Source organism: Telmatherina bonti, assembly GCF_933228915.1.
Source record: "Telmatherina bonti genome assembly, chromosome: 19".
Classification (NCBI taxonomy): Eukaryota; Metazoa; Chordata; class Actinopteri; order Atheriniformes; family Telmatherinidae; genus Telmatherina; species Telmatherina bonti.
In genome coordinates this window covers 16,427,838-16,497,721 of record NC_136617.1, presented here as the reverse complement: position 1 = coordinate 16,497,721, position 69,884 = coordinate 16,427,838, and the positions used below count along the sequence as shown (strand labels likewise).

The 69,884-nt window shown below is 39.6% G+C and overlaps 3 protein-coding genes across 3 annotated transcripts; 1 reads left to right on the top strand and 2 right to left on the bottom strand.

Moving 5' to 3' along the window:
• The first annotated feature begins 9,603 nt into the window (after positions 1-9,603).
• Positions 9,604-22,148, top strand: efna1a (ephrin-A1a). Its single transcript, XM_079258278.1, has 5 exons — positions 9,604-9,865; positions 19,510-19,805; positions 20,944-21,009; positions 21,680-21,775; positions 21,891-22,148. Exons 1-5 carry the CDS (start codon positions 9,747-9,749, stop codon positions 22,016-22,018), a joined length of 705 nt encoding a protein of 234 aa, XP_079114404.1. The 5' UTR covers positions 9,604-9,746; the 3' UTR covers positions 22,019-22,148.
• Positions 22,149-35,535: 13,387 nt separating this feature from the next.
• dpm3 (dolichyl-phosphate mannosyltransferase subunit 3, regulatory) lies at positions 35,536-36,898 on the bottom strand. Its single transcript, XM_079258882.1, has 2 exons — positions 36,750-36,898; positions 35,536-36,662 (listed from the first exon to the last, which is right to left on the bottom strand). The coding sequence occupies exon 2, from the start codon at positions 36,634-36,636 to the stop codon at positions 36,358-36,360; it is 279 nt and encodes a 92-aa protein (XP_079115008.1). The 5' UTR covers positions 36,637-36,662; positions 36,750-36,898; the 3' UTR covers positions 35,536-36,357.
• Positions 36,899-53,470: 16,572 nt separating this feature from the next.
• trim46b (tripartite motif containing 46b) lies at positions 53,471-66,835 on the bottom strand (the record flags this gene model as incomplete). Its single annotated transcript, XM_079258430.1, has 12 exons — positions 53,471-53,921; positions 54,338-54,405; positions 55,630-55,859; positions 58,494-58,832; positions 58,999-59,120; positions 60,037-60,290; positions 61,957-62,052; positions 62,386-62,532; positions 63,813-64,011; positions 64,514-64,703; positions 64,812-65,073; positions 66,812-66,835. 12 exons carry the CDS (start codon positions 66,833-66,835, stop codon positions 53,471-53,473), a joined length of 2,382 nt encoding a protein of 793 aa, XP_079114556.1.
• Between the last annotated feature and the right edge of the window lie 3,049 nt (positions 66,836-69,884).

The window sequence follows — 69,884 nt, the reverse complement described above, 5'->3', positions numbered from 1 at the left end:
TGACCTTTTAATACCCTCAGCCCTTTCACAATACCTCACTGGTGGGCGTTCAAAGTGGACACATGGGCAATATACCGAGCAGAAGTGTGCCTCAGAAGGAGACAAAAGACGCCACCTGTATGCTAATGTATTGCGGCACTTTCAGAGCAGGCAGTTGTGCAGAAGCAGAAGGATCAAGTGTGTCGCTGCTTTAGAAAGAGCCTGAGGTTGTAAAACAGAAGCAGAAGCCAAAATTGATTTTTTTGGACACTCTCTCCTGTTTTTTGTTTTTTTTTTTAACAAGTAAAAGTCAAGAAAACCAGAAAAATCTGAAGAGTGCCACTTTATAGGGGTAAAGGGTGCTGTAAAATTGATTTTCTATGTCTTTAAGGCTGAAAACGAGTTAGACAATGAGAGCAGTGTGGTAAAGAAACTGCAGGACAGAGCTGAGAGGATAAGAAAGAGGAAAGGCAGTAAAATTCATTTCTAATCTGTGTTTTAAGTAATGAGAAAGAGGAAGAAGGATGGAGTTTGCCACTTCGGGTGGGGAGGGCGAGGGCATCTGAGGGGAAGTACAAGACCAAAAACTTGAAAATTCATCGAATCTTTTGCTTTGGAAGTAGGGAGTAAGGCAAAGTTGCTGGGGGTCAGTGTGGCGTCTTGGTCAATGAGCAGAAGAAAGGAAAATGAGGCAATAAAAATGATTTCTTCAGTCTTTATATTTTCTTTGGAGAGATGGAGGTTTGACTTGTGGAGTGTGCCGTGGCAGAGGGACGGCTTTTCATATGGAAAAAAGGAAGCGAGGTCAAAGGCCATAAAAATTTTTCTTATTGCTTCAAGTAATAAACCAGAGTGGTAGCATGTGCCTGTTGAATGGTGGGTGGGGTAATTGCTATTAATCTGATTTCAGTGTGGCATACTTGCACAAAGGCACAGAGTTTCTCCTTTTCCAGCCTCAGACCACCCATGCAAACTCCTTTTTCATTCATAAACACACTTAGATAAACACATCTTCAGCATGCACACAGGGACACCATTCATGTCTGCTAAACTTACCACTATCAGACTAGCTTGTTTACAAAGCCCAGAGCCATCTATTTGCTACACCGGCTCACACTTTGAGTACATGCAGCCTTTTTCTGCTGATTTTTTTTTTTTTTTTTTTTTTTTTTTTTAGATCATCTAATACCTCGTTTCAGCAATAAAATCCTGGGCCAAATTACATAATGCTCAGTGGTTGCATGTGTTTTCCTCTATTCACATTATTAGCAAAACAAAGCATGACAGTAAACTCAGAGTTGGACAGTTGCATCCATTCCACTTTCCATCTGCCAGCTGGAGTCAGCAGCAATGCCAGGAGAGCTGCTGAGCCTGCATGCATGTTAAGTATCACCTCTTGTTAGCAGTGACTTCTCTTGTTGTTGCTATCAGCGTGACAGACAGGATGGCACTATTCTTGACATGCCAACTGCCCGTGTCTCCTCTCTCTGCTCTCTCCATGCTTCCCTGGGCATATCAGTGATGGGAAATATTCGGACACTTTGGATCTGCTTTTTAGTGTGATGAAGAGCTTAACTTCTACGTGAGCTTACTTCAGAAGGTAATCAGCCAATAAAGAGGGATTTTGGCACCTTAGTACTGACACTATATGATTTTCTAGCTCAAAATTGGTTACGCTAACTGTTCTCTGGGATCAGGTGTATCTTGCCTGCAGCTTCCTTCATTAAAAAACATGGCTCTGCAAGCCTTGTTGTTACAACTCAGCTTCCCTTCCACCTATTTCTTTGGGTGTAAGGTGCACAGCTGGCCTTGTGAAACTGTTAGAACTCTGTTAAAAAAAAAAATCCCATTGTGTGAACGTAATGTGCCGCTGGGCTGTTTACTGAGCGATATGATTTCAGCTTGCCTTTCCCTCCAGTCTTGTATGGGTTGTAATGACGTAATTGCACTTTGGTGTTTTGTTATGTACTGGGCAGCCTATTCCCACTGAAGCCTCCATGCGCTCTCAGGCTGTTGTGTTGTTGTGTCACAGAGAAGCACGAGATGGTAAACAGTCTTTTTGGGTGGTCTCCTTTTCAGGACTCAGACTCCATGGACACACTGTAACGTCTCCTGACAGGAGAGGAGCTCTTTCCTTTCAACACAACCTGTGTTGCTGCTTTCTGTTCTGGTCTGTTCTGTCGCTTGTTTGAGGCAGCCAGAGTCTATGGAGCTGCCCTCATGCATATTGAAGGGGGCTTTTGAGGAATCCACCAGTGTGTGCCTTTTTCATCCTCCTCTCCAATTTACATTTGAGTGTCAGTTTCCCCCTTTCTCTCCCTGCATCTGCCCGAATCTCTCTAAGTAGTGCTTTGGCATTCCACTCTTCACTTTCGTTTTTTTTCTCTTTCTCTTCCACCTGCCCACTTCGATGAAGGCTGCCTTCCTTTCTCACCCCACTTAGCTCCTAATTTTTTCGGCCTAAATATTTTTGTCATTTTTGTGTCCAGGTTAATGCTCTTGTCGGCATTTCTCACGCTCCTCTCGTTCTTTTTCTACCTCAATCTTTCCTCCCAACTGCAGAAATCTCTTTCAGTATAGAAAGATGTGCCTGGGCTATTTCTGCTCTGATTTCTCAGCTATTTTTAACCCTGTCATCATTCAGATTCATGTTTCCTCCAATAAATACAACATTAATCTTCAGCTTTTCAAAAATCACACTTCTTGTTGCTTCATATTTTGTTCCATCACTCCGACTTCACTGCCTCCCTGCATTGCACATCATCTGAACATCTTATTACATATCATGTCACTCCTCTCTCCTTCTTATTTGCCAATTTCTATTTCCTTCACTCTCCTGCTAGCAACCCCCCACCCTCACCCCCTCCCACACACACACACACCCTTCTTATTCATTTGTTCATTGTCCCTTCCATTTCTCCTTTCGCCTCAGATTTATTTGTGTACACATGAAGCGCCTTTTTTTTTTTTTACCTTGTTTCTAAGCTTTCCTCCTTCATATCTGGTCCTTGTTATTAAACTTCCTGTTTGATACCTAAATTGAAAGGGAAGTAAAGGTGGGCTCCATCCATCCAGGCTGTTATCCAACCGTTCCAAAATTATATTTGAACTTTTTTTTTTTGTCTGAGTCATTTAATATTTCCAAATCATTTTTCTAGATTGTGAAAGTCTTGAGGAAATGCTATATCACACATTGAAGCTGTAATGATGCGTCAGTAAAAGTTACATTTTGGATAATTACTGGTCCAAAGGTCTCCCTGTATTATTTATTGGTAAAAGAAAAAAAATAAATAAAATAATATATATATATATATATATATATATATATATATATATATATATATATATATATATATATATATATATATATATATATATATATATATATATATATATATATATATATACATATATATATATATATATATATATATATATATATATATATATATATATATATATATGTATGTATGTATGTATGTATGTATGTTTATTTTTGTCCTCAGTTAAAGCCCTTTTTTTATTTCCTTTCCATCATTTTACTTTGCATATTGTTCCTCATGAGCACATTTTTAAAAGATTTTCATTCTCTTCTCTCACTCCTCCTCACTTTTGATTTCATTCTTGGTCTAGTTATCTAACAATGTGTTAGCATTTCCTCCTCAATTCTCCTCCTCCACATCCGCCTTCTTCTAAGCTGCTCTTTGTCTCCTAGTTTTGCTCATACGATGGATATGCAGGCATAGATTTTTGCAACGCTGTGTGCATGGGTCTGGTCATGTGTGTGTGTGCTTTTCAAAGTGTTTAAGTACAGTGGTAGCCCACCTGAAACCAAGTTCACTCTGTGACACCTCGTTGCTCACCATCTATGAACTTGTTTCCTTTACCATTGTCAAAAGAGCTGCCTTAGAGCCACATCATTGTATTACTGAATACGTCCCACTCACACAGTGTTTCTCATGTTAATCCTGGGAAAGCCTTGCTTTTCATATTTCAGATGTTTACCTCCTCCAACACACCTGATTCATTGGACAGATCACAATCAACCCACTCTGATCTTCTTTCAAGGATTCCTCTGCAGATCATGTTATTCATCTACTGCTTTCAGGTTTTTATTTTGTCAGTCAATAGTAATAAATACAACTGTAACCTTCTTGTGTTAATCTTATTGCAGAGATGTCACACTCTACTATATGGAAAAAAAAAGAAATTAGCCAGCTCAGTGAGATGAAATATTGACAAATCTCTCTCAGAAAACAAAAGACTAACAGGGTTGTCAGCTGAAAACATAATCTTTCATTAAAAAACCTGAAGTTACTTTCATCTCATCAAGTACTACTTTAAGGAGTGCAAAGTTGTGAAAAGGAGAATTTTACACCAAACTATGACAAGGAATTACTGTTCCAAGGCAAAACACAGGAATCAAACTGGAGTCACCCAGATCAAAGTCTCCTGACTTACAGCAACAACAGCTGCTAAGTCTGAGGCTCATAAAAGGCACATTGAAGCCTCAAACACAGTAAAGAATAAGGTGTTCATATTGCTGAGTTTTGATAAGAAACATTACTGGTTTTAGAAAACAAACATTGAGAAGAACTTGGTCCATCCATGATTTTAAGAATCATGAAATGGCAGAATTTCATTCTCATTGGTCCACAGCATGTTTGAGCTCCGCAAGAAGAATTAAAACTTGTCCAATAAATGTATTTAACTTACTCTATTTGCTTTATACATCCAGCTTCAAGTTTCAGTTTAATATAAGCACATTGATGTTCTGCATCTTTGTACAGTTTTCTGCTTTATGACGTTTATTTTCCAGATATCAGTCCACCTTATAAAGAGTAAAGAGGAAATAGTGAAAGGCAGTGTTTGCTCATACTACACCATATTCCGAGAGCCATTTCACTTTTATACATATCACTTCATTTGGACTTATTTTCTACTAAGCTCCTATTGTAAATTGGTTGAGTTTGATTTGATAAACACATTGGGTATCACATTTTGCAAAACATAAAATGTTACAAAAAATGGATACGATCAAAATAATTGCACATTTTAATTTTTATGGGACTCCTTTCACATGAACATTCCCCAACAGAAACAACAGCCTGGAGATGTGCTACCATAGTTTACAACTTACAACCATGGATCGTGATATTACTACTTTCTAAATATTGGAACAAACATACTGATCGCAGTTTTCTGAGGAAATAATGCTATAGTAGAAGGATGTCCAGCTCCAGTCCTTGGTGGCCACAATCCTGCAGTTTTTTCCATGTTTTTCTATTCTAACACACTCGAATGAATCAGTCACTGTGCAAAAGTCCATTGGCTGTTGGATCCGATTAGCATGAACATGAGCATGAGTGTGTCAGAAAAGAGATACATAAAAAACCTGCAGGATTGTGACGCTGGAGGACCGACTTTGGACACCCCTGCTGTGGTCATTTGTGCCTGGCATATATGCACTGAAGTCACTGGTTAGTTATAAACCTGTTAAGGGTTTAATCCACTCATGAACCAGTTCCTCAGACTGTTGTTTGGGAGTCAAAATTTGAAAAACCATGGATTCTTAATGATCCACCCATCCTCAAAACACCTAGGTGCTATTAATGGATGATTGCCCACTTTAGCCATTTTAAGGCATGAGCTGTATAACCAGACCTGGTCATAGTTCACAGACAACAGGATATTGGTTTTGATGTGTTCTCAGAACTGGGACTACTGTGAAATGGCACCTAGTTGAAGCACACTGGAGGCAGAACGCAGGGCGGAAATCACAGCACTTTTGGTTATAAAATAATATTAATGCAACATGCATTTGGAAACATCAACAAACAAGTGGAAAAGATTACACAATCGAAAATGATGCAAATATGAAACATGCACAGTCATGCTCAATGAAATCAATATACACTAACCAGCTCCATCATACGTGGACTCATGCAGAAATCATCTGAACATTTTCCAGGAACACATTTTTATTCTGGTCTCATTCTGAAAAATAACTTGAAAATCCCAAGGTTGTTGTATGTGTGCGTGTGTGTAAAAAACAGCTCTTAATGGTCTTACCTCAGATAACCTTCCTCTTTTTTTCCTGACACATACAGTGGATGTGGCGATGCATAAACAGCCACCTTTGTTTACTTCTGATGATTAACCACAGCTAATTAAGAAGTGGCACTTACCACTTCATCCTTTTGCTGTAGCATTACTGTTGCTTACTGATTACCTTGGCTCTGCTGTGAAATCATTTCACCTCACCATTAGCTGTGCTTTCTCTCTCGCCTGCCTCAGGAAACTTTAGGGAAAATAGCTGTGCCAAAGCAAGCAATTACAAGTCCAGGTACAAACTTCTTCATAGGCAAATTACCCAGGGAATGATTATCATGCCATCGCTACTGAGGCTATTTTTTTTTTTGAGAGGGTAGACCTGAGCATTGCTAATTACAGGAAACACTTCTCTCCCATTGTTTGTAAAGAAAGAACCCATAGGTTCAGGAACAAGTCCTGCAGTGGAGCTGCATTGACTAACAATGGAGCACACAAACCACAGAGGCCAATGCAGTGAGATAGACTGGACTAAGGACCACTCGTCTGCTCCACAGTTCACACCAACAGAGTCCATTTACGTAAACAGATAGTGGGGCGTCGTTTGAGGAGCGAAACATGATGACAGTCAGTTATTAATCCCCACATTTGTATTAACAGCAAAGATGCCAAACACTTCTCCTTTAATGGTATGCTGTAGGGAAAAAAAGTGGCAACTGGGTGCATTTGAAAGTGCTCGTATTACATCAGACATAATTTTACAGTAAGCAAAGTTGAAGTGATATGTCAGAGAGATATATCACCATATGATCTGCAGTAGTCATTTCACTTTTCATCAGATTCTCAGGGGAAAAAGATCTTCATGGTTTTGTTTTATGTTTTCTGGATCATGGAAAGGGCATATCTATGACATCATCTAATTGCTTTTGGTTGAAACGGTTGAAAAAGAGCAAATTATGGACAGTCAGGTTCTCATGCCTACATTAAAGACAGATCCCTATCATTTTCCTATATCTCATTTTCATGCCACAGAGCAGACTTGGTGCAAATTCCGTCAGGAATTGAGGTGAAAAGGGGTGTGTTTATGTGTGTTTGTGCATTTTTTTTTATTTGTTTGTGTCTGCTTGGAGATGCAGGCTTGTGAAGATCCATGGATATGAGTGTGTGGCAATCTGACTGACATCGAAAAATGTTCTGTTTTGGTTTTGCTCATTCACAAGGACAGGATTTTATGAAATTACCAGACCTTTCCTTTGAGTCTTGAAAGGGTTTTGCCATTGATGCCGATGTACTGACAGCTTTTCAATACAAATTCTGATTGCAATGCAAACAACAATTATGCCAGCAGTACTTCTCACCTTCCCACTGAATCAGACAAAAAACAATTGGATTCTAAAATATTGATCCAGCAAGTTGAGCATTTTTCATGAATATAAAACACATTCTTTTGGATGACCTGCTTGGCGCACAATGCCACACAATTACAAAGCCTATATGCCTTTCTGTATTTGCACTGTTAGATCTGAATGGCTTGTCAGCTTGAAAAGCATTTTAACATGCAGATTGTCTGCAAGGTGAATACTTGCAACTACTGAGGATAAAATGTATTATCTGTAGTGTTTCCCTTCAGTCTGGGACTTTTGCTGCAGAAAGCAAATATTAAAAAGAGTTTATGTAAGCAGACATTTTATGGAGAAGAGGATTCAAAGATCAGAACAACAGAGCACAGAATCAGACCTCAGTTTAACATGCAAATAAAAAGATATTTTACATGTTAATCACTTCATTCTGCTTGAAGCATCCGTTGAGAGGTATATAACTGTGTCAAAATAGTTTTTCTATCAGAAAAGCTATTTAAATCATTATTATATCATTTATTTTACAAAGGTAAAACCAAAGTGAGTGAAATCTATTCAATAACAACCAGAAAATGTGTTGAGGTTTGCTTTAAAGCTGCATTGTATCGAACATTTTGTAAAAATAAATTATTTAATCGCCCTTCTCTGCTTTTCTTATGAAAGCCATACAGATTAACTGTTACATCCTAGTTACATCAGGAGTGCACCCACTGGTATCCTAAATATGGACTAACCCCAGCAGAGTTCATCTGATCACATCCCTGAGTCTTATGCCTGAAAGGAGTTAAATCACTAAACCTGAAGCTAAATAGAAGCCTGTTTAATTTATTAGAAGTAGCTTTTCTCTTCCAGGACATGGTTTGGCTTTTTGTTGTTTCCTTTAATGACCATCAAAGTTATAAAGCTAAACTGGTTCTAAATAAAGTACAATAGCAAGCAGTAATGGGCTTGAAACCCCCCTTCTGGCAGCACGCTGAAGCAGCTCCAAATCCAGATAGGAACAGAAAAGAAAGATGAGGACTTTCAATCAATCCAACAGAAAAGACAGCTTTGTATTTAACTGCCTACATTGCTTAAGCTTCACTAAATCATTTCAAAAGCATAAAAACACATGATTTAAAACTGGACTTTCTAGACATGTACATAACAAATTTCTCCAGATGGCAGAATAAGTGTAAGGACAACATAGTGACAGGCGACACTAATGTCTGTCATTAAACAGAAGAGTCATAGAAAACCTGTAGGACAAAAATATACCTGAAGTTTAAGAAATCACTGTGCAAACACACCAGATGTTGCCCAACCAGTATTCAAGCAGGGTGGTGCGCTTTAGTGACTGATAAAAGCTTGGCAGAAAAGGCTTGCAATTAGAACACATTCACAGGTTGACTAAATAACTGGAAAAGCTCTATATAATGCAAGGTAAAGTGTTGTTTTGGCACCTGTAATACATAGGCTTAGTTTACAATATGTTATGAAGGCAGTAATTTTGCTCCATGCTAATATTTCAAGCTGTGTTTGGGGTTGTTGTTTTCAAGCCTTTGTGTTATCCATTATATACCTATTCCACTGTCGAAATCCACTTCAGACATGCCAACAACAGAATTTGTAAGTCCAGCTAATATTTGTTAGAAATATCACCGTTATGTTTTTTGGATCTGTGATGGACTGGCGAGCTGTCCAGAGTGTGCCCTGCCTTTCGCCCAAAAACTGCTGGGATAGGCTCCAGCTTTTCCCTGACCCTTCTTTGGACTCAGTGTTTGGAATAATGAATAAATTAATGAATTATTGGTGTTTTTTTGGGTTCTTTTTGGATGTGTTGAATGACCTAAATGTATTTGACTGTCAAGTTTTTAAAGGAATAATTGAAGTATCACCATATCAAGTGGGCTTGCAAAATTTGGTATTTATCTGATATATTCTAATTAAACATTTATCCTCAATAAACACAGATTCACTGTTTCATGGACGATGCTATTATACAGTAAAATCTAAAGAGGTTTTACAGTGAATGTTTTGTCCTCCTGTAGTGTGAACTGGGAAGCTCGCTTCTCTCGGACAGCGCTCTGATTGGTCTGTAGCTCATGTTAGGGGCGTGGCTAAAGACTGAATGCGTTTCACAAAACCAGCCTCCACGCAAATCCAACTCTCATTCACTACGGATTTGACGAGTTCCCTTCCCTCGCGCAGATTCTTTATTCAGTTTTCTACAAACCAAATCGTTTTTTTTACCGCAACTTTACACTTCCGCGTGCTGTCTCCAGGTGCGCAGAAAAGCTCATTTCGGGAAACTTTTTCTTTTTTTAAGTTTTCGTATTGCACAACCTGCTTGAGTTGTGTTTTCTTGCTTCTCTCTGCATGCCTGCACCCATCTCCACCATGGATATGCTTTGGATAGTTGGCTTCGTTGTGAACGTCTGCGCCTGGTTTGCTTCAGCGGAGCGGCACAGTGTCTACTGGAACAGCACCAACCCAAAGTAAATATCTGCTTTGTTTTCCCTTGCTCACTACATACTTCATGTAATATTACTCTTTCATTTATCAAGTACAACAAGAACCTGATTGCCATTGTTATTTTCCAACTAATGAAATGGACTTTTTAATTCAATACTCCGCGCAAATAATCCCGATTTATGAATCAGAAGCGCGTGTATTCTTGCAGCGCATGCACATCCAGCCAGGCTGTTGGGATGAATTTACGATAGAAGCAACTGGCTGCCGTTGACATGATAATGCAAAACACTTGGGAGTCATTCTCCCTCCCCCTTGCTGGCTTTCTGAGCCTGTTATTATAGTGCTGTTTTGCTGTAATTCATTGCCTAACCTGTTCAGATTTAATCCGTTTTTCAGTCTGTTTGTACCTGCATTACAGGGTTAGTTTTTGTCAGGTTATATATCATGTGTTTTTTTTGGGGTTTTTTTTTTTTTTTTTTTGTTTATCTTTGTAAATTGGTAGCTGGGCATTTAAACAGTTTATGTTTTGAATGGAAGAAAGCTGCTTTAAAAGGAAATAAAGGGGTTTCAGGGACAGAAAGAAGGCTCCACTTGGGATTTAGTTTCAGGAAAGTTGTTTCTTTCCATGTGTTGACAACCCACCTATTGGGAATGAAGGGTCAAACATTTTCCTTGGCAAAGGTTATATTTTCCTTGTTGATTTTACAGACTTGACTCACAACAGAATGTGTTGAAATATCTGTTGCAATATCCTCCCCATCTGACAGAGAACCCTAACCTCTGGGTGGAGTGGGAGGTTGCTGTATCCTCTAAATCAAGAGATATCACATGGGTTTGGGCTGTCAGGGAGACAAGAAGGTGTTCATATTTCAGGTGGTAAGACAAGTAATAATGGTGTACGACAGAGACAGAGGAGGTAAGTTGAAGCCTGCCCAGTAGGTCACACCATGTGGGAGAGAGATGGATTGCTCGGGGAGGAGAAATTGGAGCTCAAATCGTGGGGGTTAGGGGCCATTCGGAATAAGTGGGGGGTCAATTAAGACTATGGTTGATGATGGCTGGGGTGAAATGGGTCTGGGTTTGAAGAGAGTCAGGTTTTCACTCCACAAACAAACTTCGACATGCACCCACACACATAAACACACCCACTGACACACATGGAAGGGCAAAGGCAAACAGACTCCTGGCAGACTATCACTCAATCACACCAAGAGACGCCATCTAAATCAATCAGTGCGGGGCTCACACTCAAACACCAAATGTTCTCCCACAAGCTTACACCCAACCCCCCCCCCCCCCCCCCCCCCCCCCCCCCCCCTCCACCTTATCTCCCCATGTGGCTCCAACTGTGGCTTTTAATGTTCTCAAAGTCCATAATTACAGTGACAAAGCTTTTCTCTGAAAATCGGAGTAGTCAAAGTCACAGATGGAGAGGCGTTTTGTTGTTCTGCTGTGCAATGCTTGTGCAGAGGTTGGGCTTGTGTATATCCTGGTAATCCCCCTTTCTTTGCACTTGCTATTTTTTTCCCGAAGACTCCGCTAAATCTCTCCCTTCAGCGAGTCTTAATCCTGGACTCACAGGGAAAAAAAAACTGCAGACTTTCCGAAACGTTTTCATTCAGTACGTTTCATTATTCCCAGCAATCTCCTGTCCCCGTTGACCCGTCACATGATACAGTGTGTTGATGTCCGTCATTTCCCTCGTGGTGGGCACTTTTTCCTCCTTCTGGTCCAGGTTCATTGCACTTCCCATTACTCAGAAAGCTGCCATCAATCAAATTGATCTCAGATTGATCACTTTGATCCTTGTGGCTGAGGCTCATTTCCTTTTTCTCAGCTTGTTTGTTGAAGGATTTTGCATCTCACACACTCATGCATATGCAGTTTCTCTGCACACCTGGGGGCTTGCTGTCTTTCAAGGGTGAGTCTGCTTGAACTTTGTTTCAACATGAAGAAAATCTGTTCCAAACAGTTCCATCGTTGCGTTTCAGCGCTTTCGAGCATTTTACCAGCCAGTATATTCCCAACCTTTGTGTCTGATTCACAACAATCTAATCACCTGCAAGCTTCGGTTCCCAGAAGGCTGCGCACCAGTGTTCCCAATCAGCCCTAGTTTGGCATGCCAGTATGTGTGAGCAAGGTTTTTCATAAAGGGAGTGTCTCTGAGTATGGGCTTACTCACTGTGACTCAAACACACTCTCTCACACATTAACCCAGTCGTACACACATACATGTGCCACGTGGTTATGGTTATTAACATCATCCTAGGAGACCTCTGTGCTCAACAACTGCAGTGTGAGGCAATAATCTGCTCTTTCACTGCTTCTCTCTTCCTTTTCCCTTTTCCCTGCTGACAGAGCATAAGTAGACATCCACCTTCGCTCTTCCCCCCTCCTCTTCTTGTGCTCTGTACCTGTCTCCCCCTCTCTCCACCACCTCCCTCTCCCTCATTTTGGCCAGCTTCCCTTTTCAGCTTGGTTCTGGGAATCTTTTAACTCTTTCGTGCCTTACTTGTACACAGATTAACTTTTCCTTCCCCCCCCACCACCAACTCCTTCATTTCCTTTTAGTGAATTTTTTAAACATCTGAACTTGCAGTGTGCTTTTTATTGGATCATTTCTGATACTAATTTAACCAAGAATATGATTTTTTTGTGTGTGTGTGTTTTCTCTCAACTCAAAAGGGAGTTATTTCTGGTATGTTTCACCCTCATGACGGATTTTCTTGGTATTTATCCAGTCAATGTGGCTGTTTTGTGATGCATCCCATACAAATTGGAGAAATGGTCTTCACAGTGGGCCAGAAAAAAAGAATAGTAACTGGTGTGACTGATCAAGGGTCAGAGTTCACTATGTGATGAAGTGGCACAGCCTCTATCAATCTGTCAGTCATTCTGTCACGGCGGTGGTCCCTGAATACGCGCTGCCACTCAGGCTAGCCTCTCTTCACACAGCCGCGGTTCTGCCTCTGGGAAACTCTTATTCACTCCCCCTCCTGTCTTTTCGGTCCCCTTCGCTCCTTCTCCGGCTTTTATCTCAACTTTACAAGCTGTCCCTTTTCAGTCTATTATTTCCCCACCTCAAACTCTGGTTCTCAGAGAAGTGAGGGAGAGGGGAAGCATGCTAAGAGGTGTGGAATTTTTTTCATCGTTATTGGCACCCATGGCGATCCGTCACAAGGCACTTTGCCCTTTCCTTCATGCTTTTTTCCCCTTCAGCTCTTTCCTTTTAAAACTTCCTTCTTTTACCTTCTTATGAAAAGCCACTTGAGTCTTCTGAGCAAACGTGGTGTATTTACTTGAACACTTCCCCGTCTTTCTATGTTTCTGTGTGTGTGTGTGTGTGTGTGTGTGTCCCCTATGGCGTGTCTTGTTAGAGCGGTGGAGCCAGTCTGAGAACTCAAGTCAGCAAAAGAGGGAAATTAAATTTAAGAGAAAACAAATGGAGTGAAGGTAGAAGCGTCTGTTTGCCTTCTGTGCGTGTGCTCGCATGAATGTTTGAGAGATAAAAGATAAAATGGTGTTGGCACCTTGACGGGTGTGATTACATAGGTGTAATACAAAATAGATTTCTGTGATTATCAAGTAATCTAAAAGAAAAAGTTACTTTCCAAGAAAAAAAACAAAGCATCCACATCTCTCAGTTCACTTCCTAATCCAGCCGCATCCCCCCTCCCCCTATTTTGGTCTGTGTTCTCTTCAGAAAATTCCTAAGCCTATCCATCTTTGTCTGGAATTGTCTGCCCCTGACTCCCCTCCCAGCACTCTTAATCTGGTTTTGTAATCTGTCTGGTAAATTCAATCTGTGCAAAGAGATTTTCTAACGGATGGCAATCGCCTCTTACACGCTCAATGACCAGAGTAAGGTGTTTACCTTTTCTATCTTTACAGATTTAACCATGTTGACAAGATTTTTTTTTTCCTTTTACTTTTCTTCCTATTCAATATTCTCAGTCGATCTTGCTGCACCAGAGGTAGTAGGGCATGTTTTATTGACTGCACCAGATAGTGAATCAGGCCAAAGGTTTTAACTTCCCGCAGGCGTGCTGTCGGCATTGCCAGAGTCTGCACACTGTCTGCTGTGTGTCTCCTGCAAAGTGCTGCACTTCCTGTAAACGTATTTTCCCGGGAAAACTGCGTATCCTGTCTGCACAATAAACAATACATTTCTCACACAACAACACACGCAAGACCATAAAAGTCTGAATGCAGGAGTTGATACAACTTCCCAGGCTCATATGGGAAATGTTTCAACTGTGAGAATACTTACATTAGCTGTAATTGTTTAATGATTAATGTGTGCGATGGTGGTAACTTGCACAGTGTTTAAGGATCCATTTTCCATGCCTGCCCAGTAAACAAATCTTCCAAATGTGTGTTTGGATTCACCTCTGATCAGTGTTCCCCCAATGAACCCCGCTGGTGTTTCCCTGAACTCTCCTGTCCTGCTACCTCTTCCTTATCTTCGCACCAGACTTCCCGTGCTCCTTCCCGCTGTGCTCCTCTACTCTGGAGTAATTTACAAGAAATCACAGAGAAGGAAAAGCTCCATAAGGGTGCAGATTTACGATCACGGTACAGCTGCTTTCTCATGATTTGTGAACCCAACAGTGTATATTTGTGACAACCCCAGACTTGTTTGTCTACTCAATGAACTAACAGTGTTTATGGGTCTGAATGAGGAAGAATCAGCCAGTAAAAGTCAGATATTATCTGAAAAGAGCCATTGTGTTTGTTTTGTTGTGCAAATATATGCTATTGTGTAACTTTAGCATTTGCTTTTTTTTTTTAATTTAATTTTTTTGTCCTATTTGTTGAAAGTGTACATGCAGTCTATAAACATGTTCTCCAATAAAACTCTTAGCCCTAGAGGTGAGCTGTATTATTACCATTTCTACAACCAGAACTACAAGCACTGTGCTAAAGTGAACATCTTAGTTTGTAGAAATGAATCCAGCAATTTTATTGGACAGATGTTTGCTTGGTGAGAAATTTGATGCACGCTGTGAACTTTTTGCTTTGGCCATTAATGATACAAATGATTCAGACAAGAACATAAGGCAGCTGGAAAGAGCATATGTATTTATCTAAGTCACCTTTAGTCCAGAGGAATTAGCCAGTTGCTTTTTCAGGACTTTTGCCCGGCGTTTTTTACTTAACTGGATGGAAACAGGAACTTTGCTAGAACAGCCAGGGATGCTGGCAGAATGGCCAATGATGCCGACAGACTAAAGTTGAATGGCAGACTGGAGAAAGCTGATTGAGATGGATGACTGAAAGTCACACGGAGCAAAGAATGAAGACTAGAATTATTATGTTGAAAGGGAAGAGCCAAAGGAATTGGACCACATCTGTTTCTATGACAACCCCAGCATATCCACATCACATTGTGCTTGGCTCTGCAAACAGTGGGTCAAAAAGTTGCATATTTGGAATACCATCAGGACAGGTTGTGATTGGTTCAGCAAGTCTCTGGATGGGGGAGGGATGGAGTTGACATGGGGATCTGGTTTGCTTATTGAGTGATGAAAGATGGACAGAGAGTGGGAGGGAATGACCGACAGTGATTAATGAAGGGGTAAACGAATAAAACAGGACTTTAATGGATGTCATTGAACAGTCTAACTTAAGCCCTCATCCTTCTCTGAAGTCCCACAAGGTTTTCACAAATTTATCTTGAAGTAAACTGCTTCCTTGTGTCTTGGATCTGTCATTATTCTCTTAACACCTTTCATTTTACGATGGATACACTTAAATGGACTTATACGTTGCAATTTACATTTATTTCCTTTCAACTCCAAATCTCCCAACCTAAAGAGGTAATATACCTCATCTGTTTGAGAGCAAGAGCAAAAACTGGCCCCATTCTGCTTGTGTCATCTCTTAACTTCCCCCAACCATCAGCCCCCACTCTGGGCCTTGCTGTCCACACTAAGCCCCTGTATTAAGTAGGGTCTGGTGCTGATGAATGGACCACAGCGCTGCCTTTGCTCCACCCAACAATCCAGGCTTGGACGAGCCGATTAGACGCTTTCCCCACATTCCGGTTCACTCATCCATGAGGTCGACCAGTCAACTTTTGGGTCATGTTTGTGGCATGTGTACAACCCAGGTGGAAAATAATGTTATGCTGCCAGAGTGTCCCTATAGAGATGAGAGATAACTATCTAGATAGATCAGTCAGGTCTATAAGGTTAATGGCAATCATTTAAAATAAAATTTCTTGTAACAGCATGCATGTATGAAATTTAAAATCTATAAAACTCCTTCTTGCTGACTGTCCATGTATAAAACTCCAGTGCTGACTTTTGTAATTGTCCGACCTTTGCTCCACATTGTGGCCTCTTCGCCTCAGAGGTCTAACATTCCACAGGGTGATAGAGCACAGAGATGAGAGGGTGATGGATGGATGAAAGGAGGGGATAGAGGTTGAGAAGAAAATAAAAAGGCAGACCACAGAGATTAAAGAAGAGAGATTAGACTCCTGCTCCTGAAGAGCCTCCAATAAATCAGGAACTCCCTCTTAGGAGAGGAGGAAGAGTAGCCGGATACAGTCTGTACCGTACTTTCACCAGACTGTGAGCTTACATATCTGACTGCTTGACATTCCCTCTCTGCTATCATTGCTGTTTGTTATTGGCATTCATTATCCACCTTATCGTGACTGGAACACACTCCCAAGATTCTTCAGCGCTCAAGATAGGCTACACACACACACACACACACACACACTCAGACATAAACAATCACACACTAAAATGTATCAGGGTGAGACAGACACCCATGCAAACAATGCTTGCTGCATGCCGCAGTTCCACAAATCATCCTTTAATAGAGGATACCACCAATCTTCACGCTTCAAGTTCCGCCATGATTAATCGAAAATGATCCTGGTTTGAACATTACAATAAATCATTACGGCCCATTTACATAGAGAGGGGAACAGTCTGGAAGAGGAACAAACAAGACGCACAAAGGAGATGGTGATGAAAGTGTTCGAAAGGTTCAAGGTGCAACTCTGCTTAATGTTTTAACACAGAAGCCAGCGCTCGCGTTGAAGGGAGTTACTCCGGTCCAGTTAATTAAGCTGGTGATGTGGAACGTTTCAGCGCCGAGGCGTTAGAGGGGAACAAAAGGCAGCAGGATAATTAAAACTATTTTACCATTAATAAAAGGCAGTAGCCAGCCTCCCTCTGGTGCGCATTCAGTCACTGCTCCCTCTGCTAAGTGAGCCACTCCACCAGTGTGAATAGAGACACTGTATGAAACGGTGGCATTGATAAAGCAACTGTAGTCCTCAAACAGAAACACTTAATGGGAGAAACTTTAAAAGCCAGTTCCAGCCCAGGCCCTTTGACCCCCCTCGCCCACTCCTATTCATGTCTCACCCTAAAAAGGGCTGGGAAGTGGGGAGCTGGAGGGTATAATTACCCCCCTCCAGGGCAACTTTAATACCCTTTTTTGTGTTTTAATTGCACCCCCCTCCGATCCTCTTTTGATGAACACATCAGGACCGTACCGCAACCAGTTTGTAATCAGGGCAACAGTTTCTGTTTTCAGTGTTTGCAAAGGGATGATAACTGGGAGGCACAAGCAGACCACTCTTGTTCAATGGTGTTATCGATTTAACTAGAATTGAAAGTCGTGTGGGGGGGGGCGACTTAAGCACCAATCTGGTAAGCAGACTGTGGCAGGCAACCTGAAGATAAGCACCAACCTTGTGAAGTATGGCTAAATTATTGTTCTCTCCCTTTTTCCAGAAGTTGCCCTGCGCACACATCATTATCAGCACAGTTAAATGAAAGTTTCATCAATAAACCAAAAAGATCCCTGTTTTTTCAGATGGGCTGCTGCTGTAATGGCGTTAGTGGCTCATCTGGTCATTGGCGGTGAGAAAATGCAGCCAGGCAGTGATGAGTAAACTGATGGGGGGGGATGGGGGCCAAAAGGGGAGCAGGAGTCAGCGCCCAGAGTTTGGAGCCACAGCGTCTATCCTGTTACTGGAGGGGGGGGGGCCCATGGCAACAAACAACATCAGTAACTAATGAGCGACTGGTGCTTGTGCCCTTTGATCATTAGCCACACGTATGGAACCTGTCACACAAACACAACCTCCCCCCACAAATGCTACTAGTTCCATTTAAGGGTTTATATGAGAAATGCCACAATTCACCGAGAAAAAACCTACTTCACTTGTAAAGGTGTCAGCTTAACAAACTGCAGGCTTCTCAACTAATAACTCACAAGATCTACAAGTCAGATAGTCGGCTGTCTCCTCTTTTGGCTGTTGAAAGCCTGACTAACCTATACATTGCAAAGGCAACAAAACCCTATATTATACACACATTCCGCCTGTGTACTATGAAGATATTTAAGTCTGTCATCTTATTCTCAGGGATTGCACCGACAATCCGGAACAGTAGGAGATTGGTAATCAGATAAGCATTACTTGGGAGCTATGCCCCAGGGGAGGAGATGTGTGTCTTTGTGGGTTCAGTGGGTGTAAATAGTAGGTAGCTACAGCCTTAGGTTGCTGATAGATGGGAATTACTGTGAAGTGTGTGCAGGTTTGTGTGTGTTACCGGTGGTCAGCTACTGCTTCAGGCTGCTGATAGATGGCTTTGGTGGAGGAGGGAGCATTAGCTGCGAGCTGCCCCAGGAGCACTCAGTCAGGGGGAAGGAGACAAAGCTGAAATACCTTTAGTGAAAATTCCCTGGAGATAAACTCCTAATGTCTCTGAAAGCAAACCCAAGTGGGAAAATGGGAGTGGGAGTCTTGGATTGTTTAGATAAGGCAAACTTGCATCAGAGAGTGCATTAAATTGTTATTTAACTATTCAGAGCCTTTAGTATAAGATGAGATTGTTTATGTGCAGTGATGCGGAACACAATAAATGCTACTTTGGTAAAAGAGAAGAGGAGGAAGTTAAAGACTATTGTAAAGAGGGTGGAGGAATGAGGGAAGGGATGTGGGGAGGAATGGAGGGGAGACAGCCTGACTGTCTGTATTTGTAATGAGAGAGAATGTGATGGAAGACTACTACAGACTATCACCACACTCATGTTGCATCTGCTCGTTTTTTTCTAATGAATGGATCACAACATGTGACTTCCTTGTTTCTGTGTCTTATAAAGTCAGGTCTACCTTTTGCTCTTTGGGTGCATTTGTCATTATGCATTCTGCTGCACTATTTGTGGGAGTGTTTGTGTAGTCGTGCAGATGTCAATACTCATCTCCTGTCTTGACTGGCTAACAGACTGCTAATGTTTCTTTGTAAACATCATTCAACTCTGAGGGGACATGAGATCAATGTGCACTCGCTGCTAACTTGCAACAAAACAGCAAGCACGAGCTGCTCCGGTCTCACATTCATCCATATTTATGTGCATGTCCTCTGCAGGTCTCTTTTTTTTCCCCCCTATTGTTCTCCCCTCCTAATTCCACTTCAGCACACACATGTTCCCATGCAAACATTCTCTCATTATCCTGTTCTATTCCACACGCTCCAGCCTTTCCTCTGATTTCCCTGTTGTACACCAGCATGCAGCCGATCAATATATAATCACAGGTTTTGAGGCTTATATTTATTATTGCTCCAGTGCTATAACCATGGTTATCAGTCTCCTGCCACTCGTGTAACCTTCCTCCGTTGCTTCTTCCCCACAGGTTTCAATGGGACAACTATGCCGTGGAGGTGAAGCTCAATGACTACCTGGACATCGTGTGCCCTCATTACCCTCAGGGTGAGGTGCCACTGCTAGATGCCGAGCGCTACGTGCTCTACATGGTGGAGCGTGAAGACTACGAGTCCTGCAAGCCCCAGTCTTATGATCAAATGCGCTGGGAGTGTGGTCATCCCTTCGCACCTCACGCAGCCGAGAAGTTCTCAGAAAAGTTCCAGCGTTTTACTCCATTTACACTGGGAAAAGAGTTTCGTCAAGGAGAAAGCTACTATTATATCTGTAAGTCTGACTGTTGAGTTCAGATTTGTTAATGTTTCCAAAATAGTTAAGTGTTCTAATACAGTAGTGTTTTGCATCTGCCGCCAGGGTTACTGCCCTTTGAGCTAAAAGTTAGCATATCAGAATGGTTGTGTCAATATGTTAATGCTACCTGATATCCAGTAATTTATTTCAACATATCTAAACTAAGAGAGAGATGTAATAAGTATACAACTGATTCCATGACTTGGGGAAAAAAGATTACAAAGCGACATGCATGTAAGGTTGCAGCTGGAGACTTTTTGAGTTGGAAATGAACCATCAGTTATTTCTGACCTTTCAACTTTCCAGTTAAAATTAAATGCACTGATATCTATGAGTATTTGCGCAGTTCTCTCATAGAGACTGCTTTGCAACAACTCATGTAAAGAACTGATTTTTCATCCATTTTAACCAGCTGACCAATCAGAGCTGGTCCTACTCAGGAATGCTAAGAAGGATTAGCTTCCTGAGATAGGAGCTACAATGGATATGCTATAATGGATATACTTTTTATGCAAACTTATTGTAGTACACCAATATATAGTACATTATAAACCTGTAAATGAGTATAACACAGGCTCTTTAAATTTATGTCAGAATGATGACAAAATATGAAGATTCCCCCAAAGGGGACATTATGAAATTTCATTGCAAGAAATCTCACTAAGAAATATGAATTTTAAATCTAGAAGAAGAAAGTTTAATGACAGTCACGGGGCTAAGATGTCTTGTATTTAAAAAGCAGTGTTACTATGGAAGTCTCTTTGCACTATCTGGGAAATTCTGGCGCACAACGGCCAGCTCTTTGAGGCAGATCATGCACAGGGGTCAGGGTGTCGGCTCAGTTTAAACAATGTTTGTCCCGTTAGAATGTGCACGAGGCTCAAACAGTTTTGTCACCCTGACCATGGTTGTAATTAGATAAACGGCAGGACAAGACACACTTTGCCTGGTCACAGATGGCCTCCTAAGGCTTTGTCCTTGAGTCTTTCTGTTGCCAAGAATTAGAGCGAGTGTGTGTTTGTAGGCGCGCATGCATGAAGGTGGATTAAGGGGGTGGATAAGTGCATTAGTCTGGATGTTAATGCCCGTGTTGTTGTTTCCCTCTTCTCTGCAGCTAAACCATTGCACCACCACGGTCAAGAGTGTCTCAGGCTCAGGGTTGATGTCATCGCAGCTGATGGTGAGATAAATACCCCCATAAAGGCCCATTTATGCTCAACATAGAAAATAAATACGGGAAGAAACTAAAGTGTCCATCCACCTGAGCACTTTAGCTGTCTCCTGTGTCATTTATGCACATAAGTTGGTTTTTTGGGACCTTGCAAGCCCGTTGCTTGAAGCAGAAAACAGCAATACCACTGGAAACCTGGGAGTCAGTGTTAAGCAAAGTAGCTGACACATAACTAGCATAAACAAACCATAAAAGAAGAGGAACAGGTGGAAACAGAGGAATAAAAAAAAAAAAAGAAAACGGTGAGGGCATAAATGGCACAGATTTGAAAGTTGCTATATGGCGGAAACTTTAGAAGAAAGGTTGAGCGAGTGTATCTGGTGTGTTGGGAAGTTGCAAACAACTTTACAGTGGTGTATTACTGCCAACAAGCAGTGTCTGAAACTGGCATCAAAATGCAGAAGGGAGTTCTGAACGCAGCACTGCTTACTAGTTGAGAAGTTGACGACAACGTAAAGATTCATGGAAGTGTAAGGGTAGCGGCTTGTGTCGACGGCTGAAACAGACATACCTATTTACTTATAAAGGACCTTTAGATTCAAAGGAAATGACATTGTTACCGTTGATGATTGTGTGAAGACCCAGCAAAGTATCTTATGTGCTTCTTATTTTCTTCCAGGCTCTCAAGAGGCTAGAGTAGCAAAGGGAGGCACAGGTGGGGCTGTAGTTGGAGCAGGGGGTGGTGCTCATAACCCATCCAACAGACTGCCTGCAGGTAAGTTGATCAACCCTTTGTCCTTTCTAATTATCTCTGACTTTAAGACAATAAAGAAGCATTTGGGATTACATTGGGGTCTAAACTAATGTCTTCTGTGTCTCCCGTCTTCAAGCAGATGACCCAGTGGTAATCCTACCGGATGTCCAAAAGAGCAAACGGACAAACTCTGCAGTGACAGCCACATCGCTTTCAGTCCTCTCGTTGCTAGTCCCGTTTTCATTACTGCTTTTGTTGCTCTGAAAGTGCAAGAAAGGGGTCTCTCTGTTCAGAGACTGCTTAGGGTTTTTTTCAGGGACTACAATGAAGACAGTCTGTGGGGTTGTAAACCACTGACTTAAAAAAAGAAAAAGAAAAAAAAAAAAAAAACATACCCAGTGCTGGCCACAGGGATAGACTTACAAAAGCTTGTAAAGTACCAATGGACTCACTTCTGCAGCAACATGAATAACTTTGAAAATACAAGACAAAGCTCAGGTGTTTTGTCTTATTTTTCTGAAGGTTACAGTATGTTTTTCCCCTTTAAGACAAAGCTCTTTTTGAGTTGTTTTTTTTTTTTTTTTTGAGGACACATCCCTTCATGGAGGAGAGGTAGAACAATCAAGAGCACACTACTACTCACCCAAAGTCTAATTCATATTTTAGATGGACTGAATCAGCATGTAAAAGCAAAGTCATCTCAAACCTTTTAGCCAAAGATCAGCCCTCTCTCCATCTTGTACACCATTCCACCCTTGAGTATCGTGTACTTCTTGTTGTGTTGTTATTATATTATTGAGTGGTGTTGATGTCTCAAGTGATTACTTTATCTAAATGTAGCATTCACAGACACAGGAGCTGTTCTCATGACTACCATTTCTCTGCAGACCACGTGCTTATACACTGTAGCACTGATGCTGCACAGTACAGACAACACACACCCCACAACAGCGCCACATACAGACAAACATGACGTGAAACCACATTACATTATGTTACGTGTACATTCTGTGAAAATAATTTATGGCATTTGCAGCTGAGAGGTTTTACTGTACATACGTTGTGCTCACGAAATGAAATGTTTACTGATGGCAAAGAGGAGGGGTTTTTATTCCTCCTCTCACCCGGTGGACGAGTATTTGTGTGAAAGTATATATTTGTGTGTGTTGACTGAGAATCAGAGAATGTGCCTGAGCTGTCAAAACTATGAGTGAAAGTGTGCTGAAGAAAAAATGTTTGGGGTTTTTTTTGGCAATTTTCTGCCAGAAGCAAACACTGAGATGTTGTGTTTATCGCCGAAAGGCTGGACTTCTCTATAATGGTTCTTGTCCCTGTATTGGTTAAAATTTTTTGACATAAAGAGCTGATATGAAATCTTCAGCACAGGATTCAACCCTGTTTCTCATGATGTTGGAAAACAAGGATATACTTCTAAAAACTTCTAAAACAGTTAGGTAGTTGGTTTCTTTTTAGATTTTTTAAAAAAAAAATATATATATATATATCCTTCCTGATTTCCACCAAAAAAGATACAGCATCAAATTGAGTTGCCAAGCACATCTTCAGCTGACTGGCTGGCTAGAACGACAAAGCACAACAGTGTATGACTAAAATTGAAGTCAGTCTTCTTTTTACCAGAATATTTGTTGCCTGATTTTGTACATGTGTAAGTAAGAGAAGTGTATAATATGTGCATATGTATATATGAATATATATAGATTATATAAAAGACCAGTTTGATAAATATGATAAATGTGAAACTTTTTCATGTGAAATAAAAAAAAAAAAAAGATATTTTTTGAAAACCAGAACTGCTTTTGTTTGTGGTTATTTGTTGCCATGGCAGTGTAGCCATGGAGATGGAGGTACATTGGTTGGTCTTTGAGTCTAAATGAGATGCTGCAACGACTGTACAATAACGTGAGTAATAAAGAAAAAGTATGGCTATTAAGAAAGTTATCTAATTTTAGGTGGTCTTCATACATTCCCTCCATTCCCATACGGTTTAAAATTAAATCCATTTAAAAGTACTGGATGCATTACACTTAACTTTTGGGATACTTCCAATTGGAAAAGCTCACATTATTCTTTTTACTTTCCATCTGATGCCATCCTTAAGACAAAAAGTTTATTTAAGACCCAAATAGAGAATATATTTAATCAATTTTTAATTATTACATGAAAGATTACCATCATTTCTTTCTACCTCTGCATTCTTCAATAACATAATACTAAAATGTTTTACCTTTTATTTAACCAGCAAGTCCCATGGAAAATTAGAAATGTCTTTTACAAAGAAAACCAGGTCAAGGTCTACTTTGTAAAATATATTTCTTTTACATATTTTTCTGCATGCAACACAAATATGATGCTCAAATGAACATTAAAAACAGAAGACAGCATTGATGCAGCATTCTCTCAAGAGAAGCCATGCCATTCCTCCATCACTGCATTATTTATGATGCTCTTAAAATATTTCATGGATATGAGCGTTTATAGTTTAACATTTTTTTTCTTGGAGATGAGTCCAGGACCAGGCCCAGGGATTTTTATTCAGAGGATAACTGCAAGAGCTGACAGAACAGTGTGGAAGTTTTGTTGGAGTTTAACCTGCAGAGCTTTTGATGAAAATACACCAGTCTACATGTCTAGGAATAGTCAGAGATATCCAGCCACCTAAATCAGTTAAAATACAGAGATGAGGGATTTTGCATTAAAATTAAACACAGAGAAACATGATTCACTGAGTTAAAGCTTGTTAAAGTGGTGGAAGTATTATACAGTTTTACTATAATAAATCACAAAAGGCAGCTTTCAGAAGTTTTTTTTTTTAAATACTAAATGAAAGATTTTCATCAACACACAGCAGTTTTTCTGCTATTTGGAAATGAGGTGATGTCTTTTCTTCTAAGGCTGCAGCGAATAGCTCGTCTTTTTGCAGAACAATGGGCCTATATGAGTGAAGGATTCAGCAAAGACTGGTGGAATAGATGAAAAATAGAGACACAACTCCAGGGCAGGCTTATATTTCTCTCATGGAGGTTACCTTATGTTTGTAATTTAATATTTTTTACAACCACAGAAAATCATTTGGACCAAGAATATACATAGGTACATTCACTCTATTGATTAAAAAAGACTTTCCCATTCAATTAAATCAAACCGGTCTGGCCCAGAGGCTCTTTTATTCTGGGTTATTATTGTAGGAATTTATTTAACAAGCAACCATGTGAACAGAACTATTGCAGCCCTGAAAGCAAGATTAAGCAACTCCTCTTGATTTCATAGAATTCTTTTTTTTTTTTTTTAACATATGTCTCTTGTTACTGGATCATATTTTAGCTTTTCTTCATTCTTTCTACATATGTGGGGAAAATATGATGGACTGCAAACATGTCACAGTCTTTAATAGTTAAACACTCCAGGAAAAGTATTGCTTCACACCTGTGCACACAAAATAGGTGGGGCTTTATATCATGATTATTGTTGTAAGATTATGCTTGACTAATGACCAAATGAGCTTTAGTGTTCGTATGATTTATAAATCATGGTGTGGAGCTGGAACAATGTGTTATGTCCTCCAAAGCGCCTGCATCTGCGATGGAGGATAGACAGAAGCATTTTACAAATATTGTGGCTTTACTATTTATCTCTGCTCAGCTCTGTGCCGAAGTACAGCTTCAAAGAGCCGATAATACCTCAGTAAACTCTTAGTGGAATATTGGAAAACAGTAAAAAAAAAAAAGAAAAATTCAGAGAAAAACTATAGAGACACTTAGTTCTCTGTGGTTGTACTCGTCTCCCAGTGGAAGCTGAGCGTTCGACCTTTTCTGATAACTTCCCAGGAGTGTGAGGAGCAAGTGGATTACCACGCTTCTATTGCATCTTTACAACTGGGGCAAACAGGATCCCTGCACCATGTAGAGCACGAATTTATCAGCATCCAGCCACAGCACTTCGCACTCGGTTAGACGCTTTATGGGTAATGTGGTAAATATTCATGACGAAGAAGCAACATTCAGATTCCCCAGCTTCACCCTGGAAGAAAAATCACTTTTCCCTCAGTATCTGGCTGATTTTTGTGTTTCAAAACCTTTCAGGAAACCGAACCCATTTTTCCTTCTGATTAGACCGGAAAGATATCCCAACAGCCACTATCACAGATAATGGCTCTAACAAACTAATGTGACGGGGGGGCAAATAGAATCAAGGCAAGGGAGGCTTCATAGAGGAAGATGAGAGAAAAGAAAAAACATGAAGGTTATGTTTATTGTTACGATTAGCTTTTCCTTTTAGCCAGAAGATTAATTTCAGACGCAATTTTTTTAACTATCTTTACTTCATTGTAAGTTTCAATACTTGAAACCAACACACACACATACACACACACACACACACACACACCTCCATTTTCTTGAGGCATGATACTTTGCTTGTCTCCAGGCAATATGACAAGCTATTGTTCTCTTCTCTCCTTCTCCTGCCTCTCCCTTCCCAGGGGAGCTTTACAGCCGTGACAGTAAAAACAGCTGTAGCACCAAAAACTGGTGCCACAGCTTCACAACTCCCCAATGTTTTCAAAGAGATGCCCATAAATTAAGGCTGTTGGACAGGCCCCTTAACCGCCTGACCCCTGAAGGAGGCTGTACTGAGTAGTGGCTCGTCAAGAGGGAACAATTCTTTTTATTTACGTACTCGTCCGGCATACCAGCTTGAGTAAATGTGGACAGCAAGTGTGAAACCTTTAGCGCTGTAGTAAATGTTATAGGCTGTCAGGAGATAAACATGGAACGTAAACATGGAGAACAGACGCACGGATGCAGCTTTTGCAGGCTTGGACGTAGAGAAACCACATCATTTTAAAGGGAAATCACAGAGAAGAGAAAGGCCAGACAGGTCCAGATATATTTACATACTGTCACAATATTTCTTCTTGTCGCTTACCAAAACATATTCAATTAAATAACGAATATGCACTAATATGTCGTCTCTTTGAATTTACATCTAAACCAAATGAAAGATTTACAGCTCTGTAACTTATGCAACTATCTTCTCTGGGGGGTTTGAATTGAGATTAGGTTAAAGTCATTGCTGAGTATTCCACTGTCTTTCTTTTCCTTCAAAAACAAACTTGTTTCCCTATATGTTGCAGTTATACATCTCTACTGTTAGTAGCGGCTCTGAGATGGACTTGTGACTTATCCAGGATGTAGTCTACCTCTCACCTAGTAGCTGCCGGAGTACACTGCAACCTGCAACCATGGATGGATGGACAAATGGATGGATCTGAATCTGAAAGGATAGTATATTATTGAATAAATCCAGCTGCTTCTGTTTAGGGCTGTGTACCACTGTTTTAATGAGCATCATCACCTCACCTGGTTGGAACCTGAGCTGGGGCCTTTTTGTGTGAAGTTTGCATGTTGTCACTCTGCCTGCATGGGTTTTCTACCGGTAGACCATCTTCCTCCCACAGCCCCAAAGCATGCTTCTTATGCAAGGTTAATCAGGGTTTCTAAATTCTTAAGTAGTGAGTGTGAGCAACTGTTTGCCTCTGTCTTGACTCTGTGATAGACTGGATCCGTGCATGTGTACCACCCTGCCTACCTCCTGGCAGCAATACGACAGGCTCACCTCTCTCTTTCCATGCAATCCTGACATGGATGAATGGATGTGTCTGCCTTGTGTCACATTATCAATAAACAGTGACCTTGTGTCACTGTAACAGCTACTAAAACTGCACCACCTAAACATTTTTTACAGATAATATACAATTTGAATTAAATCTGGTTTCAAGTATGTTTATTTTGTGTTTTTCCACCATTTTAATAAAGGTTTATCTGCTGACTAAACAACATCGTTCCAGAACTGTTTTTGTTTTGTTTTTTTTTGGTCGTTGTCAAGCCTGGCCTGTCTATCCATGAAGCTTTACGCAAGGCTTGCACCTTGTGGTATACTGTGTGTATTTTCTCATGAAGTCTTTTCTTCATGTTGGACTAAGATAATGATATCCTGGAGACATGTTCACTTGGCTGGATGATGTGAAGGTGCTTTTCTTTACATTGGAAATATGCCTACAATCATCCACAACTGCTCTCTGCTGTGGACGTTCAGGAGAATTTTATGTTCCAAAAATCACCAGTTTTCCATTGTTCATGAAAACCAAACTGCTGATTTGGACAGTCTTAATGTTCCTGCTATCTCTTGAGTATTTCTATTTTAAGGTTATAGCTGGAAAGTTTTTTTTTTTTTTTTTTGTTCTTTGGAGGATTCACTCAGAACTTTTGATAAAGCACATTAAACACCAGTCCTTATTCACACACTAGAATATGTTTCTACTCATAAGACCATTACGAGCAGTTATTTATCTGTGCAACAATGCAATCTGTGTCAGTGTGGGGGGACAAAGAGGTCAATGATGACACGGTTCCTATTCTGCAAATTGATCCAATGTTGCCTGACAACAGAGGTCACACGATGAGTACATTGAGAGTAAATAAAAATTACACCAGTGTTTTTCAAGGTTTTTTTGAGCCAAGGCGTACTTTTTTTCACTGAAAAATCACAAGGCACACCACAAACCAAAATGTTTGTATATTATTTTTTAAAAATCCTTATTATTAATATAAAGTCAATCTGGTCAAAGCCTCTTAAAATAAAAATCAGTACGCCATCATCAATGGAGTACAGACACCTTAATTCAAGATGGAATTTTATTATCTTTCACTGGAGCCTGTTTGGACGAACACAGAGCTGCTTTTTAGACCAATTAGGTGAAACTGGGTAATTTCTCAGGGCACACCTGATAATCTCTCGCGGCACACAAGTGTGCCTCGGCACTGGTTGAAAAACACTGAACTACACAACACTTTATGTGGAATTTCTGCAAAACAAAAAAAAAAAAAGGACTGGGGTGTATCGAGCCACAGAAAAGACTTGGCATGCGCAACAAGTACAGAATTTTACATTTTTATTTAACCATCCATTCATACATTTTTTTGCCGCTGATCTGGGGTTGGGTCACAGGAATAGCAACCAAACTAGGGATCCCAAGGCGTTCCCAGGCCAGCCGAGGGATATAATCCCTCCAGCCTGTCCTGGGTCTTCCCTGAGTCTTCTTCCGTCAGGGACGTGCCTGGAACACCTCACCAGGGAGGTGTCCAGGAAGCATCCTAACCAGATGCCCGAGCCAACTCAACTGGCTCCTCTCGATGCCGAGGAGCAGCAGCTCTGCTCTACTTCATCCCCTCCCAGATGATCGATCTTCTCACCCTACGTCTAAGGGAGAGCCAGGCTTCCCCACGGAGAAAGCTCATTTCAGCCGCCTATATGTGCAAACTCATTCTTTCGGTCACTACTGCAGCTCGTGTCCATAGGTGAGGGTAGGAGCAAGGATCGACTGGTAAATCAAAAGCTTTGCCTTCTGGCTCAGCTGCTTCTTCACAACAGACCGGCTCAGAGTCCACATTACTGCAGACATCGCACCGATCCACCTGTCGATCTCGCGCTCCATCCTTCCCTCACTCGTGAACAAGATCCCAAGATATTTAAACTCCTCCACTTGAGACAGGACCCCTCCCCCGACCTGGAGAGGGCAAACCACCCTGTTTCGGCTGAGGACCATGGTCTAAGATTTGGAGGTGGTGATTCTCATCCCAGCAGCTTCACACTTAACTGTGAATCGCTCCAGCGAGAGCTGGAGATCACAGCTAGTTGAAGCCAACAGGACCACGTCATCCACAAAAAGCAGAGACCCAATCCTGAGGCTACCAAGCCGGATACCCTCAATACCTTGGCTGCTCCTAGAAATTCTGTCCATATAAGTTATGAACAGAATCAGTGATAAAGGGCAGCCTTGGCAGAGTCCAACATTGATTGGAAACAAATCCAACTTACTGTCGGCAATGCAAACCAAGCTCTGACACCTGTCGTACAGGGACCGGACAGCTCGTACAAGCGGGTCTGGTACCCCATACTCCCGGAGTACCCCCCATAGGAGTCCTTGGGGGTCATGGTTGGGCAAACTCCCATGCCCCCTCCAGGACCCCAAAGAAGGTACAGAAGTGGTCCATTTTTATTTAACAGAAGAATTATACTTGATCTAAGCAGCATGTTATGCAATGCACCATACATGGAATATTACATGTATTCCAGACTATATTGTAAAGTATAATCTGGAATACTTGCTCAGCTATTTTTTTCACATGTTCTGAGTTCATATGAATACATTTACCCGTGTAACTGAAGGAGAACTCATGAAGGGAACAGTCCACACATATTAGATTAAAAAATGGTCCAGTGAGCATTTGTTTCAGGAGTATGGTATTTAGTTCTGAAATGTAATCTGAGATGATTGAAATACTATTTTTTCTATCTCTATATGATATTTAAACAAGCCTTTCTGTTGGAATTGTGCCACGTTTTCATGGTGTTTTACTGTTGGACATGTGCAGTTTATGTAGTTTTTAATGACTATGCATAGAATTGGAAATGTGTCCAGACTTTTGATTAGTAGTGTACACTGTATTTGTCTTATATCAAATTGCACTGGATTGTGTTAGGTTATGGTTAATTGTTTGTTTTTGTTTTGTTTTGGTTTTTTTTTTTTTTGCATTTTAATATCAACAACTTGACTATGTTCCAGTAAACACATATAAAGATAAGATAAGAATGCTGCAGAGGACCTTGTACTTGCACTGATCTACTATATTTCTGGAATCCTCAACAAGACTCAAACCTGGAGGAAAACTTCCAGATCAATGAATAACTTTTCTACATTGCATTTTTTAATTATAGATCCAGAAGAGTTGTGTTACTGAATAACCTTAAGATACAAGCTGGAATATCTTGACTTCTTTGGATCGAAGCTTACATGCTTCAGTATAATTAAATTACATAGACACATATACACCAGTGCAACAGAAAAATTGGGTGCTTATCCAAGCACCCAAAATTATTTAAGTGACTCTATTATTCATTCACTTGATGGTGACACTGGTGGGCGTAGGATACATGTGTATCCACAGCTGCCCTAGGTCTTACATGAGTGTTGCTGATACTGGAAGCAAGGTGGGTGAAGTGTGTAACCATAGGACATAACATATTGACTTAAATGATACAGGATTCAAACTGCCAACTTTCTGATCATTGGAGGATCTGCTTTACCGCCTGAGATACTTCCCTAAAAGTCCTGCTTTACTGAAATTTGAATTGTAGCAGAGCTGTGATCAGATCGTGTGTAAAGTGGGCTTCAGGGGAATCGGGAAGAGTCAGCCTTCCTCCTTTTTTTCCAGGGTATTTAAAATGCGATGTACTAATGAGCACTGGAACTTTAATGTACTTTGAGTTTGATGCTAATGAGCAGATTTTTCATGTTGACACAGATCTCATGTGTTAGCCTTCAGCTCAAACAACAATGGCTGCATTTCATTGGCAATACATAAGAGGCATAAATGGAAGGTATCAAATCAAATTTAAAAAGCTGAAAAACATATGGGTTTTGTCAATGTATCCTTTAGGGTCTGACAGTGTCAGATACATCCTTGGAAGGGGGAATTCAGAGTAGATTTAGCAAGACCAGCTGGTCCATCTCTGCATCTACAGGCCGAGTCGTATCTCCCTTCGGCAGGACACATGAGGAACAGTCTCTGTCCGCCAGCTAGCGTATGTTCCTACTCACAAAAGTCAGAAGTATCTGCCTTACAGGACCTTTGGGAGGTTACCTAATGTTATTGTAGCTATGTGGAGCATTTATAGGCTGCCACACTGCCCTAAATGGGACCCTGTATTCTGTAAGTATCAAAGCAGCTGTTCATGAGCGGTACAAGCTTAATAGACTGAGCCATAAGTGACTTTTCATCCTCTTTAACATCATTTTCATGCAGTGATGATGTACTCCATGTTCAGATTAAATAGCCATTTAATGATTCAGTGTGCCTTTAGTGGCTTTTTCTGGCGTAGCATGTTAAGTGTTATGACAGCAAGGTCAAACGAGGCTGATGGGGAGGAAACACCTTGGTAATGCAGAATAAACTGGAACTTTGGGGCCAATCAGGGCACACTTTGGTCCTCTGCCATCGTTAGCGGTCGGGGTGTGGTCTCCTCTTCCCGAAAAGTCCTGTCAAACACTGTCCCCACTGCCAGGGTCAGCTGTCTTGTTCCAGCTCATGCTTTGGTTTTCCTGCATGCGTCACTTTCCCTTTTTCAACAGGCTTTGCTTATTTCCATGCCTCTGATTCACCTAATCTCTATCTAACTCCTGATTCCATTTGTCTCTGTGTCACTCAATATCCCATCCCATTCACTTATTCTGTATGTGATACATCAAATCTCCTCTTCCAACTCTGGGATTTGATTACTGACTCTTCTCTTTCTGTCCATCTCAAGATGGGTTTGAGGTTTTGCTGTGAAATGTGTGGGTGGGGAAAAGAAGTTTTTTTGCAGTGCAGAGAAATGATAACCTATCATTTTTTGTCTTGGTTCTCAGCCTGTTGAGATGGATTTTCTCCCAGCAGTGTCACTGAGTGTCTCTAAAGGTCTCGCTGGGGCGATGCTGCGGGCACAAACTAAAAGCCTGCCCTTCTTACTGGCTAAATCCCCTTCAGATTTCTTGTCTTATTTCTCATCTCCTCTCCCAATTTAAACTCTTACCTTGCTACTTTGGAGCAGGAGGTGAAGAACACATGTTTGTTTTCTCTGATGCCTTGATGTGATAAACTCATTTGTTTTTATTTGTTTTGTGTTTCTTTTTTCATAATGCTCCAAATCATTTTAGTGACTGACAGAATTGCAGGCAGGTCACCGAAGCATCTGCATTATTTAACTTTGGAGCAACGGGTCGTCTTACATATAACATTGAGTACGAAACACAGTATTCACAGATCTGTGTTACCCGTGTAATATTTAACATTACTGCCCTAAATAATCATATCTGCTGTATTTGGAACTGCGTTCTGGTAACAAACAGAATGTCTGACACTATTTTATTTTCCCATGCAGCACTGCCATTCCCACTGTGTGCATCACGCACTGCGCTGGGACTTCTGAAGGCACAGAGAGTCCTGCCACTGAGAGGTCAACAGCCAGTGACAATACAGAGAACTATACGGCCCATCCTGCGGATCCTGCTTTTTGGCCAGGACACAGTTTAGATGCTGATCGTGTGGAAATTGTACGGAGAAGTTCACATAAAGTCAAGCCTGATTTTAATTTTCCAAAAGGACCTGATGACAGAATATTTCATACAAGTCTTCAGTTAAAAATATGTTTAAATGATGAAGAGACAAAATGACTAGTTCTGTTATTTTCATAGGAGTCATTGCAAAGATCTTTTATATTATGATTATTACAGTTTTTGTTTTTTATTTATTTTACGTTTTGCATTGTTAATTGATGAGTGTCTTCATGTTAAAGTTTTCATTTCTCTAAAATGCCTAAACTCCAAATAAGACACTGCACTGGGAATTCCTTGTTCTGAATATTGTTAATATTAAGTCTGTCTTCACAGAATTTACAAGTTTTAATTGCATAAAAGTAGATACTTCAATACGACTTTAATTTACCTGTGATGGGGAAGTCTGAAACCTGAATGACACAGAAGGCATAATTATGTTTTGTAATGACTGTCAGTTTGAAAGAAAAAAAAATTTCATGTGATTTAATGGTAAATTTTTGTCCTGAAAGGGAAAGACAACAACAGATGCATGAACTAAATTAAACTGACACTGGCTTCTTGTTTTTAATGGGGGCCACAAAGCAGTAGTGCTTAGAGCCCCAAACGGCTAGCAGCAGCCCTGCTCCCATGGTATCTTTCTGTGCCAATGTAATAATTCCCTCAACAAAAATGTGACAGTTATCAAAAGGGGTGCTGCCTGAGGGCATGCTCATTAAGTTACAGTTTTTAGCCTTGTTCTGAGTGAAGAGAATCACCTGGATTTTCCCAAATCTTTTAATGTTACGTGTTATAGATGCAATGTTAAACCACCTCGACTGCTGAAAAATCAACCTCTCTGGGATATGCTTGTTGTATTCAGCTGTGTTAATGACCTGTTGCAAATTAATCAAAGAACTGTATTCCAGTCTAGTCCTACTTTAAATTAAAAATATGGGGCTTAAATGACTAACACAAGATCAGTTCTGGTGTTATTCCCATTCCTCCCAGCATCATACTTTACCCTTTGTTGGAAACATTTACAGAGCGACTGTTGATCAGCCCTTAAATGAAAATTGAGTTGCAAGAGTAAATGACACTGAACACATCTGCTAAGAAAAGCTCATTGCTGCCAGGGAACTTAAAAAGAAATACTGTGGGCCTGTGTCTTTGAAATCAACATGAACCTAAATCTTAACTTACAAACACCATGCTAGATTAAATGTAGCCCTATATGAAGAAGAAAATGACTATTTGCATAGCAGTAAAGCACCTACATGTGATGCTACTGTCTGCTTTAAATTTTTCATATGGTATAAATATTAGAAAGGTTCTGAATGGTTTGTGTTCTATATCCCCACCATGTTTTGTTTGATGTGCAGCACGTTGTGGTCTATTTGTGGACAATTTTCAACTAATATATAAGTTTCTTACTCATATCTCACATATTCCTGACACTTGAATCAAAACATCCAGGCTAGAGTACCTCTTAACACAGGTCTGCTCATTCATGCAGTTTGGTGTTCTGCAGCTTTTCTATGCGTTTTTGCTTTCCCTGGTAGTGATTTTTGCACCGATGTAGTGGGTCTGCAGTGTTTTTATGCAATTCATCTTTTTTTTCCCCTCTGAAGATTCAATTTTTAAGTTTCCAAGAAACTTCTTTGCTGAATCCTTTTGTCAAGAAAACTTCTGGAAAATTCTCAGCCAACTAAAGTTTCACTCAGAAAAGAATACTGCCACTCATCCACTGCAGCGATGGTGGTCGGCTCGTGTTTGCAGCAAATGACATGCATGGAGGTTGAAAGAAGAAAAATAGCTGGAATGTTTGAGGTCATTTGCGGTGGCTTTCGTAAACATCTCTCTGCATCAGATTACATCTACTTAGACTTGCTATTATTAAAATGCTATAGTCTGAGATGAAGCTTATGTACTGTATGTTTGCAATAAGGGATTAAAAAAAAAGGCACAAAAATGCTTGCATTATCATATTTGCTCTCCATTTAAGCCTAAAACAGTGTTTGCTTTTTTCTGATAATCTGAGGGAAAAGACTGAACATATAAATGTCTCCAGAGTGAGATTGATGGAGGGAGGGAGATAAAGAAAAGTGACTACCATATCATGTGGCTGCAAGTGAGAACATCTCTCCCTACTGGGGGAAGCCTTTGGAGTAATTGCCAAAATAGAAGATTTGCTGGTAAAATAACCAGTTGCCTTTCATCCAGTCCGATCTAGCAACAGCTTGCATGGATTCATGTGAAGTGACGTTGCAAAGGAAGATGGGGTCCCAGCCAAACAGAACAACAGACAGAGCTTGCACAGAGAGCTGCCAACTCTTTTGCATTTGTTCAGAAGTTATGGGAGCTTTTGAAGCTCTACATTGATGCCTTTGGCAAAGAAATGCTTTGTTTATACACAGCCTTTTAAGGCTCATACAAAAGAGCAGTAACTGCCAAAATCAAAACCTTTCTTTCTGATTTCTGGATCAAACATCTGCCATGGCAGAAAAGAAAATGCTCTATAATGTATATTTCATGTTCACTTCAACACACTGCAAAGGTAACCTGTCTTTTACAAAGAGGTAAGCATTAGGTGTTGGTCTTAATAGAAAAAGAACTGCACTGTTGAGCCATAAACATGCCCTCTTGAGGTATTTGAACCCCTTAACCCATAAACAGGCATTCATTTAGAAAACAAATTCCCATTTAATTAATTCTCAACATTGCCTCAAGGGCACAAGTCTGATGTTGAATAGTGGAATGTGCACTTTTTTTTTTTTTTTTTTTTTGTTTTTTTTACAGATAAAAGTCCATATGCACTGACAAGCTACATTCTGCAGACAAGCATATCATGACCCAGCCTATGCCACACCACTTTGGAGATGAGTCAGACAAATCCTCTGGGAGTTCCCAATGGAAACTGTTCATTCAGATCATTATAAACTGCCCTTTAGGCTACTTCTCTTGGCATTTCTGTGGAGAGCAGTTCATTAGAGATAATAAATGAGAAAAAGAGAAACATGAATGCCTTACGGATAACAAATGAAGATAATAATAACATGACCACTGCATTTCCAACTAAAACTATCAACATTTATGCTAATAGTTTGGATTGATCGGTTTTAAGATGAGTTACTCAGTTAAGCCGTGTTACAATGTGACAGGAGGTGAAACTTATCATAGTTGTTATTTTAGCAACAGTGGGATTACATTGCTCTTTCAGACATAGGTAACTTTCAAAATACACCCTTCATTTGTAATTCATCTGTACTTTTCTGAACTTGGAAAAGACAGGGCAGTGGGTAGGACTGTTTGAATGGTCACCATGATGTATGTTTAGTCCACATCTGCTGGAAATGATTAAGTTGATGTGCATCGCCGAGTTCAAATTCATCCATTTATAATGATTTGAGACTCTCTCAGTCTCAAAAGTTTCTATATTGTCCCTTTAAATGTTCTACATCTTCAAACCCTTTTTCCTTAAGTCCTCTTTAGCTTCCTTTATCTGCTGCTGGAGCTCTTTCGCTGCGTCTTCGCAGTCATTAAAGGTGGCGACGCGGTATCCCACCGTCGCCAGCGAGTAGCAGCCAAACGACACCAGCAGGTAGAGGGGCATCGGCCAGGCAACCTCCCTGTAAGCCTGCGGAAGGCTCAAGTCCAACAGGTCAAATGTGACCAAAGCCCAAACTACAGCCAGCAGAGACACACCGTAAAGCCACTGCATAAGTTTTGTCATGGTGAGCGCTGAAGACTGTCACACACCTGTGAAAGAGACAAATGTTGGAGAGCAGCTCATTTGGCGCTAAGACAGTTAAGTAGCAACGTGCTAACTATCTAGTTAATACGTACGGAGATGACAAGCAGTTGTGTGCTGATGTTCGGGGTATATGAGGTATACCAAAATAATCCAATCTATGAAAACGTTGATAAATATAATCAAAGTTTGAGTCCGTAAATCTAAACTTAGAAGAGATATCTCAGGCTGTTTACCTCCTTTCAAACGCCACCTCAGCTTTTGCGCGGATTAATGACGTCATCTGCTACGATGCATTGTGGGAAATGTAGTTAACGATGCAATTGCCTTCAGACCAAAACGTTGATATATATACGTATATATATCAACGTATATATACGTATATATACGTGTGTATATATATATATATATACGTATATATACGTATATATATATATATATATATATACGTATATACGTATATATATGTATATATATATATATACGTATATACGTATATATATATGTATATATATATATATATATATATATATATATATATATATATATATATATATATATATATATATATATATATACGTATATATATATATATATATATATATATACGTATATACATATATATATATATATATATATATATATATGTATATATATATACGTATATACATATATATATATGTATATATATATACGTATATACATATATATATATATATATATATATATATATATATATATATATATATATACGTGTATATATATATATATATATATATGTATATGACGAACTGTTTGCTCAAAGGCTGAATATTTTTAATTCGATCACTTGAATAGAATTTCATCTTCTTCCGCTTCCGCTAAAGATGAAATGTGTGCATGTTTAGTGTATTGATCATTTTTTAGTTTTGTCTTGTTTTGTTTTTTTCTAAATTTTCCATATCTATTCAGGAATATTTTGAATGTCACTCAAAGTTAATGTTTTATTTAGTAATGGTATATGGACTTAATTTTACGTTTTTTATTCTTGTCTTCTGTTGACTTCCGCAGTGGACTTAATAGATCCAAGGAGGTTTTCATTTTATTTTCCAATAAAATAAAATCTTGCTGGTAATTGTGTTTTTACTCAAGGGTCTATTTTTCTAATGAATTCACAACAACAATAGCATTTAGTTCCATGTGAGAGAAAACAGATCATTTTAAATAAACCTTGTGATCCCCAACCGCCTCCACAAAAGCATCACACCTCCAACTGTTTATCTATATCATCACCTTGATTAAGCTAAGCCATTTTGAAAATGAGATACCATTAGCATGCAATAAAGGGTAGTTTTTAGCTATCTGTAAATGTTAATGTTTTTTCCAAGGTGAAGAATCCAACAACAATTTCATTAAAGGCCAAAGAGTGCTCACTGGTGTCTGATCTCAGTCTATCTTTCAGCATTATGGCCCACGTCTGTTCATTCAGGGTTGTAAACTATGCAAGTGCAGAGGTCACAGATATCTCCAGGGTAAAATCAGAATTGGGAGGAGATGTAAACAGTATTCATTGAGCTTGGGGAGCGGGATACATTAAACAGCAAATGAGAAATAAACATCATTCTTTAGAGAAAAATGGAGAGTTATTCTTAGGATGGTGGTGTTTATGTTTGTCTGCATTAGTGTTAATAGTGTGAGTGAAGAGCTACGCGTCTGCCAGTGGGGTGGGGCTGTTTTTTTCTGTTTATGGAGACTCTAGTATATAAAACTGGAGGATGGTCTGCGTGTTTGTTCTCAAATATAGAAATCAAAAATTGTGTTTGCCAGCTGGCAAGATTTATAAGATTTATGAGATAATCCTGATATATAATATCTGTTTATAACTTTAGTTGTTTTTGTTTTTTTTAGAAGGTGGTACTATTAATAACATAACATGTTTTGTCATATATCAAGACAACAAAATTTAGGCTAATCAGGCAAATCAATTTCTAACCAACATTTGGTGTAAACTGACTTTGACCTGAATAAACTCAAGGTACCCAAGAGCAAGCAATCGCAACATTAAATGTACTTCTATATGTTGTTATTGATCAACATTACCATGTCTTGATGATAATGCATCATTGCAAAAAAAATATGAGTGTCTAATGCCATGCAATGCATGACTGTCCGAAAAAAAGCTGTCTTTTTCAAAGTTTGTTTTGGTTTTGACATTAGATGTCCACTTTAGTTGTAATAGTCTTTTGATTATTTCCATAAATACTTTTTTTTTTCAAAAGTATCGTACATATGAGGAGCCACTCATTTCTCCATATGTTCATCTGCCTGCCTTCCCCATCAGTTTCTTTCTAAATCTACCACTGTAACATGGTCTGTGTGACAATACAATAAAAATGATGGGAACATTTAAAATGTAGGAAAAACATCAACATCAGTTTGATAAAAAATAAAGCTGTGAAAAAATATTTAAAAACCATGAAAGCAAAACAGAAAACAACAATTCACAGATGCAGACATTCAACAAAACATAACAAAACCAAAAGCACAATAGCGAATGAAACAGAAAGAGTTCTGAACACGTCACAAAACACGATAACATTTTCTTGTTTTCTTGTTATTTCCTTTAATCTGTGGGAGCTCAGATGAAAAAATCCCAACATTGTCATAGTTCAGCCTTATAGTTGGATACAATGGAAAAAAAAAGGAGAATGTTTTCAACATGTGGATACACTTGCTACACTTAATTAGATGTGATATGATACATATCAGCTTGTCAAGGTCTGGTTACTCCTCTGTATTGACATAAACTGAATCCAGGTGGGATTATCCATGACACACGGCATACATCATAGCGTGTGCTGTGTCCTGCCTGGAACTCATTGGTGTGAGCAGCAGTGTGAGCGTGTGTGACGCTCAGTGGGAACGGTGGAGCTGGCTTTTCTCAGTGTATCTCTCTGCCAGCTCCTGTTCCGTTCCAGTACTCAGGAAACCTGTGCTCCAGCCGAGAAGGCCTGGCAGACACAACACAACAGCCTGCGAGCAGGCGGAGCATGAAACTGAGAAAATGAGAAGGAGACACTGAGACTTGGAGGGAAAGGCAGAGAGGGACATGCAGAGTAAAACAAAACAAGAGGCAAAGATGTGATGTACTATAGGGAGGGGGGTAAAGCAGTGGCATCTGTCTTTTTTTTTTTTTTTTTTTTTTGAGGAATAAAACTAGAATAAGAGGAGGTCATGGTTTGCATGACAAGAGAGGGAAAGCTGAGAAGAGCAAGAATGGAAAGAAGTGGTGAACAAGTATGTGGAGGAAAGAGGAGAGGGCAACAGAAGAATGAGAGGAGGTGGGTGGGTTGGGTGGGAGAGGTGGAGGGGGACGGACAGGGTACAGCTTCAGTCGGGGGGCTGAAATTAGGGGATTTGCAGGTGCAGCCTGAACAACAGATGACCTTAATGGTGCATTAAATCCAGCTGTTACTTGTACAGACTTTTCTATGATCCCTTTAACACCTTCAGCTGTATCCATGCTGCACCTTGATTCCCACAGTGTGCAGAGAAAATTTGGAGTTGGAGGAAAGCAGCATCGTAGGCAGAGGGATTAAAGACAGTTTGAGAAAGACTGGTGCAGACAAAGCGACGGTGGAGGAGATACACAATCATCAAGAGCAGAAGTAGGAGTGACTGTAAGATTCCAGGCAGAGAGAAAAGATAAGAACCTTAGATAAAACCGGAAAAGTGGTAATGGGGAGACATGTTGACTCTATCTCATCTGGCTTTGTCAATATTTGTAAAGTGAAAGGTGCTGATAAGAATGTGGACTACTAAACAGCAAGCTAGATTTACCTGGATAATAATTGTGTAATATCATAAGCGTGTGAAGCAAGAGCTTTGAGACTTTAGGTAAATGAGAGCTAGCACTGTCAAAATGCTGCTTGAGATAACAATAGAGGTCAGACTTGAAAACAGGAACTCTCTGTTTCCTGAGCTTGAGACCAAAGCTGTGCGTTTTGTTGTCATTAGATGTGAGTTTAGATGTGTATGGAGAAAGGAAAGAGTGACTTACAGTGTGTCACCATATCCTGTGCAGGAATGGTGGAGGAACGAGAAGCACTAAGTTTCTGGGACGAGACGGGTATGTATATGCAACTGTTTGAGAAAGAATCTTTGTAAAATATAAACTTTATGAAAGGCCAGTTTGATTAAATATTCATGTAATTCATCTTTTTTTCAGTGTGGCCACAAGTATAAATTCAAAGATGGTACTTTTTAGATCCAGTCTTCAAGTCACAATGCTAGGTTTTACATTCACTTATGAGTGTCTACTTTCATCAAGGTGAAGAATCTTCTAACAAATTTTCTTGATTTTTAAGTTGCAAACTGAGACACACTGAACAAAGCAGTTTTACTTACTGATTATAAAGGAACACTAAAGAGACTGACTGTGCCTTGCTTTAAACACATATCATTCCACTTTTGCCTCATTTAATACAATAGGGCTACGTTCACACTGCAGGGCTTGCGGGTCATAACGGATGTTTTTGTGAAATCCAAATTTTTTGAAAGTCCGTTCACATTTCCGATCAAATGTGACTTGTATGTGATCTCCTGTATGAACCTCATGCGCACCAGAAGCGTCCCTTGTGCGTAGAAGACCCTGCGACGTGCAGTGAGCGTGCATGTGACCTCTTTTTGTTTGTGGAAGTAAATATGGATGGCAGCAGAGCATTTGCTATTTTAAGTTTTGTCCAACCGTAAAAGTTAAATAAAAGTTAAAAGTTTTGTCCAACCGTAGCCACAACATTGTAAATGGGTTTGTTTTAAGGCAGGGGTGGGCAAATCCGGTCCTCGAGGGCCGCAGTCCTACAAGTGTTGGGAGTTTCCCTGCTTCAACACAGCTGATTCACATCAGACTTGATTAGCAGACTGCTGCAGAGCCTGACATCCAACTACACTAGTCTGCTAATTACCCACTGATTTGCTGCAGCTGATTTGCTGCAGGGAAACTCCCAACACTTGTAGGACTGCGGCCCTCGAGGACCGGAGTTGCCCACCCCTGTTTTAAGGAGACGTTTACAGAAGAGGAAAGTAAAAGTTTTGGTCAAGGACTTTTGTGGAGCTGTGGCAGCAACAGCTGTAGAGAGAAATGTTTGAGTACGGAGTTGCAGTCAGGATTGGTGGGAGAGTGATGTGAGCGCATTTACCGATAAAGAGTTCATAAACAACAAACGCAGATTAATGACGTTTGTCACGTGTCAATGACGCGTCGGTCGGATTAATGCAACCTGACCGTTCAGACAGAAGTCGCATGCCAAAAGATCAGATACATATCGGATTTAGGACCACATATCCAAGCGGCCTGGGTCGCATTTGAAAATATCAGATCTGTGTCGTTCAGACTGGGAAGAAAAGATTGGTTACAAGTCACATAGGGACAAAAACATTGGATTTAAGTCACTTCAGCCTGTAGTGTGAATGTAGCCTAATATTAAACAATGTCTTGCAAATTTCTGACATATTGTGAGGAAAATGGGCATATTGTGCAGGTAATGATGACCAAACTGTTATGTTTCTCTTCAAAGCTCAACTTTTTCTAAAATATATAAACAGGAATCAATAGTTAAGCACATTTGGAAAAAATGAGTTGAATCCTAATCGATTGCACCAGGTGCCAATTTTTCCCATTTCACATAATCAGATTAGCATTTTTCTGACATGCTGCTATGGAAGGTCTGCAAAAACTTGTTTCTCTCACCATTCATTCCCCATAAAGACAATTCATATTGTCCATAAACTCTTGAATTTATACAGTCTTCTGTCCCCAAGTTGTCTACTCCTCAAGTAGACAACAGTTAGAAAAGCACTCTTGCAATGGCAGTGTGATAAAACATCTGGTTAACAGTTAACAGGTAACAGCTAACACATTAACCTGCACTAGGTTCACTACGTCTCTCATGACTGTTGGACACTACATACACTCAAAACAATAAAAGAAACACTTAAAGACATCTGAGATTTTTATTATTAAAATATTCAAAATGAAAATCTTTATTCATTACATTGTGGACTGTGTTGAGAACAAAATAACGTAGGAATGATCGATGGAAATCAAAATCATGAATCCATGGAGGTCTGGATTCAGTGGAAAGATCATATTACAAGGTGAACCAATGTCTGTGGAAATACTCAACACAATTTAAAAGTAGTTTCTGTGGAGTGTGTGGCCTTAACTTAACACTCAACTGTGGCATGCTCATGATGCGACGAAAGATGTTCTCCCAGACCTGGATCAGGGCATCAGTCAACCCCTGGACAATCTGGTGCAACATGACAGGAGTGATCTCACAGAGGTGGATTTAGGTGTGGTGAACAGGCAGGCCAGTTCATAGCATCAATGGACTGGCATGGAAATAATAATCATAAAATGACATTTTGGTTTTAAGACTGTTTTCTGTTAATCAAGTTCAGAATATAGCTATCACCCTCTTTGTTTTTTTTAGCCAATAGTGATCTGAAAATGGTGGATCTTCTCAGCTCCGTCTGTAAACTCTAAACTATTCATTAATTTAGTCAAAACAATTGTCACAATGTATTCGCTGTTAAGCCCCAAAAGATTTTTGTACAAGGATGTGAACATGTCTATATGTGCTATGAAGTTAGCTACTTCTATGATGAGAAACACTTGAAATGCAAAGGAAAAGGTTCACGATTGTGCAGTGGTTGATATGAAGTTTCCAGTGCAAGTTAGATTCATTTTGGAAAAGAATTTCTGTATGTTAGGAAGCAAATTGATGCTCTAAGATGCTTTGGAGTTTGTCAGTGAAATCAGCTGTGGCACACCCCCAGTTTAAAAAGTGAACTGCAACATTTTCTACCCTCTCCTTCTTCATACTGTGGTGCCATCACAATGCAAGAATTGTAACCATAACTTGAAAAACTAAACTCAGTATATGATGACATTTTGCATTTAATGACAAATGCAGACTCACAGTATTACACCTACTTTGTTGCATTAGTCCTCTCTTAACTGGAAAAGAAAAATGCACTTGTTCAGTGCAAAACCATAGTTTGTTAGACTACTTATACATATTTCTAACCTTCTATCATATCACACCAGCATGTATGATACCACATAAACTAGAATTGTTATTTGGTGCTAGGATGTCCTCACCCCTATGCATGGAATAAGCTTCTAAAAGCACTGACTTACACACTCCCCTCTTTACATACATTTAATAGTGTTTTAGGAATTGTCCTCAAGGAAACCTGTTGATGTTTAACTGAACGGGAAATGCTTTGGATTTATTTGTTATGGCTCTGGGTCTCCTGGAAAAATAGATCTTCCTGGTTAAACAGCGGGCAGATTAACACAGAACAGATTCTAATGACCAAAAATGTAAGAAAACAAAGTGGAAGGTGAGGGGAAAAAGTAAAAAGGGTATGCCCTGCACAGCTTTGCACAGTTATCTTTTGCATGTCCACCTGGAAATGTCATGTGCCCCTTGGACATCACTTTGCACCTTGACAGAACATGTGTGAAGCTGAGTAGATGGCTCTGCAAGAAGAAGCTCCTCGAACAGCTGAGGTGACCATGAATCATTGTAGATGAATCCAGACAGAATCTTCAGATAGTTCTCATCAGGGGGTCCTGAACGTTTTGACACTTAAAAGCACACAGCTGATAAAGATCCTCAAGCCGAGAACATAACAGGGACAGCAAGAATCTGTTTTAAATTGCTGAGATAATGACTGTGGGACATATGTGCCACTTAGTACCCACTTAATCAAGTCTTGGGCCACTCAAGTGGGCTTAAGGTCAGGATGTGGTCAAGTGTGACCAGCCTTTGCCTTATGAGAGTTGGACTTGTCTTGCCCTCTGGTCCCTCAGCAGGGACACACCTGTTTCAGCTGCAGCAGTGAAGCGGTGCAGGAATGCGTCCTCCCTCTTTACCCTCTTTGTCCCCCACCACACTCTCAATGCTGTCCTAATGAATCCCCTCACACAGCCTCTATTTGTCCCACTAGTGCTTTGTTTGTTGACCTTTATAAGACGTCATTACTTATTATCTTCATGGGTTGTGTAATTCTGCCCAATAACACAAACCCCTCAACCACGTCTAGCGCCCGCAATACATGTGTGTGTGTGTGTGTGTGTGTGTGTCTGATCAAATGCCTCTTGTCAGTGTAACAGCCATTAACAATGAGCCATAAGCTTGATGATGTCTCCCTCCTTCCTCTATCTGTTCTGTCCTCTCACCCTGAAACACAATGTCTTTCAGCATTACCATTATTGACAGTGAAACTAATTGGCACATGGTTATGAAATCCCCTTTGGCCATTTTAAATTGGACTGCACCATTTCCTTCCAAATCTGAGTCTGCACACAAAACCTAAAGAGATATTGATTATAAATGTATTAATGTGGGTCAGTGAGGTGTACACAGCAAGGGGCCGATGATGAAGGGCTGCATGTCTAGACTAGAATTAACTGACCTTATCATTGGTTTGTATAATGGATGGTAATGGGAGGAAGAGGGGGATTTTGTTTAGTATTTGTATCTGTTCCCCCCGCTGATACAACTGATACACACATTTCGAAGATAAATGCAGCAAACAGGTTAATTAAATCTGATTTTTATTTGTATTCAGCCATAAATCACCAGGAAAATAAGAAATGCCACTGAATTATAGCAGTGTAGACCTTGCAAACTTTATCAACCCATATTACTCATGTAAAAAGGATAAACTGAAAAGGCTAGCGTTCCAAAATGAGCACAATTTTACAAAACATGTATATTTATGTAAGGTTAACGGATGCAACCATCACTAACTGGATACAAAAGGACTGTCCTTTTATCATTCCCCAAAATCAGGCCATGTGTGCCAGTTCTGTTTCATCACAAGACTAATTTTGGTTTATTAGTGCAGATAAACACATATTGGCCTTTTTCTGTAACTTCACACAAACTTCAATCGAATGTATCTGATGATGGAGGTTTCCTTTGTGCCTGTCCAAGAAAATGCTTTCCAAATTTCCTAGACATGAGACTATTTTAGGCCCTAATCTAGTAGCATTTAGGATCTGAATCTAATATAACAGTGAGTGAGAGATAAAGTAACAACCAGTGAAAATTAAACTGTAACAATACAATAATGCTGTGAAATGAAAAGGCAATCATCCAAGACTTGCCTTGAACGGCAGTAAAATTCATGCTAGACTTGCGAGATCACAGTCAGAAAAAGGGGCATTTTTATAGACTCTGAGCTTCATTTGCAGACAGAACACACAGTTCAGCTCAATTCACATCATGTACAAGTAGCGAACAGCTTTCTGATGTGTATTAAAGGATAACTGAATTTACTTTAGTTTCTCATTTACAATCAGTTCACTAAAAATATCTTCTTATGAAACTTTAATGATGCAGTATACTCAATAAAAGTAACGGTAATTGTATAAATACTATGCAAATTCTTAAGGGTTTGCCTGCAGTACTTGCATGATTTGATTGGTAATAAAAAGTTTATATGTGTTTTTGAAAGTGCTCGCTCTTTTGCAAACATGAAATAAAATGTGAAATGTTTTGGAACATGAAATGTACTAAAGGCTACCTGTTTATCTACAACTAGTACACTAGGTCTTGTTTGGAAGAATTATTCGTCATTACAGTACAGTCTTGAAGTATTTACAAGATCACAATTATAAAGAAAATTCATATTTAAACAAACTCGTTAGCTTGTTAAAACAGGAAACACTTCTTTCCTTCATATCCTGGTTTGAAACCTCAAAACAGCCAATATAAAAACCCATGTCAAAAACAGAAATCAGTAGTTTATTACATTTCATAAACTGATGTGATTAGAGAAATTACACGGTTCAGTCAACTGGGAATAGTCAATATAATATATATTAATTACACATACTAACTACTCATACACATGCTGATACACATATTAAGGTGCAGCCAGTTGTTTATTTCAAATGGCGTCCAGTTTTGGAAGTGAAACCAACTCATAGTATATGACTCCGAATGCTGACACACTAAAAGTCTAGGATCTGAGGATTATGAATTTGTGATAGCGAGGGGATAATACCATGAAAGCTGATTGTGGCCAGACAGCCATAGATGTCTGTTATTAATCATAAAAAATGTTGATTAGGTTGAACTAATGCTCTGTGGTCCTGTCTGTTGTGGACATTGACTATACGGCTCCACCACAGTGCATGTTCTGCTCAAAGACTGCAACTACTTGACCTCCTGAAATCTGACCCTGAGGCCCCTCGCGGCCCCTTGAGGCACCTGCCAACCTCTCACCCCTTCACTGTGAGAGCATCTGGAAGGTGAGGAAGGATAGAAGAGGCGGTCCGGGTGGGCTGTTGTGCGGTATTGACACGGTAACAGAGAAGCGTGGCAAGTCATTAGACTTTGGAGACATTATCCAACAGTTATTTCCTTTTCACAGATTGTATACCAACACCCTCCTCATCTACATCCTCTTCTGTATATGTCACTCATCATGTTTGTCTCTTTTTATTTGTTTTCTCTTTTCATCCCTTCTTCTTTCTTCTCTTTTACCAGTGCGTACATATCATGCCGGCTGTAATGTATGCACAGCTGGTCTGGACAGAGCCGTACAGGAAACGTGTGGTTTACAGATCCCCCGTTGACACACTGATTTGACTTGCCTTTTACTTTTCAGAGACCTGGAATTTTAACTGTGCAAGGGATACTGAGGTCCGACTCAGCATGTCTGACCACTGTAGAAAACCACTCAAAATGTGCTGCATCCTGATTGACTGAATGGCTTACTCAATGGATGTGTCACATAGTGCATAAAACCCATTCTAAAAATTATGATTTCTAGCCACACATGAAATGGGCCCACACCTGCTCACACCATTTGCTACAGAGAATTTTGTGTCATTAGTCTTGCTAAAATGCTTTTCCACATTGGTTTTATGGAAACAATAACATCCAAGTTGTTAAGTTGCTTTACAGACATACAGTTAAGGTTACAACTCTGGACCAAAAGCTACGCTATATAGTTTGGTTCACTTCACACACTTTTTTTCTATTCAAAAAGCTGGATTTTTATAGTTCAAGCCAGCTAGCCATACATGTGGGTTCTACATATACTCTCTTTCCTGTGTGCTCAGTTACTAAGAAATTGGGTATTCTGATGTTATTTTATTTCCCACAACTTAATATCAGGCGGAATATTTACAGTGTTTTAATGTTTATGCTGTAATTAAATTAAATTCATCCCTATGTGCTGTCTTACCGGTCAGCTTTATTGCCTCTAATAAAATTACATTAAGGAAAAAGAACAAAAAGAAATTTAAATAGCTAAAAGTGAAATTTGATTTTTTTTTTTTTTTTTTCCTTTTGCATCCACACAACATACTTCAAACACTTGAACTTATCAAATGTTCAGTAACATGGTTAAGATGAAGAAATATTACTATTACAAAAATAAGCATGGTCAAGAAGGTGTCACATTTGGATGTTCTTATGTTAGGGAATAACCTAAGAAACCTGATGCTGGTGTCTGACATGTATTCTTCATGTTGAAACAGGAGGTGAACATACAGTAAAACCATTATATTTATTAAGGACAGTACTCACACACATTAAAGCACTTCACTGCTTGGTTTGTAAGCAATAGCCTCACAGATGACCGACTAATGACCTGGCCCCACTTCTCACCTAAATGAAATCCTATTAAGGACTGGCGGTCCCTTCTTAAATGTGAGATTAACAATTAGAGAAGACATTGCACCTATTTGTTCAGCATGTGGGGGACTTTTGCTGCTTCAGTGACAGTTTCCATTAAACAAATAAAGAAACTGACAAACCGTTAATGTTGAATTTTGACCCTGATTAAACTCGACCGCTCCACATCAGTGAGTCCTGTTATGTCTTACTGCTCGACAACATCAGTACCTGTGCATGAACTTCAAAAGAGCAACACAGCAACATTCTGCGATTTACTCTGCATTTAAATAAATATTTCATAATAGTTGTAAATATTCACATATAATTTCTTGAGAAAAGATTAAAGGATTAATGTTGGTATGAGTACAGATTCTGTCCACAAGACTTTCTATCATAGTGTCAACAAAAAGTTTCCTTTCCTACTAAGAAGTCGTTTTCACTATAATCAAGCATGCCGCTTTAGGATCAACAGACAGATGTAACTGGGATAAATCCTTTAATCTATTTACAAGAAAAAAAAATCAGAATAAATCTAAAATTTTCCAATTTACTCCTGTCAGAGAATCACTTCAATCATAAAACTGTGCTTTAGGTTTTATACAATATCATTGCATAACACATGCTGCATCATTAAATGAAGAAAACAAAACCCTAGTTCACAAATCCAATAGAGTAGGTTATGCCACTGGAGTTTAAACGTTACACTGAATTAGCCCTGAGTCTTCTCACACGAGTGCGGAGCACCGGGTTACAGGATGTGGCCATATGGGCTCTGCCTAGCATTACTGTCACCCCTCATTTATTATAGAGAGGGAAGATGGCTGCACAACGCCACTCAAATCCTCTTAGCCAACATTTGGTTGATTGATTTTTTTTTCCCTTTCTCCCTTAGTTCAGATTATCAATGTGATAAAAAAAATAAATTAATTAATAAAAAAAAAAAAAAAAAGCAAGAAGCTGTATATTATTGATGCCATTCAGTTTCATGGGCGGATGGATGGTTGAGATAGAAAAGCATAAATGTTTCAGTAACAACTGGGTGTGGAAGAATAATATCAAGGTGACTTTATTGAATTTGAAGGCAGAGAAAACTCAGTAAAAGAAATGAGGGATGTGATTCACTGCTGTCAGCGAATAATGTATCACATGGAAAAGGGATGTGCTGTTGGTGAAATTACACTCATCACCTGTTGTGATTATATCACAGAGGTTTGTCGCAGATAGTTTAGAATTGAATCTTCTTCTTGTGCCATTAAATAAAAGTTTCCCCGCTGTAAAGTACAACTAGCAGCTGTCACAATCAAGCTTGCATCACAAATGCGTTGTAAAATGTCTTCTTTTAGTTTCACCCCCTGCTCATTCTGCAGGCCTCCGTCACGCCAATCCATGATAATGTTTTTGACTCAGCACAGTTCCCCATAAACAATGTATTCCACTTCAGGCTATAGAAACCACACAGTGCATTCAGCAACCAGATCAGGGCTTTTGAACATGTGGTTTAGCTTTATGTTGTTTAAGACAGTTGGGTTAGCGGATTCCAACAGCCTGCCCTGCGTGTTCTCCAGATGGCACCACACATCGACTCTCTTCGGTTGTATGCAGCTCGGAGATCCTCCACAAGTTCAGACCAGGCCCTCCCCAAATCCTCTACCATAAAATAACCTAAAAGATGATCATAGAGATTATGTATTGGTAATTCCTGCAAGGTCTTTAAAAAAAAAAAAAAAAATGCCCATGCTGTGAGCTTAATACTCAGTGGGGGGATTATGGGAACCCCTACATGTGGTGTTGTGGCTGCATACCTCCAGTCAGACTAAACCCAATCTGTTACAGATTTGGACTAAAGAAGAGAGGTGCAGTAAGCACATGGGGATGGGAAAAGGGTTCATGCATTACAGTATTCATGTGTTACAGTACATTCCACTTCTTCTATATCATATGGGATCAGAGCTCTTTAGAGGTAGTATTTTTATCTCTGTACATTAGAACACTAAAAAAAAAAGAACCTTGGCTTGCATTGAGGCTGTGCGTACCATTATTCCTTTTCTTTTTAACTGCTTTTATTTTCCCTTTGTGGTCAAAGCAAACCCTAATCCCCATACCGTTTCCTCTTGAATATGGGTCCAATTAAGCACATATGTGGATTTTCATATTGAAGCTCATAAAAGGTAAACTCCAACGATTTACATTACATTTACATAAGGAATGCTAAGTGCCTGCATATGTGAGGTGTGTTAATATCTCTATCAAAAGCAGATGGTCATCACTATTCATCACTTTAACCCAGGGTGTTTCACTGAGAAAGAATCTCAGACGAGGTCATGTTGTTTTTTGATACGTGGAAAATTGCTTAGGTTTCCTATCAAGAGAGGCCAAAAGTTTCAACATCAAAAGGTATTTCAGGCATGTTTCAAGTCTGTGCTCTGTTAAGAGGCATTTTTTGCACTAGCCTCATGTCCTGTGTTGGCTGCATGAAACCAAAGGGAAAGTAGTCTATGTCTGTTATTATGTGAAATTTATTGCATGCATGTTAACAATAAACTCTGATTTACTGGTGATTTTGTTCTCAATCATTCATACACATGATTCCATCTATAAGAGACCATTTGGCAGCGAATGCTGCTCTGTTGAGGTCAAAAACTTGGCATGAATAAATCTGTTTAGACTGGAAAGATTTCTGGGCTTTTACTAGGATTTAATAGTGTGTCTATCATACAGAATACGATCATCAAGTTTGAAAAGGTGACCATTCAAATAATTCATTTTTCAGATTTTGTCCTCCCATATCGAAACACTATTTGCAGCATGATGCCAAAATACTAAACCAAATTCAGTGCATGATAAGTCGCAAACTTTGCTGTTAACAGATGGGAGACAAATTAAAACTAATCCATCATGTGTCTTTAATGTGTTGGAGCAGCGTGTGCGTTGCTATGACATCTTCATTGTGTCGTCTCATCAATGCAGCCAGTCTGTGGGATTTGATTGGATCTTCCATAAGAAGTCGCCTCATTATGGAGCTCTGTGTATCATGTTGGTTTAAAACTTCTATAGGTGTTAAGCTGTGCTTAGATCTGGTTGTAATGATCTCTCAACTTTATCAGACCACTCAGTGACCCCCCTCCCTGTCCTGCATCAGGACAGAAACGTTACATCACAGGATTAAGAAGATCACTCGGAACAGCTTTGTATTGATTTTCAGTGGTTCATCCCATTGCCCTCAAGTGGGTCCAAATCACCAGCATCACAGGGTCAGCCGATTCTTTCATTGTAAGGGTTAATGGTTCAGGCCTGTTTTGGTCTCTTGGTGTTTCTCACACAGGCAGAAAATATGGTCAGCGATTACTTATCTGATCATATTTTTCCACATCTCTGCAGACCAGTACTTTTAGTTTGGTTTTGCTTCTGTATGCTACAAACACACTATAAAAGTCTCTGTGTGGGAAGTGACTGTTTATGATCCAACAGTGTTATCAAATCAGGGTAGTCTTTTTTTCTAACATGTAAGTTTAAAGATTTTTTTTACTAAACAAGTGAGAATTCAAGAGAAAAAGAATGTTCTCTCTTTTAAAGTAGAAAAATTCATTTCAAAGAAAAAGTTGTCTAAAAAATTGTTATTATTATTATTATTATTCATATTAATAACAATAATAACAGAATTTAATATAAAAAAAATTAGGATAAGCACATCTGGCTCAACGTATTTGTACATGATACAGAGCATTATTGGAAGTTCACTGCTTCACTGCACCATGTATTGCACCTATAGGGGGTATTGGCATTTGTTTTGTTCTCTGAGCATAAATCCGTAGGAGTTCAATGAGAAATCTTCGGACAACCTTTTCCTTATTTTAAACAACTTATTCAAAAACTACATTTTCCAATATCTCATAACAAGAAATTTCATTCTAAATGTTCATCTTCCCAAATAATGTCATTATAACCACTAAATTCATTCTAGTGTGTTTAAATGAGGCAGGATTTGTCATCGGTTTTCTTCTATGTTGTGCTGCACCCTAGTGTCAAAACGAAACTCTGGCAAGGAGTCATCCTTAGAAGTAAAGAACAAGATTGTGACAAGCTAAAACGCTGACCGATTTCTAAATGTAACAGGAACAACAAGCAAGTAATTTGTAATTTAAACAAGTTTAATTTATTTAGTGATTATTTCCTTCATCTGTTTTTCTTTTGCAAACATTCTGCCAGCAGGTGAAGTTTACATTGAGTTTATCTGCTACTCTTTTCATTACAAGCGCTGCTTATTAACTTACAACTGAGCAAAGTAAAAATAAAAAAGATTTAAAAAAAGGATGGCAAAAAAAAAAAAAAACCCTACTTTTATTTTTAGCCAGTCACTGCTGTTATCAGTCAAAACACACTCCCATGCATTCAAGGAATTAAACACTCAAGTGCACACACACATTTGCACACATAGCAATCAGACTCATATATTTGAAATATAAAGCAGCAATGCAGTAACAGAACTGTGGAAACTAGTGATTAGCTGTGCTGCAGAGGTATAATTAGAGCCACTAATTGCTGTATTGCCTCATTTCTCCTCTCTATCTCTAATTTACCACATTTACAACACAAAAAAACAATCACTTTGGTTGAGATAATAATGGCTGCATGGCTAGCATGAACTGTGGCTTAAACACAGATTTACTTATAGATGTAATAAAATATTCAAGCCTTTTTTTGCGCTCACAAAATGTCCATATCTCTAAAACAAACCGCAAACATTAAGGACACAAAATGGCACAGAAAAATCTTCAAGTGGAAAGACAGAACTGTGTGGAACTTTTTTTTTTTTTTTTACATTAGCTTTATAAATGTATGGAATAAAGCCTGGCTTTAAGTGCAAGCACTGAAGATATAATAACACACAGTATCAAGTTCTGTGTTTTCCAGACACTACTTAAGCAATAAATCTTGCAAAACAGAGTATAACAAAAATGTAAGAAACATAATTACATTGCATATTTGTCGCTATAGAAACGTCTTCTTATCCAAGAAAATTAAAGACTAAACAAAATCGCTGAGATGTCTAACTTTTTCGCTCTAGCAGAGTAAATACTTCACAATTGCCAAATACATTCCAGATTACCATTAAAACCTCACATCAAGCATCAGTTGTTATTTAGATTGGAGACGCGCGGCTGGATGGTTACACGTCTGACCGGAGTCTGATCTGCGTTACGATTGGCCACCAACTCCTGCAGCTGCAGCGCGCCTCCACCGATAAAACAGAAAGCAGGGCACACGGGGCCGGAGCAATCCACATGACCCTCCCACAGGGGTCGCAGAGAATGGGCATCATAGAAAGTGACGCGTCCTTTCTCAAAGTCAAGGCACACGCCGAGCCGGGCCGGCAGTGGATAGGTGAGGCCCGTAGGCGAGGAGGGGCCATTGCCGTTGGTGATGGGATCTCTGTTACTGTTGCTTTGGCTGTTGTGGTGGTGGTGGTAGCTGTGTTGGGGCAAGTAGATTTTCCCCATGCCCATAGTAAGGAAGCAGAAAGGCGGCGCAGAGTCCAGCCCATCTTCTGCTCCGCTGTCATGGCCGCTGTCTGGGTCGTAACTGTGAAAACAGTGCAAGTTTAAGTTATGTTTGGAGTTTTTTGTTGTTTTTCTTTTTTCTTTTTTCTACTCAACAACTTTTTTTTTTTTACTCTCATCAATATCCAGTGTCTTAGGTTACAAAAGATCCCCACTTGTTAGACAGGTTTCAGGGTCAAAGCAGCCTGATGAGTAAGAATATGATCAGACTGGTTTATTTTTCATACATTTGCACTGGGTGTGTAAAGAGTTCATACAGAGTAGAAGCACATGGTCTCAGACCAGAGCAACAGCAAATAGGATCAAATTAAACCAAATCAAAACAGATAAACCTGCCTAGCTTAAAACAATCTGTAATTATATTTAAAGGTTTATTTTCAGGTCTGAAGTCCCGTTTTAAGATGGAACATTCCTTTGATTTTAGTCTGTTTTACTCACCGGGGACTGGCCATGTCCTGTGGAAGGTGAAACCACTCCTGTAGTTTAGACTCAAGACCAACACCCACCTGTTAAAAAAGACAGCAGCAACACCTTATTATAAACATGTCTTTTGCTTCAAATCACTCAGACTACCTACCTTTTACCATTTCAGTTATTTAAAGTAAAACAAAAAGCAATGTTAGATGTGAGAGAATAAGTGTTTATCTGCTGATAAACTTTTACAGTCATAATAAAATCCACTCAAACACCAAGTGTTTAAACATTACCTTGTGTTTAAAATGTACTGCAGGATTTTAAAAAAAAAAAAAAAAAAAAAAAAAACTTGCTCAGAAATTTTGGATAATCTGATTTAAGAATTAGTCTGGAGGATTTTCCTCTAGTTAACATGAAATATAAAGTTAACCATTTCTACAATCTCCCCACCAAAGACTGCAAAAAACCTGAGAATCATAACTGATTACTAGTTTTCCTCTTTTATTGGCTTTGGCGCAAGCTGAATGACCCAATATAAATGTAAGCACGACATAGCTGTTCTGTAGCTGGACCAGTGTTTTGTCTCTGATCTTACTGGATTTCACTTTGCACTTTAAACCAGAAGAAAACCAGGACACTTCATGCAGCCCGACTCCACATACAGGCCACTCATCCACTCACCCAGTGTGTCTCCTTGCTAATACACACAAACGCAAGTTAAGATGAGGCAGAATTTTTTTTTTTTTTTATGTTTGATTTACACTTACATGAGAATCTATTACTCATTAAACTCAACATGATTGTTCAGTCACAAACACACAAAGCAGTCTCACTTCAAACTGCTCACATGTGCGGTTCCACAACGACGGGACAAGCTACCTAATCCTAGCAGGGATGTTCCTGTCAAAGTTAATCTTTTACAAACTCCTTCCTTTTAAAAAATCCCTTTTGAGAACTAACCTCTTATCACACTAAATCTCACATTCCTGTACCTGTCCTCTGTGTCCTCTCGTATTTAGAGTTTATTTCAACACCCACCCATCCTTCCTCATGTCATTTTTTCCTCATTTATAAGGCGGCACCGGTAAAACTGGCTGCAGGGCCTAAGCTTCAGTTTGGTTCTGTAAACATGTCATGAATGTTAAATGTCTGTATGTCAAACCTTCAATAAACTGCATTGAACCTTGAATTTCCCCTCGGGGATAAATAAAGTACCTTTGATTTGATTAATTTGATAAACAGATTAAATACAGTATCACAGTCTAAACTAAACGCTTCTAAATTATATTGTGTTAAAGTGTCTTGAATTTACATGCCTTCACAAGGTAAGAGCCAGGCTCGACTGAGCATGCCCAGTAGTGCCTTCCCTGCGTAATGGCTACGTCCCCGACCAGGAGGTCAGAAGTGAGATGACAAGAAGTGAGAGCGTGGTCAGCAGCCTGCAGCAGAGAAAGGCCCGGGACACTGCGAGCACCACGCTGCTCTTTGTTGACCACCAGCCGGTCGGCATGGAGACCCCAGCGAGAGTCTAGGTAGAAGTTTAGCACTGTGAGGACAGAGCAGAGAAAAGGATAGAGAAAGGAAGGGAAACATAGTGGGATTGGAGACAGAATTAAAAGACATGAGAAAAGGTAGAGAGGTGCATTCAGACATATACCATATAGGGATTTAAGAGGTTACAAGAGAAGTTTGGGAGACAATAGAAGGAAAGTTGAACAAAATTACAGTCAGAAAGCAGCAAGGAGAAGAAAATAGGGAGATTAAGAAGCAACTGAGAGGAACAGAGAGCAGCCATGCACCTCCTCCCAGTAGCACTGGAAAAGCAAAGGACATTGATCTACATGATGACTCAGGGAGTAGAATACAGCAGGAACTGCTGCAAAGTTCAGGCAGTGGGAAGTGTGGCTTTTCTTCTTTTTGTATATTAAGAAGTAAAGAGGGAGGATAGCAAGGTAAAACAGCCAACAGGGGCACAAGGAATTCACCAGTCACTTAAATCGACCATTAGGAAGCCCTGGATCTGAGTCCGATCCATGTTGTTAAGCCCAGGTCTTAACAAACTGCAAACCTCATCGGTGCTCGGACAGATCTCGATACGGGAGGCAGAGGGTGAGTGGTTGTCTAAAAACAGAAGATGTGTGGGATGACCACGTAGAGAAAGAGGGGAAGAGGAAAGAAATGTGTTTTATGGGGGGTATCGAGAGGTGGTAAAGGGATGAATGCACTTCTTACGTTCTGTAGGAGGCAAGTAGATTGGCAGCGTGGAAGTAGCACAGTAGAGGATGACAAGTACAAAGCTGTGAAATGGAAATAAAAGATGAGGGGAAAAATAAGGAAATAAAAAGCAAGAAAGGGAGGAAGTGTTGAAAGTGAGGACAGAGGTGGAAGTAATTGGAAAAAGAAGATGGGAATGGAGAAAAGAAAAGAGAAGAGAATGAATTTTTAAGCATTTCACCAGAGGAACCATCGTAATGCTTTGACTGTAAATGATAAATAATAGCAGAGGAGAAATGATGAGTGGCCCCTGGATGACAGCAATGGTACTTCACTTGGTAGATGGGATGAGATTTTCTTGTAGCTGTCATACACTCATGTGTCAGCAGTGAAACTTCTGAATAATTAGTTAGAAGTTATAAAAAATAATAGTCATTGTTGGGGGTAAAGAAACCTAAGCCCACAATGGTGCCTCAACAATCAGGCAGGATGTGTAGGATCTGGGAAGATAACATCTGGTATGGGTAAAACAAAAAAACAAACGTGTTTAAAAAAAAAAAAAAAAAAAAAAAAAAAAAAGGTTTCTACCGGCCATACTTGTCATAGCTGTTTGGCAAAAAAAATTATTTTGACCTGAGACGTTTATACTGGGTGTATCCCGCTTCGAGATCTCTAACAGAAGTTATTTTGTGTGTAATAATCTGGTTGGGAGGTTTACACACGCCCAACCTGTTTAATCTGTTTAACAATTTATAGGGCACTCAATAAAATAACTTGAAATTAGAAATTTTAACCTAAAATTGTCCTTCTGGTATGTACCAAGACCTCCATCCTGTTGTTACATTTTTTTAAATTGTTTTATGCTGAAAATGAAAGAAAACAAAGTGATCTAAAATAGTCACTTGCCTGATAAAGGGTTAACCCTGTTCTGCTTGTGTTGTTGTGCAATACTTTGGTTAAGTCAGTCTTGTAATGGTACATAATCTGTGCAAGAGTAAATAACAGACTATGCGGATTGTTCTCCAAAAAATCCACCAAAAAATCCATTTTAGTAGTTTAGTCGATCTTAATTAACCTTGCATGAAATTGCTACATGCTAACTTAAGTCGCTCGTCATATTCCACAATCCCTTCCCTGCATTGGCATATACAGTAATGTGGTTTAAAAGGACTGACAACCAGAAAGGTAACGCTCAGGTCACTAACAACTTCATTATATAATTCCCCAAGTTACTCTTGTGATGTCAAATGAGGCAAATAAACAGTGGTCAGAAGGGTTTTTTGCATTTTAACTCCTTGAAGGGATTGCTAATATCTCATTGACATCTGCAGCTTTAGTGCTGTTAATAAGTTACTTTCTTACAAAAATGCATTTATGAGCACATATTCTTTTTGTTCCTATTCTACGTACACTTCTGGGTCAAACATGTACGATTGGATTTTAAGTGATTTCATGCTAGAAAACCCTTCGAGTGTTTATCACTGTTTACTCTTTTTTTTTCGTTCGTTTGTTTTGGTTAAAGATTTGTAGGTGTCTGACCAGCAACACAACCTGTACACAAGTCTCCATCAGCATCTCCACACCCTGTTAGCATGACTTCCTTGTTTTTATTACTACTCACTGCAAGAAGGCGGGGATGGTATGCAGTGTTTTTTTTTTTTTTGTCCATCTGTTTTTCATTAGTGCAAAAATCTAGAACCAGTGGTAGTGACCACTGATAATTTCATTGTTGATACGTGCATGCATGCTTTAAAGACAACATGTTTCAGTCGTCTTTGTCAGTCTACTTTTTAATTCTTGTCTGATATTTTGATTATTATTTGTGATTGTGCAGGACAGTAAAATTTTTATTCAAATCAGTTGATCAAACCAGATCATCTAAAACCCCTATCAGCAATAAATGTGATACAAATCCTGAATGTAACAATGTGTCTCTGTAGTCATAGCAACCAAGGTGGACACTCACCTGGTGCGGGCGGGGTGTGCAGGTACACCTCCTCACTGTACTCCCCGTAACCTGCCTTGTTGCAGCCTCTCACCCGCAGCACGTACACGCTGTCCATCTCCAGTCTGTCAATCACAGCGCTGCTTCCACTCACTTCATCCAAGCGTTGCCAGCCCCAGCGGGCAGCAGCCAGTCCTCCTCTGACCCCTCCTCTGGAGGCCCCTCCCGGCACCACACCCCGACGGCGGTATTCCACTGAAAAGTGCCAGGCCGGTGCGGACTCTTGGGGAAGTCGCCAGCACAAGAAGAGCTGATCGTAGGCCAGAGTACGCTGGGTATCGATCACTGGAGCCAGAGGAGCTGCGACAAAAATACGTTGAAAGCAAAGTTTTTATGATAAGTTCATCCTGACAGAAATCAATTTAGTTTTTAACTTAATTTAATGAGTCTCCTCTTTATTTTCTTCCTTATATTCCAATCCTTCCACTCCCATCGTTTCCCTTCCTCCCATCGCTCCCAAGCTCACCCTGGATGAAGTTGAGCTCCGTCAGGAGTTTGAGCTCTTTGGAGACGTCCAGCTGGAAGTGTCTGAAGGACGGGTCAGCGGCGAAAGTGAAATGTTGGAGATTCTCGATGGCTTTACTAAGCCTGGCAAAGTGAAAAAGAGGGAAAGCAGTTTAAGAGCTTCCATCAAGATGGGTGTGTGGGAGACAGACTGATAACATGGGAGAGATGTTTCTAAAGGATTTATAAAAGATTTCACTGTGTAGTTTTATTACTCTCAATAAATCCAGCAAATGGGCCAAAACTAACAACACTTTAGTCATGAGTCCTATTCTTGATGCATTACTGTCAGGTTTGTGTTATCTCCAAACAGCTTCAATCCTACTGAAGGCAGCTACGTAAAAATTGTTTTATTTGTTCAAAATGTCCACAAAGATCCCATTTTTTTAAATGTTCGAGCAAAAATAAAGTTATTATTTTGCTCATCCTTTTTGGCAGAAGATTGATACACATTTATGAATAACATGGCTTTCCACATTTAAACAAAAAATACAATTCCAGCTGCAATAGCCTCATGACTAGTTCTCATTTCCAAACCATCAATAAAAATCTAAATCTAAATATAGAAGAATGAAATCCATCTAAAAATATTGAACTCAGTGTAGCACGCGGCATCAAAGGCCAAAACTGAGAAATTCTGTGAAATAAAAACTTCATATTGTTTCTAAGAAGTTGGGACAGGATAGAAAATGGACTGTAGACAAAAGGAGAACATTGAGTTATTAACGCCATTCAGCCAGTAGGTGTGATAAGATTGAGATTGCGTTTGTGTTGATGAAATATGTAGCGGCCACATCTGTGAAAGCATCATTAATTCTGAACAATAAGTAAGCATGTTTTGGAGCAAAATCTGCTCACATCCAAACAAAAGTCTTCTTTTGCAGAAACAAATAAGATTATCTCTTGCTCTAATGACAAAATACACATTTCACACAGAACTTCTGTCAGTAATTTTACGATCAAGTCAGAGAGCAATGCCACAAATAAACAAATGGAAAACCTGTTGTGAGTTTGGCGTGCGGCCTGCACAAAGCAAGGCTGATCTGTTTCTTTCAACAGTTCCTGGGTGAAAGCCATGAGCCCGGCATGTTCCATCAAGCCGCGTCTCTCCGCCACCTGAGCTGCCAATGCCTCGCCCCGTTTCTGCCGCGCTGTCTCCAGTGCCTGAGTGAGTGAAGCATGGCGCTCGGCCAGAGCAGCTGTTAGATCCCTGATACTCTGAGCCAGCTGCTCCCTGGCTGACACGCTGTTTACCTAGTGATGAACAGCAAATACAGACACGTTCAAACATCTGAAAATTAATAATGAGCTGAAGCAGGTAAGCAACATTTTCACAATGATTCACATGGAAGTAAAAGAAAAAAAAAAAAAAAAAAAGACTGAATTGTTAAAAAAAAAAAAACAGCGTAGACACTGATTAATACATACAAAGGAGTTGTTACAAGCTTTTCATCTCAACAAAATAAGAATGAACTTTTTTTTTTCTTTAAATGCATTTTTAGTTTTATTTTTGTGAGAGAAAGTAACTCTTGTTCAGTCCAAAACAATAATGAAAAAAGAAAACCCAGCTTTGAAGGGAATCAAGCCAAGCAAGTTTGATCTCAGAGAGATCTGCCGTAGTTACGCAAACACACAAACATTACTGACCTTTAATACCTGTGTAATCACAGTTTTAATCATATGTAACTATTTTAATACAGCTTGAAATTTCTACTTTTATGTCAAGCATATATATCAAGCATATGCAAATATTCATATCAAAATATGTTGTACAGTTTCTTAAAACATATAAAGACAGAGAACTACGTTTTTGCTGCAATGTGGAGTCGGGGCTATCCGACAGCTTTTCATCAGTTAGCTGTTAAAGATTTTTGAGGTATTTTTGGTATCAAAGTGCCATGATGCAGCGAGTGGATTTATGAAGCGAACAACAGCTGACTCTATCCTTAACAGCGTAGGTAAAATAATCTATTCACCTACTGCAATGCATTAGCCTCAAACTAGCTAACTTTGCTAGTTGTGTCCGTCATCTAACGTAGTCAGCAAACGTTTCTGACTTTATCTTGCATTATCTTGCAACCTTCTATCAATGTCTTAATCTGTAGCTATTAAGCAATTAAACTGCAGAAAAAAGCCAACATGAACAGAAGATATCTAGCTAAGATCAAAGTAGAGAACAGACTCCAGTAGGTTCTAGATTCAGCGGTCCTTTTGTAACATATCAATACTCTTAAAAGGTCAAAGGTCACAGTCAACAGTCACTTCATTTTTTTACCTGGCAGTTTTGCAAACTTTCACCAGACACAGAAGAAACAGAAGCATCGCTGCTACAAAATATCTTGACCAGATTGAGTCTCTCCATCTTGTGCTAGCGTCAGCCAAAAAATCTGTTGCGTTGCAGCTAGCATGGCTACCATGTGAATGTAAGATACTCAATTCTGCATTCAAGTGGCTGTAATTATACAGAATATTTCTAAAAATGTTCCTTTTTTTTCAATTTCCCATCAAACATTGGTTTGGTTAAAACAAACTCAGCTCTGCTTGCCCTGTTAGCATGATTCAGGCAAACTAGTTGAGTTGGTCAGCGTCCTCAGCAGTTGCTCTGAAACCAACCTAATGTGACGGCAGATGTTTTAATGCCATGAGGAGCATTTTATCACAATTTTTTCTCTAATGTGACTAATTCAGAACAATTATTTATTCCTGCTTTACTCTAGTTTCACATTTTTCTTCAGAAGAAATAAGGATTCATTTAGTTGACTCAGTTATGTCCGACTGGTCCAGTTTCCTGCAACTTGCAGTCAAAAAAAACAAGCATTACTAAACCTGACCAGGATACATACAGTTTTACATGATTTAGCCTCTGACAGATTTTAACTCCGTGTTAAACAACATTTCATCAGTCAAAAGTATTAATCACCTCAGTCTGCGTGATGGCACTCTCCAGCTGAGTGATCTGAGCCAGAACTGTGTCTTGGTTGGACAGAATGTAGTTAATCTCTTTAGTAATCTTCTCCTGTTGAATAAACAGCAGAAACATAACACAGATTAATATTTACACAGTCTTACATTAACTCTGGATTAGCCTATTTACTGTAGCATTGCTTCAGTGTAAATATCAAAAAGCTCCTTTTGTTATCACAATTTATTCTCCAAAATTTGGAAATAAATCCTAAAAACAAAGATTTTTCTTTGTGTACCACGCTGAAGTCTGAGAACAAAAGCCTTTAGATCAACGCTGACCTCTTGAAGTTTGAGAGCTTGCTAGGTTCACCGTGAACATTTGTGCATCGTTCGTGATTATAAATTGTCTTTTATATTTCATGATTTGTCACATTTGAAGTGGCACCTTCAAAGCTTGGTAAGCCTGCGCCACTGGGAGGATTTTATGTCCGGTGTGGATGCGGCGTAGTTTGCAGAGAGGGCAGAGCAGCCGCTGACAGGACCTGCAATAGAACTGTAGCTTCTCCTGGTCATGCTCCGGACAGGTCAGGACCTGAGGAAAAGAAAAACTTTTGATCAGAACTAATTCGTCTAAAAAGCACTTTACCCAAGAAAAAAAGAAGAGAATTCTTGTGATTTTTGTGCATATTAACACATAACCTGTACATTTAAATAACATATTTATGTCAGTTTCTTATATCTGTACATTTTTCACATTTTTTTCTCTCAACTCTTAAATCAACAAGGCATTTCAATTCAGACAATCTGCTATTCACTGGATTTTTTTTTTTTTTTTAAAGTTCTCTATAAAATCCTAGAGACAGTTTTGCATGAAAATCCCAGTAGATCAGCTATTTCTGAAATACTCAGACCATTCTGTCTGGTGCCAGTAACCATTCAGATGCATTTAAATCCACATGCTCTCCCATTCTCAGTTTGAGCTTGTGCAAGTTTTTATGACCATGTTTACATGTTTAAATACATTAAGATGCTGACATGTATTTAAATAGATATTTGTAATAAAGAATAAGTGAACGCATGTGTCAGAAGCATGTATGCTCTTTTTTAGAATTATTACTTATTTCACGTTTGTTTGTCTTTCACAACTTTTTTTTGGCTATTCTAGGCTTCCTTTACAACTATTTAATTTTACAGTGACTTAATGTAACATGACATGATTTAATTTAATGTGTGATCCACTGTAGATGAAAAAAGGACATTTTCATCTCTACAATACTATAATAATCAGATACATTCCAAAATGGCATTTGGAGCAATGGTGCTCAGCAGTTTAGGAAACATTAAAGATCATTTTTACCAAGCATCTGATTGTTTTTATGAGCATTACATTCAAAGCAGTGATTGTCTGTGCCACTCTTCACCCTGATAGCCAAGAAAAATGGAAGCTCGCTTCAGATCAAGAGAATGCTGCCATCATGCTGCTTATCTCTGTTTTAAGTCAATCTTCTCCTAAACCTAAAAATAGAGAGAAGGCTGGACTCAGATCCATTTTGTTGATGGATGAATCTCTTTGAAGAGCTGCTCGAGCAAGTTTTTGGGGTCATACTTATCACTACCGTATTGTCTAAATTTCAGGACTTGTAGGATGTTTTTGGATTTATTGGCAGATGACTTTGCATGTTCCTGGTAAATGAAAACTTGCTGAAATACATTATATGTTATGGGACTGTTTTTACCTTATCCTACACGGCAGGAATGACAGCTTAGAGATCTTTGTGGAGCTTGAACGGAAATGGCACCAAAAAGCTAGATTCATTTTAGAGCTTGTTATTTTTGCATGCAGTAAAAGACTTACAATATGTCTCTCAGTACCTTCGGTCTGAAGTTGAGTGTTGGCTGGATGTGTTCGTGTTGTGCCCGTGGTGTCCCCCATGGGTGGTAGAGCTTGAAACACTCATTGCAGAAATTGGCTCTGCAGTCAGCACATCCCTTAGTGGCCTCCAGAGTTTGAGGAGGCTTACAAAACTGGCACATCACAGCAACACTGCCCAGGCTCACTGTGTGTCTGTACCTGGTGGAAGTGTGGAGAAAAAGCATGAATGGTAGGCAGAGATGATGGACTGGTTAGGCATTTATCTATCTGGTTTGCTTCTCTATGATTAAATAACAGAAAACTTGCTACAAGCTTTCACTTTCACCAGATATCGTGAAACCGTTAAATGGTGTGATGTGAAAGAAAGGACTAATCTTTAGGTGAGAAGGTGAACACAAAGCTGCTAGACTGTGGAAACACTATCATTAGGAGTGGATACTACACGGTATGTTGCAGTGCACACTGTGCAGGATTCTTCACAGTTCAGCTGCTGCTGGATAACGACTATTAGATTTGGACATGTTCCCAATCGCCCTGTTTCTCAGGTTGGAGTCATCCATTTCTTTACATTTGCTCCTTATGATCCAATGACCTGAAGGTCACTTTCACTGAGTGGGGTTATTATGCAGATCTTTCTTTTTTAATCATAATTTTGTTTGACATATGTCTACATTTGCATGTTGTTTTTTTTTCCCCCCACCTCTCCACTATACGCTCCAAGGTGAGGTTACGAAGGCAGTCAGTAAGCCCCTTCTCTCCCAGTTCAACATCTCGACCACAGGGGATACAGGGGAACATCATCACCAAGGGCGGGCCTTCCTTACGCCGTCGTCCTTGATACGTCCCATATCCGGGAGACCGTGGCATTGATGGAGAAGGTGGATGGGGACCTAAAATTAAAATGGTGTACCATTTTTTAGTAAAGAGAGATAAGAAATGCTGAATTATCTCAAATATCCCCGTTCTCTTCCCTATTAGCGTGAAGAGGCACTCCCTACCTGATCGTAGCACACGGTCAATGGGCCGTTGCTCAGCTTTAGGTGTCGGCCTGCGTGCCTGACGAGGTGAGCGCATGTTGGGTGTGGAGGCCGGGGAATTTGGCTCTGGTGGAAGCTCAGGAGGCGGATAGCCATTTGCAACTAAGACCTCAGAGGCACACAAGAGGCAGACGCTGTGCTGGCATGGCAGGACCACAGGCTGCTTGACTATTTCCTTACACACGGGGCAATGCAGCTCATGCTCCAGGCTCTTCATGTTCGACTGCTGAAAGCAAAAAGGAGGGCCATTATTCAAAGATCTCTAAAATGAAATTACTGTGCATCTTTAAACCTCAATCCAACATGTAAAGTTTGCAAAAAAAAATGTGCCCAACCTTTAACTTACCAATTATATTTGTCTAAAAATGCATTTTCACCTCTAAGAACACATTTTCCTCAAAGCCAAAATAACATTCATGTTAGAGGAGGTGACAGGACTGGAAAAGACTGGCCAGTGTCAAAGGATGTCCCAAACAGATGAGGCAGGGTAACATTCTGGTTAATTATACATAAAGGCCAAATATTAATTATTCAGCTGTATCCCTGAAATACCAGTCTGCATGTGAACTCTGTGACCATAAACCACATTATGTTTTTATGACACTATGAAAATTAACCTTATTTATTGCACGTTTCATGATGCGACTGTGTCCAAATGTGTGCTGCAAAGAGAGTATTGATACACCAGGTCAAAAATAACAAGTCACTCAAATCTACAAATTCTCTCAAAACATGTCAAACGCGGTCAGTGCAACATACTTCACGGACAGAAGCAACTGCTGACACATTTCCAACTAACACAGTGGGGAAATGCAAATGCATTGGTTTAGATTCCCGAACAAATCATATTGTTAATGCTTTTAATTCTTTTTATATCTCACTTCTGAAAACTTTACCTTTAGTCTATAAATCCAAACTGGCCAGTGCTGTTGGCTAACTTTATGTTTGAACCTCTGGAGCAGTTAGCATTTCACTTCCCTGCTCAAGGCGATGAATATCGCCAAACATGATACTGGGTATTGCAGAGAACTTTGACTTTATACCCACACTCACAGTGTGCCTTTTTATTTTTTATATATTTTTTCTTTTTTACTTTTTTTTTTTGCAGAAATGACAAAATCCCATAAATTCCACGACTCTTATGTCAGCTTATGTTTGTTAATTAGTCAGACACTGTGTTCAGTCAGTATTTGTGTTAACAACACAAATAAAACAAGCTGCATTTTCATATGATTTCCTCTTCCTGCCAGGCAGATTGACCAGCTCGCTTGATTCACAGGATGCCCTTGACAATCTCAACCTACCACCAAAACTATTGCAGGCCCAGCTGCAGCTGCCACAGACACTGTGCATTAACTTCAAAACCAGGACAGGACAAGCTGACTGACTGAACTGCAGAGGGAATGGGGGAATCGCTTTCAGTCTGATATGATGTGACATGATGATTAACACAGCACACTTATAAAACCATGCATGGGAATGCACATGCACGGTCACTAAGTACACTTTCATCATGGAGGATTTTTTATTTAGCATAGATTAAATACCCACATAGCACATAACATAGGAGAAAGACAAAAAAAAAACATGCACAGCATCTTCCAGTTCTTACAGTAACACAGCTACTCATTTAAGACTAAATTAGCTCAGGCTTCTGCAGCAGGGGGAAACCAGTCTGGATCTACAGTGGAGCATTAAAATCAATTCACCTAATAATTGCAATAACCTACTTTCTCCCTCAGTCCACCTTTGCTTCTGTGTGTCATTCTCCAATGTCAACTCCGGCCTTATTTCTCCTCGTCCAGCAGTTTGGCCTAACGCAGATTTAGGCTGCTGCAGTTCCTGCAGATTACAAGACACCACGGCGCACTGAGCCTCCCTGCATTCACCTCAAACGTACAGTGCGCACTGCTACTGTCCACCAGCGGCGTGGCGAGGGCGTAAAGCACGCGCATCCTTACCTTAACCTGGAATCTGGGCGCCATGACAGTAGACAATAATTCCCGCATGAGAACAGCGATATCTCGTGAAAAGAGAGGAGGGGTTTGCGGCGTTACATCGCCAGCAGCTTGGTGTAAGATGGGTTCTTGATGATGGTGGTGGGGGGAGATGCTGGTGGCTGATTCGACAGGATGAAAACAGACTGCCTGCCACGTTCCCTACGTGCGATTCAACATCTCCACTCGGTCCATCAAGGTTGAACGTAATCGCATCTGAAAACCTCTCAACAGCCGATGCTGCATCAGCAGCAGCATCCCAGGCACAGGTTCGCCTGCATCTGGTCTCCATGGAAACGACCATTCGACGAGCCCAATGAAGAATCCCGACATTTTCACACCGCACCCACACAAACATCATATTTACGACTATCACAAAGAGTATCCTGTTGTTTTTCTTCCCGTTTTGAAATACAACTATGTGTAATAATTCTGTGACATTAAGAAAATGCCTTGAATCTTCATTGCCACATATGGTGTGTAGCCAAATAAACGGCCTTTAGTCTGGGCTCCATAAACACCTCGTGAAGCGTTTTCCACGGTGCAATCCACGCCTTTCATTCCTTTCACAGATTAAAACATCGTCGTCCAGTCTGATTTGAATATGTAGGCTAAGCAGACAACACAAAAGCAGACACAGGATACTCACAGTGATACGAACCAAGGCTTCCATCGCTGTAGAGGCTGTCTTGAAATCCATCTCCGCCATATGAAGAAAATAGCTTCCTCCTCGTTTCATTATCTAGATATAACAGCAGACGTACCCAGGCCACGGAGATGCATGGTAATAACCAAAATATGTGCGGAATTTTATACCTATTGAAATAGAATAATACATAAAATCCGAGAAAATGGACGTTTTGTAAAAATTTGCAGGTTCTTTTAAATGACTCTCGTCTTCACGTTTTGCACGAAATCTAACATATAAAGACTGATAAGCATAAGTATGGGATGCGTTAAGGCAGAAAAGGAAGGACAATCCCAATTCTACATTTGTTGATTATGTCAACATGTATCCAGAGATGCTGAGATGCCTGTGGCTTTATTCCTCACCCAGACCCCGCCTCCCACCCTTTCCATCCCATCCCTCACCGGATCCCTTCAGATGATGTGGCATGTAGATGTCAGTGGGAAAAGAAGTCTCTGTAGTACTCATCGTTTTCTCGGGGCTTTTAATGCACATATCTACAGCTGAGGCAGGAAATGCTCAGAAAACCATGAGGTGCATGAAAAATCTGAAATGTAAGCAGAGCTTTACTAATTTACTGGCCACTGAAGTAACCTGCATTTTATCAGCCTTGAGATGATTTAATCATAATCATAATTTTTTTTTTCTTCAAATAAAATGACCTGATGTTAAATTAAATTTTCAACAAAGGAAATTCCAAAGCATTTAAAGGTGATTGCAATGTCATGCCATTGATTAAGTGTGAAGTTGTTCAAAATAGTACAATTGCGCAGAAAATGTAGTCTTGGGATATTAAAGGGAGCTATTTGTAGACGTCAAATTGAGGAGGGCATTTACCAGGTCATCATGTCTAATATGTGTGTCAGAGCAAGGAAATTTAACACTGTGTGCTGCAGCTGAGCTGGTGAGACTCTTTACTCCATACAGTGATGATACCAGAAGACTGAGACACCTTGTACAGCCAAGTAATTCAAATAAACTGTGAACTTTAAAATAATAACCCTCCCAGTACTCACAGTATCTGAAAACATTCCAGTGGTTGAACAACAGTCCTGTAACTCTTCATCCAGTTCACCATGCCCAAAACGGCTTCAGAACAAAGCATTTCCTACTTCTGAGACCTGTTTGGTTGAGCGTCACACCAAAACAACAGCAGCCAAAGAAGATATTACCGATTTTGGTAAACTGGCTCAGAAACTTTGTATTATCTGTCCAACCGATACTGGAAATCCTTCCTGCCCACCTTAATAAGACTGTTTAATGCATCGTCCTTGTGTCATATAATATCAGAAGTGACTGTTACCATATCTCAAAATAAATTGCACTATTACCTTCCAGGCTATTGACACTTACATTGTACATTGTTATATACCTTCTTTTTTAAGTATTTTGAAGATATTTTTAATTCTAAACTTTTGTTTGTGTTATAAACACAAATGTACGTGGATGCTACAACAACTACATTTCCCAAGTTGGGATTATTAAAGAAAGACTATCTATCTAACTTGCTGAAAATCCCCTTTTTAATTTAAGAAACATAAAGCCACGTGGATATGCCTGAAAATTATGTGCTATTGGGATCTGCACTTTGACGCATGTACGTCCCTGTTAAGCATGATACCAAGAATGTTAGGGTGAGGCAGAGAAGGGGCGGTGCTCCACTCTACCTTCTATTTAAACCTTTACACGCTGCCTTTACACACTGCCTTTACACACTGCGTGAGCTCATCTTGACTCCAGGTAGGAACAACTTTAGATATAAGTGCTGTTACTGTGTGCTTTGGGTTTTTTCTATTAAACTTTATGCCTGATTTTTGCTTTAATATTTACTAACAAAACTTTTTTTTTTTTTTTTTTTTTTTTTAAATCACATAAAATGTTTATATTGAAACATATGTTTTAAAAGCGCCTAACAATAATGTATGCTGGTTGCTTCAGGGACCCTGCTCTAACTTTTAAAAGGTGTGCAAAAATACTTTGGATCAAAGTTTCAATAAAATATGCTTATCTGTATTTCATTCTGTTTGTGTTATTACTGATCTAACACTTCTGTGGTGCTAAGTTATTATAGTTCTTACAGCTATTTCCCTTTCGGTTCTGTGTTTAGGTCCGCCTGAACTCTAACAGTGGACAGCCCAATGGAGATGACAAGTCTGGAAATGGCAATCGGTCATATGTTTAGCGTCTACATGTCAAATAAAGGGGAAAATGGAAAACTGAGCAAAGGAGCCTTTCTAAACGTCCTGAAGGAGCAACTTCCATCATTCCAACAGATACAAATTATGACTGGTAATGATTTATTTTTAATATTTATAAAATAAAGCATTTATCTCAGACTATGGAATAATA

Excerpts from the sequence above, each read along its gene's own strand:
- dpm3 (XM_079258882.1), bottom strand. The coding sequence starts at position 36,636 with ATGACAAAACTTATGCAGTGGCTTTACGGTGTGTCTCTGCTGGCTGTA.
- efna1a (XM_079258278.1), top strand. The coding sequence starts at position 9,747 with ATGCCTGCACCCATCTCCACCATGGATATGCTTTGGATAGTTGGCTTC. Across the intron at positions 21,010-21,679 it reads TGATGTCATCGCAGCTGATG|GCTCTCAAGAGGCTAGAGTA; the intron begins GTGAGATAAATA and ends ATTTTCTTCCAG. Across the intron at positions 21,776-21,890 it reads ATCCAACAGACTGCCTGCAG|CAGATGACCCAGTGGTAATC; the intron begins GTAAGTTGATCA and ends CCCGTCTTCAAG.